At 42.1% G+C, this 60,948-nt stretch overlaps 2 protein-coding genes across 4 annotated transcripts; both read right to left on the bottom strand.

Moving 5' to 3' along the window:
- Positions 1-10,466: 10,466 nt before the first annotated feature.
- On the bottom strand, positions 10,467-36,650 carry LOC109899945 (voltage-dependent anion-selective channel protein 2-like). 3 transcript variants are annotated; one of them, XM_020495616.2, is made up of 10 exons: positions 34,675-34,798; positions 34,437-34,552; positions 31,929-32,000; positions 14,535-14,584; positions 14,270-14,422; positions 14,138-14,190; positions 13,686-13,913; positions 13,271-13,421; positions 11,518-11,575; positions 10,467-11,426 (listed from the first exon to the last, which is right to left on the bottom strand). In XM_020495616.2, exons 3-10 carry the CDS (start codon positions 31,993-31,995, stop codon positions 11,335-11,337), a joined length of 852 nt encoding a protein of 283 aa, XP_020351205.1. In that variant the 5' UTR covers positions 31,996-32,000; positions 34,437-34,552; positions 34,675-34,798; the 3' UTR covers positions 10,467-11,334. The 3 variants fall into 3 exon arrangements, with proteins under 3 accessions (XP_020351205.1, XP_031691239.1, XP_020351204.1); XM_031835379.1 differs by lacking the exons at positions 34,437-34,552; positions 34,675-34,798 and adding an exon at positions 36,454-36,650; XM_020495615.2 differs by lacking the exon at positions 34,437-34,552 and having other exon boundaries at positions 34,675-34,804.
- A 1,344-nt stretch (positions 36,651-37,994) lies between these two features.
- LOC109899943 (sphingomyelin synthase-related protein 1-like) lies at positions 37,995-48,393 on the bottom strand. The gene is made up of 6 exons (XM_020495614.2): positions 48,190-48,393; positions 44,960-45,547; positions 43,480-43,575; positions 42,985-43,102; positions 42,290-42,440; positions 37,995-41,063 (listed from the first exon to the last, which is right to left on the bottom strand). The coding sequence occupies exons 2-6, from the start codon at positions 45,526-45,528 to the stop codon at positions 40,756-40,758; spliced, it is 1,242 nt and encodes a 413-aa protein (XP_020351203.1). The 5' UTR covers positions 45,529-45,547; positions 48,190-48,393; the 3' UTR covers positions 37,995-40,755.
- Positions 48,394-60,948: the final 12,555 nt, after the last annotated feature.

The following is a 60,948-nucleotide window of genomic DNA, read 5'->3' on the forward strand; positions in this document are numbered from 1 at the left end:
AGCATTTCACTGCACCTGTGATATCATCTGCAAACCTGTGTACGCGACTAATAAACTTTGATTTGATTTGACATAGTCAGACATTTTAGACCTTTTCAGAGTGATAGGCATACTGCTCTTTTAGAAAAGACATTTGACAATGATCATCCGGTTGCCTGGCTGGCTATATACCTCCCTATCTGCTCTCTTCCCTCTTATTCCCCCTCTCATCCTTTCATCCCTCTCTCCCTTGAAGTCAATTACACCACTTGTCTCTGACATTACGGCTAATAACGTGAGCTGCTCTTGACCTTATGCTCATGTGTCTCAGAGCAGCGGATGAAAGGGAGACGTCCCCTCGTAAATGGATTAACCTCTGATATGGGATGAGTCCCACATAGTACCCTATTCCCTACATACTGATCTACTTTTGGGCTATGGTCAAAAGTAGTACATTAAATAGGGAATAGGATGTCATTTAGGACCCAGAAATGGTGTGTGTCTGGGAGTATTAGGCTCCTGCACCGAGCACTGTGATGGAGCCCCCATTCCCCACCCATCTCCGCACCTTCTTGCTATCACACGGCTTGGTTGTGGTACTAAACAGGCATTTGGAGAAGACTGCTTTTTCACTTTAGTTACAAATCAGAGATCAGCTCCCATGGGCCTTCTGACCAAGACACTAACACATATAGAACAGGGTCAAAATGCCATGGGGCAGAGCGTTGGTCTAAGTTACATTGTTGTCAGAGCTTGAATTGTTTAGGCTAGTGCAAATCATACTGCTTTTTAATATGATAAAATGAAATCAGTCGACATGTAAGAATATATTGTAGATACCATTATGAGCTGAAAGTTGGGGACCAATAGTAGGTCTATCCATCTCCAATATTACTGTATATTGAGCATTGCTATGACAATACTGCCCCTCTCTGCACAAAAGTATACATCACATGTTGGTCATCCCCACCTATGAATGATAATATTACATGCATTTTGAATGTTCCTAAAGGTATTTCAGACAGTCACAAACTGCCCAGATCCATGACAGTAGAATCAACTGGATGATTAGCGTACTATATCATTACCATCAGTCCATGATTTCTGACACGGTACATACTTAATATCAAAGCATGATATCTCCATCAAATACACTGTAGCCTACTTACAGAAATGGCAATATAAAAGTAATCTAGAATTTCATGAATTTGAGGTATATCATTGCAAATATGCTATAGGCTAATGTTCTGGATCTGGCCTAGTAAAATATTCCCACAAACTATTTTCAGACAAATTTTCACATTAAGTTAAAAATAACACTGTTCAAACAGACTGTCCTGTTGGCCTCTGTGTGTGATGACTGACAACCAATGATCCACATTATGTAACTGTTCACCTGGGATCTTGTGCGAAAACTAACCACCAGTCCTGGGATTCATCATTACACACACCTGGCATCAATCATTCTGCGCACCTGTAAGTCAACATGATACTCACCTGGACTCCATCACCTTCCTGATTACCTCCCCTATATCTGCCACTCCCTTTGGTTCTTTCCTCAGTATTGTTCCTGTGTAGACACTACTGTTATGTTGTCTTGGTTCATGGTTGTTGTTTTAGTACCTGCTTCTCTACTCTCAGAGTCTCTGTTACAGACTACTGACTCCAACAATGGAAGTAGCAAGAAAACAGAATATCTCCCAGAAGGTTGACCTTCTAAGTCAACACCATGACCAGCTGGCACAACTGGGGACGGCTATGGAAGAGGTTTTTCGCCATGTGCAATGTCACGAACACACCCGGGAGGCATGGTCTTCAACTAGCAGAGGATACTCTGTCGACCCAGTGAGTCAGCCCATTCACCAACCTGCTCAGGTCAGCGATGCCCGTTTGTCCCTCCTGGATAAATATGATGGCACTCCATCTAAATGCCCTGGCTTCCTACTTCAGTCCTCCTTCGACTTTACACACCAGATGGGAGCTCCCACGGTCCAAGGTTGCCACAGTTATTTCTCTGCTGACTGGGAGGGTGTTGGAATGGGCCACGGCCATCTGGGAGAGGAGCTAGAATCTTATGAGTGGTTCATGGCTTGGTTTAAATGTGTCTTCGATCCTCCCCCGGAGGGCAGAGAGGGGGGTGAGCACCTACTCCAATTATGGCAGGGGGACTAGACGGCTGCCGAGTACGCGCTCACCTTCCGGACGGTACCAACATCCAGCAGATGGAACTAGCCGGCACTTCGTACGCTATTTAGGTCTGCGCGAAATGGTCCAGATGGAACTGGCCTGTCGAGACAAGCTTTCCTTGGACACACTCATTGCGATGGCCATCCGTCTGGATAACCTACTTCAGGAGTGCAGGTACTCTCATTGCGTCTCTCCCTCCCTCAGTGAACACTCGATTAGAGCCTGAACCCATGGAGGTAGGGGTCACACGCCTCCCTACGGCAGAGTGATGGGGTTCTGTCTGTATTGTGGTCAAGGAATGCTCCAGCGGTGTCCGGCACTTCCTAATCTGGGATACACAAGAGTAGATGAACAATCACGTGATCTTCCACCTCCTGGGGCAGGAGTGAGTATTCCATCTTTCACTCTTTGGTGTCCGCCATAACCCCACCATCTCATGGTCGAGAATAAGCATCAGACTGGTCACCCGAATGCCGGACGCCCTGCTTCCCCATCCCCTGTGGTTCCACGTCAGTTGAGTCCTGTGGTTGCCCTTCAGCCCAACATCCCGGAAGTATACCAGGACCTGCGGGAGGTATTCTCAAAGACCTGCGCCACCGGTCTTTCTCCTCATCACCCCTTGGACTGTGCCATCGACCTGCTTGCCGGTTCCACAGACGCATCTACCCTCTGTTGGTGGCTGAGACCCAGGCTGTGGAGGATTACATCCAAGAGGCGTTCAATCAAGGTTTCATCCGCAGGTCCACTTCTCCTGCATCGGCTGGTTTGTTCTTCATGGCCAAGAAGGATGGCGGGTTACGTCCATGTATTGATTATTGACTGGAGTCCGGCCTATGCCGTCAGATCCCTACTGGACTCCTGCCGTTGTGGGGGTCGGCTCCAGTATCTGGTGGACTCGGAGGTGTATGGCCCAGAGGAGCGGTGTTTGGTTCCGGGGGACATTCTGGTGGGGGGGTGGTACTGTCACGTCTTCTCTCGCTCCTTCCCTCCGGCATTCGACATCTAACAGCCGGTCCTGGGATTAATCATTACGCACCTGCATATCAACATGATACCCACCTGGACTCCATCACCTTCCTGATTACCTCACCTATATCGGTCACTCCCTTTGGTTCTTTCCTCAGTCAGTATTGTTCCTGTGTTTATGTGTAGACGTTACTGTGATGTTGTCTCGCTTCATGTTTGTTTAAAACGTTTCACCTGCTTCTCGACTCTCAGCGTCTCTGTTACGTTAGGATTTGTGTTGCTTCTGTAAGTGCAGGGGGCCATGTACAGTATGCTGTACACACCAGAATAGTAGAGGATGGGGGAAATGTATAAATAGACTCAAAGTTTCAGAGACAAAAAAATGCAGATAGAAACTACTATGGTCTGATTTCACAAAATTGAACCAAGTGTAGGAATTGGATGGGGATGTGAATGAGCACAAGCCACACTCTGCATTGCAGGTCTTCATGTAAAACTCATAATTACATGATAGGAAACGCCATTATCTAGGTTTGGTGAACCAAGTGTTAAATTGATTAGTCACAAATCAGACCTCTATCCCTCCTCCTGTCCTCAGAGATAATTTTATGCAATGCACCACAGACATAGCACCGTGCAGATTCATCTTATGCGGTAAGTAGGTTATTCTACATGACCTTTGGTGCTGTAAGTGCCAAATATATTTTTTTGCAAATCTTCATTCCACTTATTTAATGCAGGGTTCCCCAATTATGATTATTTTTAACAGCTTGTCAGGGGACCCGGAACATAACTATAAATAGTACACGGCAAATTGACCACAAGAATCCCAAACAGTATGACCAAACCTTAATTACAATCACATACAGTAGGCCTATGCCTCTTAACCAATTACAGTCTGGAGTGGATGAATGCAACAACCATGTCTCTAACAAATAGTTATTGGTGGTACCTCTACAATTCACTTGAAAGGCACTCTGGTAAATATGCAAATAAGGCTTTACAATAAGCAGTGTTAATTTAACACTGAAAAGTGTGGACCTCCACACACAGGACCCACGGTCAGTGTTGATTTAACACATTTGCTATGCATTGTAACAAAAAATTTGAGAAGCCTTTGACGCATGCTCTCAAATAATGAGGAAGCATCCGGCCCCAAAGAAGGTCCTGATTTATAGAGGTCTTCAAAACATTTGCTCAGATTTGCATTCCTGCACTACAAATTGTCCAGTCTGTCATAGCTGTCATATACAGTAGTAGTGCCACAAGAGGGCACCATTTACAATGTTTCACAAGTATGACTAGATATTTACACATACTCATAGCCCACATATAATCATATCAACTCTTCTCGTCTGGGAAAAAAAAAAGAAATTAACATTTTGGCTTTGAGGACCATGGTCATGGCTGATTCCTGGAACTCAAGGGTTGCCGCTGAGTAGTCACATCTCCTCGCTAACTTGGCCATGAAAGCTATAGAAATCGGTAAGCATAATTCATCACATAGTCTATCACATTAAAATCTCACTTGTTAACTACCATTTAAATTAGTTTCCACCACCAATAACAGTGTAATGCTATTCCATATACTGTAGGTTTGCACAAGTAAACTGCCAAATCAAATCAAAGTTTGTCACATGCAGAATAAATGTAAATTATCAATATACAAAGTAGATGAATTAGCCCACAAATCAAGAACATTCAAATGCATATTCCCATGAAACTGATTGAGATCAAATGATTGGTATGCAGAAGCAGTTTGGACGTTTCACTGGTAAAATGTGAAAAATTATCATTCACAATTGACAGTGATGATGGCCTATTATGAAATTAGGTATGCCTAAGGCTGTGTTTACACAGGCAAACCATTTAATTTTTTTACAAATCGGTGTTTTTAACCATCAGATCAGCTAAAAAATGTCAGAGACCAATTAGTGTAAGAAAATAATCAGAAACGCAGCCTGTGTGGGCAGATGTAGGATTTGGAGGATGCATTTTATGCATATTCTAAAATTATATTCAATAGGTTACATCTGTCAGCAGAACTTTGTGAAAATTATTATTACATTTTTATTTTAAATGTAAAAAATAATAAACCCCCCCCCCCCCCCAAAAAAAAAGAAACCACCAAACCACTGCTACAATCAGACTGCACCTTGATTCAATGTGCAGTCTTATCATGGGTACAGCATTGTTGATAAAGATACCAAACACACAGCATCATCTATGGAATGAAAACATACAGTGCCGTGCGAAAATATTCGGCCCCCTTGAACTTTGCGACCTTTTGCCACATTTCAGGCTTCAAACATAAAGATATAAATCTGTATTTTTTTGTGAAGAATCAACAAGTGGGACACAATCATGAAGTGGAACGACATTTATTGGATATTTCAAACTTTTTTAACAAATCAAAAACTGAAAAATTGGGTGTGCAAAATTATTCAGCCCCCTTAAGTTAATACTTTGCAGCGCCACCTTTTGCTGCGATTACAGCTGTAAGTCGCTTGGGGTATGTCTCTATCAGTTTTGCACATCGAGAGACTGACATTTTTTACCATTCCTCCTTGCAAAACAGCTCGAGCTCAGTGAGGTTGGATGGAGAGCATTTGTGAACAGCAGTTTTCAGTTCTTTCCACAGATTCTCGATTGGATTCAGGTCTGGACTTTGACTTGGCCATTCTAACACCTTGATATGTTTATTTTTGAACCATTCCATTGTAGATTTTGCTTTATGTTTTGGATAATTGTCTTGTTGGAAGACAAATCTCCATCCCAGTCTCAGGTCTTTTGCAGACTCCATCAGGTTTTCTTCCAGAATGGTCCTGTATTTGGCTCCATCCATCTTCCCATCAATTTCAACCATCTTCCCTGTCCATGCTGAAGAAAAGCAGGTCCAAACTATGATGCTGTCACCACCATGTTTGACAGTGGGGATGGTGTGTTCAGGGTGATGCGCTGTGTTGCTTTTACGCCAAACATAACGTTTTGCATTGTTGCCAAAAAGTTCAATTTTGGTTTCATCTGACCAGAGCACCTTCTTCCACATGTTTGGTGTGTCTCCCAGGTGGCTTGTGGCAAACTTTAAACGACACTTTTTATGGATATCTTTAAGAAATGGCTTTCTTCTTGCCACTCTTCCATAAAGGCCAGATTTGTGCAATATACAACTGATTGTTGTCCTATGGACAGAGTCTCCCACCTCAGCTGTAGATCTCTGCAGTTCATCCAGAGTGATCATGGGCCTCTTGGCTGCATCTCTGATCAGTCTTCTCCTTGTATGAGCTGAAAGTTTAGAGGGACAGCCAGGTCTTGGTAGATTTGCAGTGGTCTGATACTCCTTCCATTTCAATATTATCGCTTGCACAGTGCTCCTTGGGATGTTTAAAGCTTGGGAAATCTTTTTGTATCCAAATCCGGCTTTAAACTTCTCCACAACAGTATCTCGGACCTGCCTGGTGTGTTCCTTGTTCTTCATGATGTTCTCTGCGCTTTTAACGGACCTCTGAGACTATCACAGTGCAGGTGCATTTATACGGAGACTTGATTACACACAGGTGGATTGTATTTATCATCATTAGTCATTTAGGTTAACATTGGATCATTCAAAGATCCTCACTGAACTTCTGGAGAGAGTTTGCTGCACTGAAAGTAAAGGGGCTGAATAATTTTGCACGCCCAATTTTTCAGTTTTTGATTTGTTAAAAAAAGTTTGAAATATCCAATAAATGTCATTCCACTTCATGATTGTGTCCCACTTGTAGTTGATTCTTCACAAAAAAATAGTTTTATATCTTTATGTTTGAAGCCTGAAATGTGGCAAAAGGTCGCAAAGTTCAAGGGGGCTGGATATTTTCGCAAGGCACTGTAGCTCAAATCACATTTCATTGGTCACTTGAGCCGAATATAACAGGTGTAGACTCCACAGTGAAATGCTTTCGTATCAGCCCAAACCTAACAGTGCAGAGTAAAATAATTATAACAATAACACTAATATTTGCTAAAGGAAATTGTTACTATATACAAGGTGTGTCTGTGGCGTCATGTTGCATGTGTTTTGTGAGCATATGTAGTGGACATGTTTAAATATTATTGTGGGGACCAGAAGTCTCAAGGGCAAATGCTATTTCTAGGGGGTTTAGGATTAAGGTTAGAATTAGGATTTTGGGTTAAGGTAAGGGAAAATTGGATTTTGAAAGGGACGGAATTGTCCCCCCCCCCCCACCACAAGGTTAGCTGTATAAGACCCTCTCTCTGTGTGTGTGTATATATAGAGCCAGTGCAAAACCATTAAGATTGATAAATACATAATAAAGGGGGGTCAATGTAAATGATCCAGGTAGCCATTTGATGAACTGTTCAGCAGTCTTATGGGTTGGGGGTAGAAGCTGGTTATCATTTTGTGAACCTTTAGATTTACAAGACGCTGCCTATGTACTGCACTTTATAAAGTGATGAACTCAGACTTCTGATTGCTTTTCACAGTCCCTCAAAATCAATACAAGCTTTGAGAGACTGGCTGTGTGATAGATTGATGATGTGATGTAAAAAAAAAGTCACCTGATCTATCACAGAGAGCCTGGGCGTATTCCACATTGCAGCAGACAAAAAGACGAGTCGAGACCAACTGTTCTGCAAATCACCTTGCATCGTGAACAACTACTCAATATTACTTGTAGATCAGTCAGTCACAATTTACCCATGATACATCACGGTTTTATGCTCTTAAGAACAGCCCTTGTCAAAGCATCCATTACCAACGGTCTCCCCTGATAACATAAGTTCTTCCCAAAACTATTTTAACACCTTCAAGAAAAACCCTTGTCAGCTGTTTACAGAATTGGTATCAGAAAAAGCAATGTGTAACCATGGACATTATTATACAACTTCCTGACCAAGCAATGGTCCTATTTAATTATGTATATATATATATATATATACACTGCTCAAAAAAATTAAGGGAACACTTAAACAACAATGTAACTCCAAGTCAATCACACTTCTGTGAAATCAAACGGTCCACTTAGGAAGCAACACTGATTGACAATAAATTTCACATGCTGTTGTGCAAATGGAATAGACAACAGGTGGAAATTATAGGCAGGTGATGATCACAGACCACTTCTCAGTTCCTATGCTTCCTGGCTGATGTTTTGGTCACTTTTGAATGCTGGCGGTGCTTTCACTCTAGTGGTAGCATGAGACGGAGTCTACAACCCACACAAGTGGCTCAGGTAGTGCAGCTCATCCAGGATGGCACATCAATGCGAGCTGTGGCAAGGTTTGCTGTGTCTGTCAGCGTAGTGTCCAGAGAATGGAGGCGCTACCAGGAGACAGGCCAGTACATCAGGAGACGTGGAGGAGGCCAACAACCCAGCAGCAGGACCGCTACCTCCGCCTTTGTGCAAGGAGGAGCACTGCCAGAGCCCTGCAAAATGACCTCCAGCAGGCCACAAATGTGCATGTGTCTGCTCAAATGGTCAGAAACAGACTCCATGAGGGTGGTATGAGGGCCCGACGTCCATAGGTGGGGGTTGTGCTTACAGCCCAACACCGTGCAGGACGTTTGGCATTTACCAGAGAACACCAAGACTGGCAAATTCGTCACAGATGAAATCAAGTTCACACTGAGCACATGTGACTGACGTGACAGAGTCTGGAGATGCCGTGGAGAACGTTCTGCTGCCTGCAACATCCTCCAGCATGACAGGTTTGGTGGTGGGTCAGTCATGGTGTGGGGTGGCATATCTTTGGGGGGCCGCACAGACCTCCATGTGCTCGCCAGAGGTAGCCTGACTGCCATTAGGTACCAAGATGAGATCCTCAGACCCCTTGTGAGACCATATGCTGGTGCGGTTGGCCCTGGGTTCCTCCTAATGCAAGACAATGCTAGACCTCACGTGACTGGAGTGTGTCTGCAGTTCCTGCAAGAAGAAGGCATTGATGCAATGGACTGGCCCGCCCGTTCCTCAGAACTGAATCCAATTGAGCACATCTGGAACATCATGTCTCGCTCCATCCACCAACGCCACGTTGCACCAGACTGTCCAGGAGTTGGCGGATGCTTTAGTCCAGGTCTGGGAGGAGATCCCTCAGGAGACCATCCGCCACCTCATCAGGAGCATGCCCAGGCGTTGTAGGGAGGTCATACAGGCACGTGGAGGCCACACACACTACTGAGCCTCTTTGACTTGTTTTATGGGCATTACATCAAAGTTGGATCAGCCAGTAGTGTAGTTTCACTTTAATTTTGAGTGACTCCAAATCCAGACCTCCATGGGTTGATAAATTTGATTTCCATCGATAATGTGTGATTTTGTTGTCAGCACATTCAACTATGTAAAGAAAAAAGTATTTAATAAGAATATTTCATTCATTCAGATCTAGGATGTTTTATTTTAGTGTTCCCTTTATTTTTTGGAGCAGTGTATATATATATATATATTTATTTTTTACAGAGTAGACCATAAAATAGATCTATGCATTCAGCAGGCATTGACATTTCAATGTACACTAATAAGTTATAACAGAGATCCATTAATTCAGCATGGATACAGAAAAGACAATGAACAAATGTATTCACTCACACATTTCCCTCTCCTCCTCCGATGACCTCACTACTATGAAAAATCCTTCCAGCCATTGAGGGAAGGAGGCATTTTTGCCATTGATAATGTGAGTATTTCAATATAGCTCAGTCACGTAGGATGTTGGCCATAATTCAACAAAGTATCTATTCAATTTTGGCATTCAGAACCAAATTAACGTTCGTCAAAGACTACCACAACAGTTAATCTCAAATCACATGAAGGGCAGGCATAAGCAACTAAGAAAAAAAATTACAGTGCTCAGTGCTTTAGTTCTGTGGATTGGGAAGGTAGTGAACCCTGCAGCTGATGTGGACACACAGGCCATGTGGCAGATGGGCTAACACTGGCCTTCAAACTGTAACTATGTAGGAGACCGGCGTTTAAACTGTAAAGTGTAAGACACTGGCCTATGCTGTAATAAACTGCAGTACCTTGGCTTGGATTCAATTGGGCAATTGAAATTTAAAGGCCATGTTCCTGTGTTCAAGGAGACTGTTATGCTGACTTGAATAACTCATGAAATGGTTTAAATGAAAGGACCAAAGTAACAAAGGTAATGTTTACAGTTCTACACATTTTGTACACAGGTGAGTCATACTTTCACTATATACTTGTTTGTTTCAAATGTTCATTATGGTTGAGCTGTACATTCAATTGTAAAACTAGTGACTTGTTGGCTTGTATATTTTCATTTTGTCCAACTGTATGAAGAGGTGCCATGATATATGAAGGAAGAAGAAAGGATTGACTTGTTTAAAGACTTTATTGTAAAGTTAGACACACGAGTGGACTTGGTTTCTGATCAATGTCCCAGTCATATAATTTATACACAGCTATGGGAAGGGGAGGTGGAGGATACACTCAATGGTTTCGCTTTTCCTTTTCAAATCCCATTTGGCATTGTCGTGCAAGTTTACCATGTTCAACTAGGAAGCAGGTTAGTTAATCAAGATAGTACACGTCTGCTAATGACCGCAGAGTGGGTAAGCAATAAGCATCGTTAACAAATCCTCAAGAATATTAGGTAAATAGATCAACGTTTAAGGTCTCTGGAAATTGATGATAAGCATAGTAGGAGCCGTACCAACAACAGGCAAAGCGTTGCTAACCGAATGCTACTATATGTGCAACTGAAACAGGGAAAGATGGAACATAAATATAGTTGGGGGAAAAAGGTATAATATAAATTTGACTGTGTGCAAAACAGTTCAGGATTATCGTCATATATAATATTATTATACATATTTAAATCAAAGCATACATCTTCATACAACCCCCCTCAGACTGTACAATCCAATGAGCCAAACCAATAAAGCAAAACACTTTAGGATGTATTTCACTAGTGGTACAGCAGTATAGAAACAAACACATGACTTGATAAATAGCAGACCTAGTAGTACCAGCCTACAAACCATATGAAAGGAAATAAGTGGCTGATAGTGTTGGGGATCCATCTAACTGACAGTACTGAGGGCTGTTGGGCAGGGGGTGTTGTTGCTTTAGAATAGATTAATCCCTTAATGGTGGTTGGGCTGGAAATACATAAAGCCAAATTATTCTGCGATTCCCTAAATTAAATGAAACAACTTCACTACACAGGATGGCTAGATACTTATGCTTCCAGCTCCAGTCCCAGTCCCAGTTTGTGGCCACCGGAGTTGATGCTTTTTCCATCAACCAGTGCAGACAGGACGAGTTTCATACCTGCAGAAAAATAAATAACAACTTGGCTACAACAGCCCACTTTGGAGATGGTTGGCAACGCTTTTGTAAAGTAGTGAGAGCCAGTTCTTACCTGGCCGCAGTGTCTGGGTATAGCCAACTCCCACCAAGCTGGCATTGTTAACTTTAGCCTGCAAAATATAGCAACAAAATACACAATTAAAAAGGTATCCTCCGGAACTTTGGCGACTACTTTGTATAGTTTTTATCTCCCGCTTTGGGCTGGATGGGTCAATGTGTAGTTCATACATGCATAATCTATGAGCAGAATTACTGTCTTACCTCAATTAGCCATGAAATCCCTAGCTTAAAAGCAAAAGGAAAATTCTGGAACCTGTGCTACTATATTTTCCCAGACCTGCCAACCCTGTCCAACTTTTTAGAGTAACAGACGCACGCAGCAAATAGGAGATTCAACCAAGTTTAGTCTCTATAGTAGAGGAATGCTTGTCACCTCTCAAACAGGGCCAATCACTAGGCCAGCTCACAAGCAAAATCATTTTAAAAACACAAAAACAAATGATCGCATCGACACAGACTGCAAACTGGTTAGGTGAAGCTTAAGTAGGCTACCGCAAAGAGAATCTGAACGCTGCTCGCTAGAAGAGTCCGCCGTTTCAGCCTATATAAAAAGGTGCCTATTCTATTTCTTTGCGGCACATACACCATTTCAGATTTTCGAAATTGATAAAATTTCCAATCTAGTGCAAAGGCATTTTAGAAGCATTGTCTCTAGCTAATGCCGGACACTCATTCATTCTTCATCACGCAGTCTTCTAAACTCCCGACTCGATTTAATGCCAAGATGTTTATATTCATTTTTTATTATACTTTTGTAATGCTTTTTTTTTTTACATGGATCATAATTACAGTCTATCAGGTTGAGTGATCCTCGTAATGTTACGTGGAAAGTACAACTAATGGGATGCAGAATTAAATGTATATCACACTCGCACAAATGCGACCAGTTATTTTTCGTATTTGCAGTTAATTTCTTTCACTAGCAAATGTGAGTGAACTGCTGGCACTTTAGAGCCCACTGAATGTCCATCTTATGCTCGCTAAACGTTAGCTTGAAACAATTAGTGTTTACTTTTCCACAACACACGGAGTCGAAAAGTGATTTGTCCATGTGTTTACGTGCAAACTCGGCATCACAACAAACAGGAGGGCAGACAGGGGGTAGCTATGTCGAATAATGATGTATTAAGTCTCCATGTCCGTTGACACAAATGCCGTACATGTCTGTGTGCTGCAGCTCGATTTCCCCCCTCCCCCATCAGGCCCTATTAATTTCTGCATACCTTTAACTCGGATCTCATACATGGACAGAGAATTGCGTAGTTGGTATGCAAAATGCGTGCATGTTGGCAGGTCTGTTTTCCTTACATTTTGCCTTGTGGGCCAGCCCTCTGGCAATTCTAGTTCAACCAGTAAGCTTCAGCCCCTCGCCATATGAGTGACAGCTAGCAAGAAGCACCCACAGCAGAGAGAGAGCAATGATGTGGTGCACATATGTGATGTAGTACACCATTTTCAGGGACCACTTTTGGCTTGTGAGCACTACTTTCAGAACTACTGATTAAAAACTATATAAAAGTACCGGATAATTCCTTTAAATACTGGAATACAAAGGGTTACATGATAATTATTGTCACGGTATAAAACAACATTTAATTTTTTTTAACTCCAGTTACTTCCTAAAATAGCCATTCGCATTTAACAAAATACTAACTCACAGAACCAGAGTTTCTGAATATTGAACAAAGCTGTAAAGTCTGGCATACAAAACGTATAAACAAGACAAGCAAAAGAGCAGCACTCACAGATATGGAGGTACTGGAGTCCAGCTGGTACTTGGCAGCGATGCCAAAGCGGGTGCTGTTGCTGCCTGCTGTCCAGGCCAGGTTCACAGCAGTCTCCAGTTGGTCATTCACCTTCTGGTAGATGGACCCTCCAAACTCTGTGCCATCATTACTGGGATATATGAAATAAGCAGACATACATTATGTTATCCTTGTCTGATTAACTGCTCTTTTTGTTTGATAACTCAATTAAAAGATTAACTGAAATGCTCAAATCAACCTACAATTTATCAAATTCAATTGCTAAAACATTTCAGTTCACCTTTAAGCACAAAGGAGACTCCTCTTTCTAACCATGGTAGAAAAATTCACCCTTGTCACTTTAGTGCCGAGACATACAGTAAGTTCTCCAAAGTACAATCGATATGAAGCTTACACATTGGTGTGCAGCTGGAAATCTCCTGTCTTATAGCCAACAGCGAAGTTGCTCTGGGTCATTTTGGACTTGGCCGTGTCGAAGGTCATCTGATAGCCAGCCAGCCATCCCTCGTATCCGGCCACCGCTGCCCCATGGATGGCCGGGCCGGCAAAGTCAAAGTCTACGTCCACACCCAGGTTGACGTATTCACGCTTATAGGCAGTCTTCACCTTCCCACTCTTCTTGCTGTTAGAAAAAAAAAGTATAGAGAGGGGGGTAAAAAGAGGATTAATAAACATCTGATATCTCGGTTGTTCTTGTTCAGTCTTCCCTGGTTATTTTCAATAAAGAAAGTCTGGTGGATTATGCAGCGCTGAACATGCACAATAAATGTTATCGATTCCAGGGTCTCAAAAGACCGGTGAGAAACATACATTTATGCTTGAAACTAAAAAAAAGGCACACTTTACCCAGAATTTGGTGAGAATTGGGTGTCGAATGTAAGTTTCAGTCCTTTGGTGATCTATGGAAGAAGAAAAAAACTAAGCACAACCAAATAGAAAGCTCACAAATCACTTGAGTTAGACTGGTTTCTCCTCTACCTGGTCTTCAACAGTGATCTCAGTCCCCAGAGTATTGTCTGTGGTCCACTTCTCTGTAAAAGTCAGGCCGTATTCACCCCATTTGTACTTGGTCTCCAAGTTCCCGTTGACTTTGCTGGTGTCAGTGTTGGAGGAGCCGGAGGTTTTGAATTCCTAAAGGACAATTACAACAGAGTTAGTTAGGAGTTGTAGGCTATCCTATCCTTTGTTATACAAGAGCATAATGGACAGTAATTCCCTGGCAGGATGGAATAGCCAAACTCACCACTCCACTTGAAGACTTGGTCTTGACATCAAGTTTCACCAATCCAAAACCTTATGAAGAACAAATCATAACATTCAGAACACCACATGTTCCTTTGTATGGTAAGGTTCCTTTGCATTTCAATATTTGACATACGGACCACTACATGGAGAATACTGATCCATACGGTTCAACTGTGACATGGCTTGAACAAATTGAATGTCTGGTTGTCATCATGTTTCCTTCCTGTGAAATGCCCCGTCAGTGTGAAATATGTTCTGTGGATTGATGTAAACATTCCCTTTTAGGCTACTGGCAAGTCCTTCAAATTATTTTTTAGATATACCTTGTGTAGGGGTAACAAAACACAACCATGTTTTTCCACATCTCTAAAGGACTCCCATATATGAAATGGACGGTTGTGTAAAAATACTTTACTGCAAAAGTGGTTTAATTGATAGATAGTGTTTCACCATCTTAACTCAAACAGTGCCTTGGAGGGGGAAGGGAGGGGGGCACATAAGCTCATGCAACCCAGTATTGCAATCGCTGATATTGCGAAAATGTGGAATACAAGTAGTAGAGTGTCTGCCTTTTATACAATTTGGGATATCTTAAAGCATTTTGGAAATATATACATGTAAACACAAATATAATTGGCGGAAATATCAACTGTGAATATTTATAATGAATGTTAGCTTCACGGTAGCTGTTCAAAATAACTTTCAAAGTCAGATTTGCTCGCATTCAGTGCTGTATGGTCCTGCCTGACCCCCCCCCCCCCCACAACCCAAAAATACTAGTTGTGTTAGAATGCTCCTGCATACTAACTAGTATTTAACATTAACATTATTTAAACTTTAACTAGGCAAGTGAGTTAAGAACAAATTCTTATTTACAATGACAGTGGGTTAACTGCCTTGTTCAGGGGCAGAACAGATTTACCTTGGCAGCTCGGGGACTCGATCTAGCAACCTTTCAGTTACTGCCCCCACGCTCTAACCACTAGGCTACCTGCCGCCCCATACATACTTAATCAGTACACACAACTATTAGTTTATTTTAGTATACTGTAAACGACCGGTATGCTTTCAGTTGAGTGTACTAGCGCTTCGCCTGTCTACTGGAAGTTGATGATGTTGCTGTGTAACCTCTTGCTAGCATAAATTACTAGCTAGACATTTTACGGCTTCGGGTGCGTTCTTAAATTCAGAACGTTGCCATATTGTCCGTTTGTAAATTCAGAGCGTTACGCTCTCGGAGCGCACACTGGACGCTCTGGTCGAGGAGTAGGGTTGATTCTGACCTTACAACGGCAGTCAAGTGCCCAAGCTAACATTGGCTAGCTACTTCCAGACAAGTGAGAGAACACCTCACTGACCATTTTACTCGCCCTAGCAGAGCTGGTTAACCTGTATTCATGTTTTCCAGAGCGTTGGTAACTAACTGTGCTGCTGGCACCTCTTTAATTACGTTTTTTTGCCGACGTTTACGGACACCGGCCATATTCAACGGGTGTTGAGCGTTCATAAATTAAATACATTTTTATTCTGGTACACTCAGACGAGAGTACTCCGAAATCGTAGTAGATAGCCAGAGCAAATTTACGGAAGCACACAAATGTCCATTGAGAACTCCACTATAGCACTTACCTAAGCAAAGAATGACAGGAATAATCAAGTCAATAAACGCTGGGTTGTTAGATAGCATATCGTTAACATACTGGCAAGTTTGATGTATTATTAGCCAACTAACGTTAGGTAGCTACCTAACATTGTGGTAATGTTACTGCTGTAATGATATGCTATGTGGTTCATAAGGACAGCGTAGCTAACAAATTGTTCGCCAACATAACGTAACTTATTTGAAGTCATTATTACATTGCTCAACATTAGTTAAAGCAATGAATTTGTTTCCGCTCTCGTTGGACTTCGGCTGCATATTTTCTGCCACTTTCTTCAAATCTGAAAACGATGTGAAGCCACACTAATTTTCTGAAGAATTCCATTACGGGCCCCAAAAGCACTGAAAGAGTGTTCACTGCTTATATAACTCGTATTTTGGCGAAAGTAGTACAACATCCGGGAAATTCTGGCATACTAACTATATCCATATTATGACCTAAATTACTATATACTAAATTAACGTCACAAATAGTACCATTAGTATGAGTATTCAAACACAGCTACAGTTACACATTTCTTTAGCTTGTGGCTATTGTAATCTGCTCAAAGGAAAACACACGCTACCCTCAGAAAGTGTTTTCCATTAGCGCCAGCTGTCGGTTAATAAACTGGTTACAGACTAGTGATGGGTCGTTCGCGAATGAGCCGGGTCTTGTAGGTGAACGTTGGGAGCCGGCTCGCATATCAGAAGAGCCAAATTGATTTATAAAAAATAAAAATGTATATGAATAATCAAAAGATTTAAATGAATAGAACTGATTTTTTTTTTTTAAATCAAGAAATAAAATATGCCTAAATGCACAACACACACATTTGTTCTGACTGTCTGCTCAGACTAACAGCCTCACCTGTTGTTCCTGTCAGACAAGAAGTGTCAACCAATGAGCCAAAGACGCGTGAGGGAAGGCCGAGCCAACTCACTCACAGTCGCACACTTAGCAGCCGTGGGGAGAGGGGAAGGACAGCTGTGAAAAACGAGTGAGTCGGAAGCACAGTAGCATTTGGATGCATTTTAATAATGCAGACAATGTTCGAGCACAGTGTAGAATTTGCCAAATCAAAAATCTCAAAGCCGGTTTCGATGCACAACCTACACGGCATATGCGAACTGTGCACCCAACTGTAAAGCTAGCTGTAGCAGAGCTAGGAGAAACTAGCGGGAATGCTAGTGAAAGAGTCAGCATCTCCACTGTAGCAAAACAAGGCCAAATTGATATTGCATTGGCTAAAATGATTGGCTGGAAATCGGTGGCATTTTCATTTCCATGGGTTTTCCATTTCCATTTTTCGTGGAGGACAGAGGTTTTAGATATCATAGCAATAGTCTAAATCCAATGTAGACCATTCCAAGCAGGAAAACCCTTTCAAAAATCACTTATTCCACAACTGTATGAGAACACACAGGCTTCAGTGCGGGAAAGAGTCCAAAAAGCTACTGCAGTTTGCCTTACCACTAACTGCTGGACATCAAGGGTAACCACTTCTTACATGTCGGTTAGATGCCAATTCATTGAAGATTTTTCAATGTCTAGCTGTCTTCTGGACTGCTTTGAGTTCAGCAACAGACACCACAAAGAACTTGGTAGAGGAACTGTTGAGTGGCCAGAGAATGGCAAGTAGATGGAAAAGTGGTCTGTTGTGTTCATGATAATGCAGCTAATATAACCAAAGCCATATTGTTCAAATGGAACCATCATCCATGTCTTGCCCACACAATCAACCTGATTGTAAGAGATGCTTTGAAGGTGATGAAGCCCACTGAGGACAAAGTGAAAGCAGCTGTGGAATACTTTCACAGGAGCACAGTAGGTCCTGAAAAACTGAAGTCTACACAAAGCCAGGTGTGGATGCCTGAGCTGAGGCCTAAACAAGACTGTACTACAAGGTGGAATTCAACATTTATATGTTGAAGCGGTTTCTTGAGTCAAAGGATGCCATCCTCTCTACCCTGGCCATTGTCAATGCACCTGTTGAGGCCATGACCCAAGAGGAATGAGAGGTGGTGTGCAGAGTCCTGGAACCCTTTGAGCAGGTCACTGTGGAGATCAGTGGAGAGGGGTACAGTAATCAGTTATTACTACATCATTATTTAATCCAGTATTATATTTGTATATGAGCATGTAGTATCACTAGATAAAACATGAACCTGAACTAATAAGTTACTGTTCTCTCTTTTCAGCTATGTGACAGCCTCAAAAATGATACTCCTGTGTAAGGGTCTGCAGCGAATCACAGCCAACCGCCAGAGAGAAGCAAATGTAACCACAGGATGTGACAGAGTTGATGGACACCCTGTTTATCAATGTACAGAAAGTTCCACAGAATGGAATATAATCACGTGCCATCAGAAACCGCTGCACTTGACCCCAGGTTTAAGGGGTTATCCTTCAGTGATGCCAGAGCGATTGATGAGGCACCTCAGCAGTAGGGAGGGACAGCCCCAGCAGTCAGCTGGCTCAGGCACCAGGGCAACAGGAAGAAGAGGGATGTGATGGGGGTAGAAGCACCAGCAGTAGTGCCACAAACATCTGCTGTTTGGATAATGTTTGACGAGAGAGCAACTGGGGATGCAGCACGAAGGAATCCCTCAGCAGATAACATAATGGAGGTCCGATCCTATTAGAAGGAGCCCCTCCTCCAAAGATCTGCAGATCCTCGGAGCTGGTGGAAGAACAAGGTCTCAGTCTACCCACGGCTTACTAAAGTCATGACAGGGAGACTGCATAGTGGCCACATTCGTTCCCTCAGAGGATCTTCCCGAAAACGGGACAAATAATTACTAAGAGAAGAAACCGCATCAGCCCCTCGAAAGTGAGGCAGCTTGCATTTCTGAATGCAAATCTCTCAAAGGCAAAATATGGTCAACATTGCTGTGTGCAGCTGGTTATAGCATGGCAATAAAGGAAAGAAAAGAGTGACCAGTTTAATGATTTAAGTGGGATGTTGCAGATTTGCACATTGTTATTCATTTTCTTTGATATGGTGCAATATTCTATTATGCTGTTCAGATTGTATTTGTTTTGAATGGTTAGATTTATATGCACTTTGTTAATATACATTAAAAAGTTGTACTTAAATGCAAATGTTTAATAGCATTATTTTTCACAACAAACCAATGCATTTTTAAATACATTGCGGTTATGGTAGAGTATGAATTCATTGAATAATTCATAATAATTATTTTAAAAACCAAATCATAAACTATAGCAAACGGTTTGACTTGAAAAAAATACAAAAAAAAATTTAAAGAGCCGTTTGGGAGACAAAAGAGCCGACTTTGATGAGCGGAGCCAAACGAGCCAGCCCATCACTACTAACTTGTTATGCTAACTAGCTAGCAAGAGGTTGCATAGCAACAGATTCAACATCCGGTGGACCGGCGAAGAGCTAGTACGCTCATCTGAAAGGATACTGTTCGTTTACAGAATACTAAAATGAACTAATAGTATATACACTCATTAAATATGTAGTATACATTATGTCAGTATGGGTTTTCGAACACAGCTCATGTCTCAATTGGCTCAACAACAAAAAATAATTCTTTAACCTTTCTCCTCCACTTCATCTACACTGATTGAAGAGGATTTAACAAGTGACATCGATAAGGGATCACAGCTTTCACCTGGTCAGTCGGTAATGGAAAAAGCAGGTGTTCCTAACGTTACATTTTCTCTTTCAATAAATAAGACCACATCATCCTCAAAAGTCTTGTGAATTAACTATTGCATTTGCCTGAGCCGAGTATGGAAGTTAATTTATAATCAGCTCTACAGGTCACAAAATATTTTCACCTCAATAATTGTTGTATCTGTTAACTACCTCACTTTCCAATTTATTTAATATAGTAAAAAAAATAATTTAAAAAAATGATTTGTGAGCGGTTGGGTTCTTGATGTTCCAGAGCTTGACGACGGTCCAGAATGAGTATATAGCCAAATTGACTGATTATATTGTTGATTGTATTAACACTAACAGTTAATGATAACTACCAATAGAGTTAATTCAAGGGTTTCTCTATAGCAGTAAATGGCGCCGGAACAAATTGCAGCAGTTTTACAGGCGTCTAACCAATTCTGCTATTATGCATTTTTTCCCCGCATTATTTGTAACTTATTTTGTATATAATGTTTCTGCCACCAGATCTTACGGCAAAAAAAATATGGATATCAGAACAGCGATCACTCACCTCTGATTAGACAAATATATTTTATTCAACAAGCAGGAAGCACAGGATGTACTGCGAACACCCGACAAGGCCGAGATCCCTGTTATATTGGCAGGAGAAAGAGACGCAGGTACAGAGGACACAGAGCGGGGTGCCTCGTAAGAACCCGGAGAAGGCAAGTGGGAAAGCTACCATCAATATTACTCGCCAACGTAGAATCATTGGACGAGGCACAATCACGAATATCCTACCAACGGGACATCAAACTGTACATATTATGTTTCACAGGAATCGTGGCTGAATGACGACATGGACATTCAGCTAGCGGGATATACGCTGCCCTGGCAAGATAGAACAGCACACTATGGGAAGATGAGGGGGGGGGGGGGTCCTGTGCATATTTGTAAACAGCTGGTGCACGAAATCTAAGGAAGTCTCTGGATTTTGCTTGCCTGAAGTGTAGTATCTTATGATACGATGTAGACCACACTATTTCCCAAGAGAGTTTATCTATACTTCTCGTGGCTGTTTATTTACCACCACAGATCGGTAACTGGCACTAAGACCACACTCTGTCAGCTGTATAAAGGAAATAAGTAAACAGGAAACCGCTCACCCAGAGGCTGCGCTCCTAGTGTCCGGAGAGTTTAATACAGGGAAACTCAAATCAGTTTAACCTCATTTCTATCAACATGTTAAATGCGCGACCAGAGGGAAATCAATTCTAGATGAACTGTACTCCACACACAGAGACAAGTACAAAGCTCTCCCTCGCCCTACATTTGGTAAATCCGACCACAACTCTATCCTCCGGATTCCTGCTTCCAAGCGAAAATTAAAGCAGGGAGCACCAGTGACTCGGTCTATAAAAAAAGTGGTCAGATGAAGCAGATGCTAAAATACAAGACTGTTTTGCTAGCACATACTGGAATATGTTCCAGGATTCTTCCGATTGTACACCACAACTGGCTTTATCAATAAGAGCATCGAGGACGTCGTCCCCACAGTGACTGTACGTACAAAAAGGGTAGAACTGTCACTTTCAAGGTGCGGGACTCTAACCCGGAAGCTTCTAAAGAAAGTCCTGCTATGTCCTCTGACGAACCATCAAACGGGCAAAGCGCCAATACAGGGCTAAGATTGCACCGTACTACACCGGCTCCGACGCTCGTCTTATGTGGCAGGGCTTGCAAACTATTACAGACTACAAGGGGAAGCACAGCCGTGAGCTGCCAAGTGACGAGAGCCTTCCAGACAAGCAAGCTAAATCACTTACATACTCGCGTCGAGGCAACCAACACTGAGGCATGCATGAGAGCATCAGCTGTTCCAGCCGACTGTGTGATCAAGATCTCCGCAGCCGATGTGAGTAAGACCTTTAAACAGGTCAACATTCACAAGGCCGCAGGGCCAGACGGATTACCAGGATGTGTGCTCCGGGCATGTGCTGACCAACGTCTTCACTGACATTTTCAACATGTCCCTGATTGAGTCTGTAATACCAACGTGTTTCAAGCAGACCACAATAGTCCCTGTACCCAAGAACGCAAAGGCAACCTGCCTAAATGACTACAGACCCGTAGCACTCACATCCGTTGCCATGAAGTGCTTTGAAAGGTTGGTAATGGCTCACCATTATCCCAGAAACCCTAAACCCACTTCAATTTGCATACCACCCAAGCATATAATGTAATCTCTATTGCACTCCACACTGCCCTTTCCCACCTGGACAAAAGGAACACCTACGTGAGAACGCTATTCATCGACTACAGCTCAGCGTTCAACACCATAGAGCCCTCAAAGCTCATCACTAAGATAAGGACCCTGGGACTAAACACCTCCCACTGCAACTGGATCATGGACTTCCCGACGGAAGTCGGGAAGTGGGTTTAGGGTTTCTGGGATAATGGTCACCGCCCCAGGTGGTGAGGATAGTTAGCAACACATCTGCCACGCTGAACACTGGAGCCCCTCAGGGGTGCGTGATCAGTCCCCTCATGTTCCCCCTGTTCACCCATGACTGGGTGGCCAGGTATGACTCCAACACCATCATTAAGTTTGCAGACGTCACAACAGTGGTAGGCCTGATCATAGACAATGACGAGACAGCCTATAGGGAGGAGGTTTGAGACCTGGCCGGGTGGTGCCAGAATAACAACCCATCCCTCAACGTAACCAAGGCTAACGGAACTGAAACCAGCTGCGCGCGTGCGCCATCATGCATAAATGTATTTTGTCCCCCCACACCAAACGTGATTACGACACAGAGGTTAAAATATCAAAACAAACTCTGAACCAATTACATTACATTTGGTGACAGGTCAAAAAGCATTAAACATTTATGGCAATTTAGCAATCTTGCTGTTGCTAGCTAATTTGTCCTGGGATATAAACATTGAGTTGTTATTTTACCCGAAATGCACAAGGTCCTCTACTCCGACAATTAAGCCACACATAAAACGGTCAACCGAAACATTTCTAGTCATCTCTCCTCCTTCTAGGCCCTTTCTTCTCTGGACTTTAAATTGTGATTGTCAACTTTCATAAATACCGCCACTGACCTTGTTTGTCTTTCAGTCACCCACGTAGGTATAACCAATGAGGAGATGGGAGAGGCAGGACTTGCAGCACACGATCTGCGTCACAAATAGAACTGACTTCTTCGATCGTTGGCGCGCGCAAGCAGTGTGGGTGCAATAATTGAATATAGACTTAGACTTTATTTTGTGTAGTCAGCCTATAAGGAGATGATCGTAGACTACAGGAAAAGGAGGACCAAGCACGCCCCCATTCTCATCGACAGGGCTGTAGTTGAGCAAGTTGAGAGCTTCAAGTTCCTTGGTGTCCACATCACCAACAAACTAGAATGGTCCAAACACACCAAGACAGTCATGAAGAGGGCACGACAAAGCCTATTCCCCCTCAGGAAACTAAAAGGTTTTGGCAAGGGTACTCAGATCCTCAAAAGGTTCTACATCTGCAACATTGAGAGCTGGTTGCATAACTGCCCGGGCTCCGACCGCAAGGCACGCCAGAGGGTAGTGCGTACCGCCCAGTAAATCACTGGGGCAAAGCTGCCTGCCATCCAGGACCTCTACACCAGGCGGTGTCAGAGGAAGGCCCTAAAAATGGTCAAAGACCCCACCCACCACAGTCATAGACTGTTCCCTCTACTACCACATGGCAAGCGGTACCGGAGTGCCAAGTCTAGGACCAAAAGGCTTCTCAACAGCTTTTATCCCCCCAAGCAATAAGACTCCTGAACAGGTAATCAATTGGCTACCCGGACTATTTGCATTGTGTGTGTCTCCCCCCCCCCCCCTTTTTCAGGACTCTGTCTTTCAAAGATAAACCATTTACAATGAAGACCTGTGAAATTAAAGATGGTTTCCCATGCTTGTTCAATGAACCATAAAACAATTAATGAACATGCACCTGTGGAACGGTCGTTAAGACACTAACAGCTTACAAAACGGTAGGCAATTAAGGTCGCCGTTATGAAAACTTAGGACACTAAAGAGGCCTTTCTACTGACTCTGAAAAACACCAAAAAGAAAGATGCCCAGGGTCCCTGCTCATCTGTGTGAACATGCCTTAGACATGCTGCAAGGAGGAATGAGGACTGCAGATGTGGCCAGGATAATAAATTGCAATGTCCATACTGTGAGACACCTAAGACAGTGCTACAGGGAGACAGGATGGACAGTTGATCGTCCTCGCAGTGGCAGACCACGTGTAACACCACCTGCCCTGGATCCGAACATCACACCTACGGGACAGGTAGAGGATGGCAACAACAGCTGCCCGAGTCCCACCAGGAACGCACAATCCCTCCATCAGTGCTCAGACTATCAGCAATAGGCTGAGAGAGGCTGGACTGAGGGCTTGTAGACCTGTGGTAGAGGGCTTGTAGACCTCCTGTCTCAGCCTCCAGTATTTATGCTGCAGTAGTTTATGTGTCGGGGGGCTAGGGTCAGTGTGTTATATCTGGAGTACTTCTCCTGTCCTATTCGGTGTCCTATGTGAATCTAAGTGTGCGTTCTCTAATTCTCTCCTTCCCTCTCTCGGAGGACCTGAGCCCTAGGACCATGCCCCAGGATTACCTGACATGATGACTCCTTGCTGTCCCCAGTCCACCTGGCCGTGCTGCTGCTCCAGTTTCAACTGTTCTGCCTTATTATTCGAACATGCTGATCATTTATGAACATTTGAACATCTTCTGTTTTAATCTCCACCCGGCACAGCCAGAAGAGGACTGGCCACCCCACATATGCTCTCTCTAATTCTCTCTTTTTTTTCTCTCTCTCGGAGGACCTGAGCCCTAGGACCATGCCCCAGGACTACCTGACATGATGACTCCTTGCTGTCCCCAGTCCATCTGACTGTGCTGCTGCTCCAGTTTCAACTGTTCTGCCTTATTATTATTATACGACCATGCTGGTCATTTATGAACATTTGATCTTGGCCATGTTCTGTTATAATCTCCACCCGGCACAGCCAGAAGAGGACTGGCCACCCCACATAGCCTGGTTCTGGTTCTGGTCTTTCTAGGGAGTTTTTCCTAGCCACCGTGCTTCTACACCTGCATTGCTTGCTGTTTGGGGTTTTAGGCTGGGTTTCTGTACAGCACTTTGAGATATCAGCTGATGTACGAAGGGCTATATAAATAAATTTGATTTGATAAGGCAGGTCTTCACCAGACATCACTGGCAACAACGCCGCCTATGGGCACAAACCCACTGTCGCTGGACAAGATAGGACTGGCAAAAAGTGCTCTTCACTGACGAGTCGTGGTTTTGTCTCACCAGGAGTGATGATAGGATTCGTGTTCATTGTCGAAGGAATGAGCGTTACACAGAGGCCTGTAATCTGGAGCGGGATCGATTTGGAGGTGGGAGGGTCCGTCATGGTCTGGGACAGTGTGTCACAGCATCATCGGACTGAGCTTGTTGTCATTGCAGGCAATGTCAATGCTGTGCGTACAGGGAAGACATCCACCTCCCTCATATGGTACCCTTCCTGCAGGCTCATCCTGACATGACCCTCCAGCATGACAATGACACCATCCATACTGCTCATTCTGTGTGATTTCCTGCAAGACAGGAATGTCAGTGTTCTGCCATGGCCAGCAAAGAGCCCGGATCTCAATCCCATTGAGCACGTCTGTGACGTGTTGGATCGGAGGGTGAGGGCTAGGGCCATTCCCCCCAGAAATGTCCAGGAACTTGCAGGTGCCTTGGTGGAAGAGCGGGGTAACATCTTACAGCAAGAACAGGCAAATCTGGTGCAGTCTATGAGGAGATGCACTGCAGTAGTAAATGCAGCTGGTGGTCACACCAGATAATGACTTACTTTTGACCAACCCCCCCTTCATTCAGGGACACATAGTTCCATGTCTGTGGAACTTGTTCAGTTTGTGTCTCAGTTGTTGAATCTTGTTATGTTCATGCAACTATTTACACATGTTAAGTTTGCTGAAAATAAATGCAGTTGACAGCGAGAGGATGTTGTTTTTTTGCTGAGTTTACATTCTACCTCAATTATACAGGCACCGCTTGGTCGGGCTATATAGCCTCGCTACTCTTTGTACTGTTGTTTTTTTATTTCCTTGTTTATCTATTGTTCACCTAATACCTAATTTTTACTTAAAAATTGCACTGTTGGTTAGGGCCTGTAAGTAAGCATTTCACTGTAAGGTCTACACCAGTTGTATTTGGCACACATGACAAATAAACTTTTACTTGATATCCAACCCTTGAAGATGCCCCTCAGGATAAATAAATGTATCAAATAAAATCTGATTAATTGCTGTAATAATTAATCAGTAAATTATCTAGAATATTAATTAGCCAAAAGTCACAACAGCTTGGAGGGCACTAGGCTGAGCTGTAGTCGATGAACAGCATTCTGACAGATATTCCTCTTGTCAATATGGGCTAGGACAGTGTGCAGTGCCATGTCGATTGCGCCATCAATAAATCTGTTGGGGCGGTATTCAAAATGTAGCGGGACTAGGGTGTCGGCTGTTCAGATACGTTAACTTTCTTAGGTACAAGAACACTGATCTTTTGAAGCAAGTGAGAGACTTGGATAGGGAGAGATTGAATATGTCCGTAAACACTCCAGCCAGCTGGTTTGCACATGCTCGGAGGACACGGCTTTGGATGCCATCTAGGCCCAAAGTCTTCAGGGTTAACATGCTTAAATATCTTACTCACGTCGGCCACGGAGAATGAGAGCTTAAGGTCCTCGTGAGCAGTGGTGTCCCTGCGTCGGTAGCTCAGTGTTTCCCTCGAAGCTGGCAAAGGTGTTTAGCTAGTCCGGGAGAAAGCTGTCGGTGTCCGCAACGTGGCTGGCTTTCCCTTTTTAATCCGTGATTGTCTTAAATCCCTGCCACATACTTGGTTTGGATAAATTCTAAATCGTCATAGAAACAACATCCTCAATGCACTTCCTGATGAACCCAGTCCGAGTGAGTGTATACTTCAACACTCTCCCAGTCCGCATGATCAAAACAATCTTCAAGCGTAAATTCTGATTGGTCAGACCAACGTTAAAACAGTCCTTAACACAGGTACTTCCTGTTTAAGGTTTTGCATATAGGATGGGAGGACAATTCTTGGAGAGGTGCAATTCCTATGACATGTGATGGTTCACTAAGTTGATGGCGTTTCGTGACGAGTCACAACCTGACAATGAGTGTCAGGTTGCGTTGGTTCATTGTAGTGAACACCTGCCATAGTCACTTAGGATAGGAGAAAATTGTCTTAAGACAGTAGACACATTACTGCTGTATACAAAATAAACACTGTACATTACAATATAAATTGCACATTTCCCTTATCATACACTTCTCATATAGCCACATACATAATACTTTGCACATTCCCTTATTCTGTCAGTATTGTACTAAGCAAGCTCATAATTTTACCTATTACTGTTTAGGTATTTGATGGACATGAGGGAGTGCTTATACCTGTTCAGCTTACATGTAGGGACCCTATTGTGTCTGCTTGATACTCAGAGTGAAGTACATGGGAGGGATCTGAAATCATTTTCTGCGCTGGTCTGGTAACGGTCAGTTCAGAAATAGTCTGCAGGGAAGGATGTTGCCTCATGCCCATTACATTCATGGCAGTTTGTATCAGGTGGGATTTCAGTTGGACTGATAAATTGCCAAACCAGACTGACGCCATATATCAGGATACTCTATGACTGCATGGTAGAACAGGAGCATTCTTTTCTGGTCAACTCCAAAAACCCTGTGTCACCGTAGGAAATAGAGGCGTTGTTGTACTCTACAGCAGACACTACTTGAACCTTCCAGCTCAGCACATTGTCCATGTGTACACCCAGGTACTTGTACGAACTAACCTGTGCTATGTTGGCTTTGTAGACAACCACAGGCACGTGGTCACAGACAAGATTTGGGGTCAAACACCAGCTCCTCTGTTTTCTTTACATTGAGGATGAGGTGGTGCTCATCACACCACTTGACAAAACTTTGAAACTCAGACCTGTAAACATGGTTGTAGCTTGTCATGCCTGGTTGCATCCAGGGTGGGAAATGAACTTTGTCCAATAGTTACGGTGGCAAGTAGATAAAATAAAAATCTACCAGCCACTCAGAAATTAAGACAAAATATTTTTCTGCCATTGTTACAGCTAAAAACACAAATAACAAATGAGCATGCTTTGCAAAATGTTTCTAAAACAAGAAATGTATTACTAGTAAGATGTAATGTGGTATATTGCTCAATTCAATTTCATGTTTGTGACCAGAGTCTTTTAACTGTGTACAAAACATTAGGAACACCTTCCTAATAGAGTTGCACCCCTTTTTCCCTTAGAACAGTCTCAATTCGTCGAAAGCATTCCACGGGAATGCTGGCCAACGTTCCTTCGGAAAAAATTCAGTACTGAGCAAATTTCAGGTCTGCTAATCGCAAACTTGAAAGTTGTGAAAATTCAGGGCTACTTCCAGCTCATGTTTACTGTGAACACTGAGGCTGTACCCTGTTAAGATATTTTATCAAGGTTTAAGATAAATTATTCAATAATTCTACCCAGAAACGTAACCTCTAATCCCTAATGGTTATGTAGCATGAACAAGGAGTAATTAAAAATAATAAACACAGCTCCAACTAGGTTGGAGGGGGGGAAGAGAGGAATGCATGCATGTGCCTTACGAAAACAAAGAGGATCCTTAACCTATGTTTGAACCGACCCGGCTATAACTCTGTGGATATAAGACAGCGAGAGCCCCTCCAGGTTTTCCGTATCTGGGGGGGACTGGAACTGTCTGCTAAGTGGTAATAAACTGTGGTGAGACTTCAGGAGATAATCCAGATATAGAGTGTCATGTATGTGTGCTAGTGGGTTGGAATGGTCTTTAGTAGCAGCTTTGTCCTTGTCGGAGGGAAGGAGGAGCATTCAAGACGCTATGATGAAATGTGATGTATATAAACCAATGTACATGGTACTATGAGCAGCACTCTCAAGAATAAATGCTATTGGCTAATTTGGGTAGACTGGTCTCTGTCTATTTTATGCAACAAACAAAAAAATATTATAAAACCGACAGTGTTTTAAATTGGTTAATGAACACATAAGAACTAAATTCATATAACATACCCGTTTTAAGTTACTGTTTCAGATAGTGGTCAAGTAGGCTTCTGTGGCTATTTGATCATAACATAGGCCTACCAGAGTGGCAATGGAGAACAGAGAAAATGCTTCACATAAAATGTTAACATGAAACTAGCTGTTCTATCATTCAGCCTACAGTAGCAGACAATGTGTGGTGTCAAAGTAGGCCTACTTTCCATGACATGCATGGCTTGACATTAACCTGTTTATCCACTTGTCCTTCAGACAAAGATGTGACTGAAAATGTTGTGCTTGATGCAAGAAACCACTTTACAAAATAAAATGTATTATTCCCATACCATTATTACAGAGAATCAGACAAATTATGCTCCCCTCTGACTATTGGCTACTTAGCTTATTCAAGCAAGTCTCAAAATACAAAACTCTGCTTTCGCTTGTGGTTGCCATGCCAAACAGTCTTCCTTTTGTTTTATATCTAGACAGTGTGAGTGTGTATTGGATACCTAACATAGTTTAAGTATACAAAAAGAGTCTTCAGTATTGGTTATAAATTTGAAAAATCTAATTTAAAAACATGTAGATACTGTATAGGGGTGATTTTTATTTTATCTTTATTTAACTAGGCATGTCAGTTAAGGACAAATTCTTATTTTCAATGACAGCCTAGGAACAGTGGGTTAACTGCCTTGTTCAGGGGCAGAATGACAGTGTTTTACCTTATCAGCTTGGGGATTCGATCTTGCAACCTTTTGGTTACTGGTCCAATGCTCTAACCACTAGGCTACCTGCCACCCCGATTAAACCATCATTTAATGGTATTGTGGCAGTCATATTGGATTTAGAGTAAAACATTTAAAGGGCCCCCTAACATAATTGCAAGAGTAAGGGCTGAACAAATTAAATATATATATATATCTTTTTTAAATATATACACTGCTCAAAAAATAACAGGAACACTAAAATAACACATCCTAGATCTGAATGAATGAAATATTCTTATTAAATACTTTTTTCTTTACATAGTTGAATGTGCTGACCACAAAATCACACAAAAATTATCAATGGAAATCAAATTTATCAACCCATGGAGGTCTGGATTTGGAGTCACACTCCAACTTCGATGTAATGTCCTTAAAACAAGTCTAAATTAGGCTCAGTAGTCTGTGGCCTCCACGTGCCTGTATGACCTCCCTACAACGCCTGGGCATGCTCCTGATGAGGTGGTGGATGGTCTCCTGAGGGATCTCCTCCCAGACCAAAGCATCCGCCAACTCCTGGACAGTCTGTGGTGCAACGTGGCGTTGATGGATGGAGCGAGACATGATGTCCCAGATGTGCTCAATTGGATTCAGGTCTGGGGAACGGGTGGGCCAGTCCATAGCATCAATGCCTTCCTCTTGCAGGAACTGCTGACACACTCCAGCCACGTGAGGTCTAGCATTGTCTTGCATTAGGAGGAACCCAGGGCCAACCGCACCAGCATATGGTCTCACAAGGGGTCTGAGGATCTCATCTCGGTACCTAATGGCAGTCAGGCTACCTCTGGCGAGCACATGGAGGGCTGTGCAGCCCCCCAAAGAAATGCCACCCCACACCATGACTGACCCACCGCCAAACCGGTCATGCTGGAGGATGTTGCAGGCAGCAGAACGTTCTCCACGGCATCTCCAGACTCTGTCACGTCAGTCACATGTGCTCAGTGTGAACCTGCTTTCATCTGTGAAGAGCACAGGGCGCCAGTGGCGTTGGGCCCTCATACCACCCTCATAGAGTCTGTTTCTGACTGTTTGAGCAAACACATGCACATTTGTGGCCTGCTGGAGGTCATTTTGCAGGGCTCTGGCAGCGCTCCTCCTTGCAAAGGCGGAGGTAGCGGTCCTGCTGCTGGGTTGTTGCCCTCCTACGGCCTCCTCCACATCTCCTGGTAGCGCCTCAATGCTCTGGACACTACGCTGACAGCAAACCTTCTTGCCACAGCTCGCATTGATGTGCCATCCTGGATGAGCTGCACTACCTGAGCCACTTGTGTGGGTTGTAGACTCCGTCTCATGCTACCACTAGAGTGAAAGCACCGCCAGCATTCAAAAGTGACCAAAATATCAGCCACAAAGCATAGGAACTGAGAAGTGGTCTGTGGTTATCACCTGCAGAACCACTCCTTTATTGGGGGTGGGTGTCTTGCTAATTGCCTATAATTTCTACCTGTTTGTCTATTCCATTTGCACAACAGCATGTGAAATTTATTGTCAATCAGTGTTGCTTCCTAAGTGGACAGTTTGATTTCACAGAAGTGTGATTGACTTAGAGTTACATTGTGTTGTTTAAGAGTTTCCTTTATTTTTTTGAGCAGTGTATATATTGTATCTGACCCCACTTGCCTTAGAGCCGATTACAATAACTACAACATAAAAATACATGTGTACTGTATGCATTTGTCACGCAGTACCTTACAGCACTGAATGAGAACAACTTTGGAAAGTCCTCTATTGAACAGCTACCAAAAAGCAAAGTTTACATTCATCATAAATATTCATAGTTGATATTTCTGCTTATTGCATCTGTGGGTTTATATTTCCAAAATGCTTTAACATATCCTAATGCTGTTTGTAGGTGTACTGTATAAAGGGCAGATAATTTACTATTTGTATCACCCCTGCACGGTTTGTGTTAAGGGGGTGTCACAATATCTATACATTTAACAACTTTTGCAGTAAAATATTTTTACACAACCACCCATTTCATATATGGGAGACCTTAGAGATATGCTTTGTTATACCTCGGTTAGGTATGTCAAAAACTAAAGCCCTTTTTAAGGAACGGCCACTAGCCTATTAGGGCGTAAGAGAGGCCAAAGTGATGCTTCATGTTCAAGCCGTCACAAGAGGTCCCTGTTACATATATGTTTGTCACTCTCGTCATTTCTACAGGGGTAAACGAACCAGTTAAGACATTTACCATATCCTTTGTTGAAGATGTCCTTTGCAGATTTGCCAAGGTCACCATATGATGGAGGCACTGCCATTACACCTGTGGCAAGAAAAATGGAAGATGAGAAATCTAGCTATTGTAGTACTACTGACTGAGTTCAGCATGTAGCCTATAGAGTGAAATAGTAATGGCGCCTTTTTGTAGGCACCAACTCCGCCATGGTTCTTTGGACAAAGCCTATGGGGAAATTAATGACATTTTTTATTTTTTTTTGTATAAACACCAAAAATAATGTCTGTGGTAAACAGACTTAGATCTTATATGTTTTGTTCTATGAGATAGCTGATGAAGATTAATGTCACTTTGTACATTTTAAAGCATTTATGTAACAAAGAAAGTACAAAGGCTTCATAATTCATAAAAGTCATGTTAACTGACTGACAGTAGCATATCTACTAGAAAAAGAAGAAAAAAAGCTCCGGTCTGTAAAGTACAGACCTTGCCTGGAAACCTTGACATTGAATTGCATTGAATTCTATGTCTGGCAGAAATTAGCATTTGAGTCAGGAAAGTTTCCTCTCGTGACCTCTACATACTACAATGCTGAATAAAATTATATTTTAAAGTACTTTTACCGGTTGTCTGTGCAGTTGGTCCTTTTGGGGGTAATAATGTGGGTCGATATATCCACAGGAAAGTATAATTACATCAACTTTTCAAAGCGATGGTAGTACTTGATCATTTGTATCACCTGAAGCATGTGCAGAACCATGTAAAACACATGCAAGAGCTTGGCAAGTATGCATGTATTTGTATGTTGTGTGCATGCTTCAGGTAATAGAAATCTGAACACACTACCAGCGCTTTGAAAAGTTGATGTAATCCTACTTTCCTGTGGATATATTGGCTCACATTCCTACCACCAAAATACACAGACAACCGGTAAAGTACATTAAAATGTAATTTCATTCAACATTCTGGCTTGTAGAGGTAAATTCTGCCCAACATAGAATTCAATGTAATTCAATGTTGGGTTTCCAGGCAACAGCAGGCATTATTTCAGCATTTATCCCAAAACCCTATTCTTTCCCCATAGGGATTGCTGAACCAACCAGATAACTAATTTCTGGGTTTTAGGACAACAAGCTGGCAAGCTCTATTGCAGCAAGTATATGACAAAGATGGTATTGCCACAACATGCATGTTGCTGTTTGCTTGTCATCACTGATTGACTAGTGGCAGTATAATCCACCACCCAGTAAATGATTAGATAGGGAATTTATGATCATCTCAGCATAGACCCTTGCAAACAATTGAAGGGATATTGCCGGGCCTACAACCACATAACCTCCAGACGAGCTTCAATGCCATACAACTCTCCTTCCGTGGCCTCCAACTGCTCTTAAATGCAAGTAAAACTAAGTGCATGCTCTTCAACTGATCACTGCCCGCCCGTCCAGCATCACCACTCTGGACAGCTCTGACTTAGAATATTTTGACAACTACCTAGGTGTCTGGTTAGACTGTAAACTCTCCTTCCAGACTCACATTAAGCATCTCCAATCCAAAATTAAATCTAGAATCAGCTTCCTATTTCACAACAAAGCCTCCTTCACTCATGCAGCCAAACATACCCTCGTAAAACTGCCCATCCTACCAATCCTCGACTTCGGCGATGTCATCTATAAAATAGCCTCCAACACTCTACTCAACAAATTGGAGCGGTTTTTCACAGTGCCATCCGTTTTGTCATCAAAGCCACATATTACCCACCACTGCGACCTGTACGCTCTCGTTGGTTGGCCCTCGCTTCATACTCGTCGCCAAACCCACTGGCTCCAGGTCATCTACAAGTCTCTGCTAAGTAAAGCCCAGCCTTATCTCAGCTCACTGGTCACCATAGCAGCACGCGCTCCAGCAGGTATATCTCACTGGTCACCCCCAAAGCCCCAATACTGTATTTATCTTGCTCCTTCGCACCCCAGTATCTCTACTTGCACATTCATCTTCTGTACATCCTACCATTCCAGTGTTTAATTGCTATATTGTAATTACTTCACCACTATGGCCTATTTATTGCAGTACCTCTCTTATCCTACCTCATTTGCACATGCTGTAAATAGATTTATCTACTGTAATTTTGATTGTTTGTTTATTCCATGTGTAACTCTGCGTTATTGTATGTGTCGAACTGCTTTGCTTTATCTTGGCCAGGTCGCAGTTGCAAATGAGAACTTGTTCTCAACTAGCCTACCTGGTTAAATAAAGGTGGGAAAAAAAATCTACACAGGTGAAGCTTTGAAGAACATGGTTATCCGCAAGCAGCAGCCATCTTGACATCGATATTAACACTCCTACGCCTCTGCACTGTCTTGCCTAGATCATTCCAATGACTGACAGTGGCGGCTTGTTCAATGAAAGTCAAGCTAACGTTAGCTAACTAAACAAACTATCACATCACAGACAGGGATAAAAATGTTGAATAATAAAAAATAAAAAAGCACATTTACAATGTCGTCAACGACCATGACTTGCCTTTATCCTTGACAAGGGACCAAACTTTAGCTAGCTGGCTACACGTTTCTCTTCGCTGGATCCTGGCTGGCCATGTCCCAGTCTTGACTTTAGCTAATGGCTCTTTGGCTAGCTCGCTAACGTTAGCCCAAAAAGACAACGAACGTTAGCTACTGTAACTAGAAAAAAAGGCTGACATTTAGGCCTAACGCTACTTAGCTACTGTAGCAAAATTTTAGCAGGAATATTATAACTTCACCTCAGTTGCTTGGAGCTTTGCGTTGGTTTGACTTGTTTTCAAGCGGTTTCTGACACCGCGTCGCGATACAGTCCTGTCCAGCTGGAGGGCGATGAAGGAGAAACCCATAGAGATAGATAGAGGTCTCTAGAAGAGGTAGGGAGACATCCCACTCCTTCAATTTCTGTTTCAATGGAAGTCAATTAACTAAATAGACCAGACCCAGCTGTTATCGTATTGGTGGTGTCTTTGGGAGAGCCAACCCCTCCTTAAGTAGACAGGAACTGACCATTTTTTCCCGTGCTAAACAGCCTGAGTGAACTGTCTTAATTCATCCACCATCTTTGACTCTAGTGCCCAAAAACCCATTTTAGCATGGGCAGCACTATTGAGGACTTTCACCATGTTGAAGTAGTCAACTTCAACAATAGGTTATGGAAGGTTCACATAATTACTTCCATGTCAACAGGAGGGATCAGCAAATGAATTATACTTGTGGCAGTAAATCGCCAACCTTGACTTTTATACCTGTTCAAACACACTCCAGGTGGCAGTATGCACCCTTTCAGTTTGTTTGCCAACTCATAGAAGTAGTAGAAGAAAATGGGACTACTTCAAAATGGAGATGGGCTCAATGGCACTGCCAAAGACAGTACAGTATGAAGATAGGCTAAAACTGCTTCTCCAATAGAAATCCCACTCACACTTGCTAGCTAAGCTCATACGTAGAAACACGGCATCGAGTCTAACGACGCAGAACTGTGCATAAGCAGGCCGTCAGATCAAAGGCACTCTTTCGATATAAAGTTGTCTTTGACTTAAATGAAAATGTGTTAGTTTGTCACTTTCACAAGGTTTGAGTAATAACATGTTGAACTACTTAAGAAATTGGCTCAAATCTAGGTTGCCTTTAGATTTCGAGAAAATTTACAACGAATGAAGAATTTCTCACTTCTCTCATTGACTTTTCAAACCCCAGCCTGGTCTGTTTCACAAGTCTCACGACGTTGCGCCTCTGGATTTAGAAACTCTGTGGCACTGCTCATACTCTCACAGACGCAACAATGAGACAGATACAATGTTGCGTCCTCTAACTATCTTTATGGAGAAACCGCAACAACGAAACAACCCTCAGGTCCCTGTAAATGTAGCTGCTCGTTTCTTTGCCTGTCTAGAACAAAGTAGGATGACCTGAGTTATGCATTAATTTGATTATTTTTAAGTCCATATTTGCGCATTAAGTTAATACAAGACCAAAACACTTGCAAATTAATGTATTTATTAACTTAATGCAATTGTCTTCACGAATAATTTATCTGGCAACTGGAAGCAGTCTTTATCCTCACCATAGCAACCATGGCGCTTGGCTTAATATGTAGCCCAAGAACCGTATTGTAATGAAACAGCAGGCGCTATCGACTGTGCTGCAAAAGCATGGTCGTGCGGCAGATTCGATTTCCGCGCTTATAAACCCAGGGTCGTTACAATATATTTAAGCCATGTTTCCATTGCCAGTGTAACGGATGTGAAATGGCTAGCTAGTTAGCGGTGGTGCCAAACATACCTTTGCAAGACTGACCATCCTACCAATCTTCGACTTCGGCGATGTCATTTACAAAATAGCCTCCAATACCCTACTCAACAAATTGGATGCAGTCTATCACAGTGCCATCCGTTTTGTCACCAAAGCCCCATATACTACCCACCATTGCGACCTGTACGCTCTCGTTGGCTGGTCCTCGCTTCGTACTCATAGTCAAACCCACTGTCTCTATGTCATCTACAAGACCCTGCACCCACCTGTAACACGCGCTCCAGCAGGTATATCTCTCTGGTCATCCCCAAAACCAATTATTTCTTTGGCCGCCTCTCCTTCCAGTTCTCTGCTGCCAATGACTGGAACGAACTACAAAAATCTCTGAAACTGGAAACACTTATCTCCTCACTAGCTTTAAGCACCAGCTGTCAGATCAGCTCACAGATTACTGCACCTGTACATAGCCGACCTATAATTTAGCCCAAACAACTACCTCTTTCCCTACTGTATTTATTTTATTTATTTAGCTCCTTTGCACCCCATTATTTTTATTTCTACTTTACACATTCTTCCACTGCAAATCTACCATTCCAGTGTTTCACTTGCTATATTGTATTTACTTTGCCACCATGGCCTTTTTTTGTTGTTGCCTTTATCTCCCTTATCTCACCTCATTTGCTCACATCGTATATAGACCTGTTTCTACTGTATTATTGACTGTATGTTTGTTTTACTCCATGTGTAACTCTGTGTCGTTGTATGTGTCGAACTGCTTTGCTTTATCTTGGCCAGGTCGCAATTGTAAATGAGAACTCAACTTGCCTACCTGGTTAAATAAAGGTGAAATAAATCAAAAAGAAACACTTCAAGAAACCTGAACTAACGTTAGGTATCTAGCTAAACTACCAGCATTCTGCAAGGCAAGGAATTAGAGTAGATGTGAGATCACAAATTAAACTTTTTTTTTTGAGAATGACAACTGTGCTAGTGTGGCCGATGTGAAATGGCTAGCTAGTTAGCGGTGGTGCGCGCTAATAGTGTTTGTCGGTGACGTCACTCGCTCCGAGACCTAGAAGTAGTTGCTCTGCAAGGGCCGGCGGCTTTTGTGGCGATGGGTAAGATGCTTCGTGAGTGACTGTGGTTGATGTGTGCAGAGGGTTGGGGCGAGAAGAGGGACGGAAGCTATACTGTTACAGTAGCAAACTATCTTGATGAGTGTTGTTGGAAAACTCTTCTAGTGGTCTAAACAGAAACAGGTGTTGTAGCTAACTAAACACTGCACAGTGTTACACTGAATCAGCACTTTGACCGTCAGAGATGTAAGATAACTTGACCTGAAGTGACATTAACTAAGCTCAGGATCAGGATGAACACATACTTGACAGGTAAACTCAGTCATGTTAGTATGTTAAATCCATGCTTAGACTCTGGACCCCAGTCACAATAGGAACCGTGACCATCAACTGGGAGGGATTTCCAAAATGTAAACTGCTCAGAATAGCTCTGAGCGAATTCCCAGAACCCGCTTTAATCCACTGCACTCTGACTATCTCGTGCAGATAATGTGTCACCATGTCTTCTAATCGTGTAGCTAACTGAGTTACTGCCTTGCACACACACATAGAGGGCCCCGGGGTGACTTTTCACTAAGTACAGTTCTTGGATCAGCTTCCCCTTCCCAATACTAACCTTAATCATTAGTGGGGGAAATGAGAAACTGATCCAAGATCAGTATCTAGGGGCAATTTCACCCTACTCTCACTCACAAACCCATCTCGATTGAAGAATCACATCCAAGACGACAGACCCTTGATTTCTACTGTTTAATGATGGTAAAGACACTTGTCATTTGCAGGACATTATTGATTAACCCAATACAACCACACTGGCTGTTATTGCTACATTTTCATTACATTGGTAGTCAATTGCTGTATCTTGAAGATAAGTAACATACCGCTATAACCACACCGGTGATAAGGATTAGTAACATTTTATTAGAGGGGTTAAAAGTGACAAATAAGAACAAATTCAAGAGAGAAAAGCCATCATTCATAAGTATGTATCTAACATCTTAGCAGAAAACTATGAATTTGCAGCTAGCTACCTAGCTAGCATGCACACGAGCTGGCATTACTCAAACCAAAAGATTTATGCATTAGGAACTAGTTGGAATTATAAGAAAGGTGGGGGGAGGAAAGGTAAAGACTCAGCTAGTAACAGGTTACGATCTAGGCCTAGTAGTACAAGTAACTATTCCACAGCTGAAATTCAAAATAAAACATGATGGGATGGATATAGGACAAAACCCACTGGACTCAAACTGATTGATACAACATTTTTCTATGCCATTTCAATAAAAACATTCAAATGTGATGACGTTGAATCACCGTGGAAAACTGATTGGATTTGCAAAATGTTATCAAACGTGAAGGAATTTCAGGAATTGTATAATTTCATGTTTAGTCGACGACACAATCAAATGTAAATCATAACTAGATGTTGAACTCGCGTTTGTGCCCAGTGGGAAGTAATACTTCATTGTTTTACAAATATGTACTAAGCGGGTTGTAACCAATACCATCAATGGCAGTTTCAGACCCGATTTGAGTTACTGCGGGGGACTTTGTGATGCTTTGCATTTGTTTTCAATGATTTGGGTGAAATGGTGATTCTGAAATAAATCCTATACATAAAAGCACATTGTGTTTCAAACAAATATAGTTCCGCACAACTGTAAACATATTCCTGCTTAAGTGCATGTTGCAATAACCTTTTAGTACATCAAATACCTATTAAAAAAATGGTATTTACATATACCAAATGAAATAAATTAAGATGCAGTCAAAAGTAAGTCCAAGGGATCTATGGAAGAAGTAAAAATACATTTTTTCCCCCAATTACTTTGTAGATATCCTTGTATGTTATTCTTATCGTGAATCTTGGTCAATTACAAGCTAGTACAAAACTCAAAAAAATGCAATATTTGAGATATGCATTACCTACACATACAATGTTACTATAACAACTAAAGCTATTGGCAAATGGAATGGTATTTAAAACAATTGTTCACCATTTTCCATTCCATAGTTTTGGCTGCTTTTTGCGATCTCCTAAGTAACGACCCTGGTTACGGTAAGGTCTTTTAGGACAAGGCAGGATAATAACTGAACAATACAAATATTATAAAGGAAACCAAAACAGTTCATTTCAAAATGAGCCATGAATGACTCAATCAGCATTCTAGTAATACTGTCAAACCACAGTAGTGTCTTAAGGAAAGCAGAAGCTTTACACACTACCTAAAGAAACAATGGCAAACAAGTAACAAGACCAGTCACAACATCTTGAACAATGATATTGCTATACATAAATTCAGCAACAGTATCATCTGTGACGTTTTGATATTGCCTTTAAGGTGGTCCATACTTGTATTAGAACTAGAATCCAGATAAAACATTGAAAGTAACATGTCAATAATATTATGAAAAGTGCCCTAACTTCTCAGGATATCTAGTGAACACACAATAGCCTATTTCACTAACGCTGTTGAATTTTAGATTTCAACAAACTTTACTGACTTAAAATAATGTGTTTGGTTACAATAGGCTGCCTGAGAATTCTGCTTTTATGTTTCCCCAAACCTATAGCTTGCTGTTCCCCCCATTATCTAACAGACTGCAAGAGCTTTTAAGGCTCACACACATTGCAACACATGTGCATCTAGCGTTAGTCTGCAGATCATTCACATTTTTCAAGCAATTCTACATGTAAAATGAGTGTGCACTTGGTTTGCAAATTATGTTCAGAGGTGCTAACTACTCCCGACCAGCAAACCCTATTGGTGTGTCTGAGCCCTTAAGCATTGAAATGGTAGCCTGGTAGTAGCAGATCAGTTTGTGCTTTAGTCAACTCCTCTGTCGAGTTTGTCGTCATGCCATAATCAGACTGTATACCATAACAACAGAAGAGGAATTGACTAACTCCTCTGTCGAGTTTGTCGTCATGCCATAAACAGAATGTATACCATAACAGAAGAGCCACTGACTAAAGCACATACATATCTGTAACCAGATTATTGATCTTGTGGCAAAAGTTGTGGGACATTATTTTTTTTTTAAACGTATCCCTATACAAATGAAGAGAGAAAATTGATGAAAGGATGAGTCCCAAATGGCACCCTATTCCCTATGTAGTGCACCACTTTTGATCAGAGCCTTATGTGCCCTGGTCAAAAGTAGTGCATTACATGAGGAATAGGTTGTCAATTTAGACACAGGCCTTACTTTAATCCCTTTTAACAGGCTGACATGGGACAGAATATGAGGAGTCACATCTCTGTCTGTACCCGGTCACACCATGGCACCAATAGGATCCCACAAGCCATCTCAGTTAGCAATCTCTTGTAGATATTGGAATATAAAGTTGATATCACATAACCACAGTTAGCAACTTCTTTCAGAGGGCAGTAGCAAAAATAGCACGACAGGGCTCAAAGTCACCAGTAGTGTCTATTAGATGAGATCAATGTCCTTCTGGCTGCGTCGCAGACAGGTGTCCTCTAACACCTAGTACCCAATCATCCTCCTGATCATGGCAGGTTTAGAGAAGGGCCAGCCGTACTCGTTGGGCACAGGGCCGTTGACGTTGCATTCGAAGAAGGAGAACATGGGGAACCAGATGCGGGCCCTGCGACTCTGCTGGTAGGCCCTGGTGTTAGCCAGCGTGTGGTAGTACAGGAAAAGCCTGGTTGTGATGTAGAAAGCTATGAAGACGTCGATGGAGTAGTGTTCATGGGCCGCCAGGATAAAGAAGATCCCAAACAAGTTTAGGACCCACGATAAGGTGTGGATGAAGTTCCAACCCCTTGGTGTGTCTGTTGATGTACACATAAAAGCAGCAAATTGATGAGTTAGAAAGTTGAATTTCAGTCATGTTAAAACTCAGGTTGTGCCCCAAATGACACCCTATTCCCTTACATAGTGCACTACTTTGGACCAGAGTCCTATTGCCTCAAGAGTGCATTGAATGACATCTTTATTGATTCTGGTCTCAGTGTAGACCCATTATCTGTATGCGATTTTCAAATCAGTCAAACTTAATTTATATCAAATTTATTTATATAGCCCTTCATACACCAGCTGATATCTCAAAGTGCTGTACAGAAACCCAACCTAAAACCCCAAACAGCAAGCAATGCAGGTGTTGAACACCTATAGAGAATATTTCTCACAGAGGATGCATTTCAAAGTGCTTAACAAATAAAACAAAAAAGGTGAGAACATTAAAAGCCTAATACATTTTCTAAAATGAGAAATTCAAAAGAATAGTAAAACAATAATAAATTAACAGTGGACATGAGACGAATGAATTAAAATAAATTGAAATAAATAAGATGTATAAAATGTGATCAAATAGTATGGCTAAAAGCACACAAAGTAAAAGCATGGCTAAAAATATTATAAAGTAAAAAAAGTTACAGTTTCTGAGGCCCCTCCCCTCCGGTAGGCTGTTCTAAAGGCCAAGACCATAATGGCTAATGGCAGCCTGAACTTTGGAACAACTAAAAGGCCAGACTGACTGGACACATATGTTAAAAGGATATCATACACGTATTCATTCGGGTGCAAGGCCAAGTAGTGCTTTGAAAAGCTTTAAAAACATTTAAAAATTAACTATAAAACTAGCAGGCAACAAATTCAGGGACTTTAAAATAGTTGGTATGTGTGCTCTCCTTCTGGTCTTCGTTAGCACACATGCTGCTATAAAACAGTTTAAAATCTGTCAGTGGCTCAGTTGGTAGAGCATGGTGCTTGCAACGACAGGATCGTGGATCTGATTCCCACTGGGGTCACCCATATGGAAAATGTATGCATGCATGACTAAGTCGCTTTGGACAAAAGCATCAGGTAAATTGGCATATATTACTATATAAGTGGTCTGGTCTTGATGCCCTTCATGCAGTTACAGATAATGGACACATGATGGCAGCAAAGGGACAACACATGATGTACATAAGTTCTTCCCACTTACAGTCAATTACAATTATTGTCTGCAACAGGTGACAGTGAAAGTAACAGTAAAATGATATGGAACACTTACATTCTGTCACAAAGAAGTTGAGCATGGTGATGACCACTGTGTGACCGCTGAACATGTAGTCACCACATGTGTGGACACCTGTGAGAGACATTCCAAATCCACTCCAGATGGCCAGAGCTCGATGCAGTTTTGCCCACATGTCACCATAAATCTCAGGGAAAGAGAAGTTAAGTGTCACTATTGAGATTTTACCCTCTCGTGAGAAGAAAGAAAATTGCTACCCATAGTGTTTGTACAGTGCGACCAGATTGTATCTATAAAAAGCTACACGTGTGTGTTATGATGAGATCATCCTCAACCTGGAGGAAATGCTGATGTGTGTGTTATGATGAGATCATCCTCAACCTGGAGGAAATGCTGATGTGTGTGTAATGATGAGATCATCCTCAACCTGGAGGAAATGCTGATGTGTGTGTGTGTAATGATGAGATCATCCTCAACCTGGAGGAAATGCGGATGTGTGTGTGTGTGTAATGATGAGATCATCCTCAACCTGGAGGAAATGCTGGTGTGTGTGTGTGTGTGTGTTATGATGAGATCATCCTCAACCTGGAGGAAATGCTGGTGTGTGTGTGTTATGATGAGATCATCCTCAACCTGGAGGAAATGCTGGTGTGTGTGTGTTATGATGAGATCATCCTCAACCTGGAGGAAATGCTGATGTGTGTGTGTGCGCGCGCATGGAGCTGTAGTACCTTTCCTGAGCACTGCAGGTGCTGTCCTGGCACTGACAGAGAGGTGACGAACATGGTGATGCAACGCAGCATGAACACTGTCCCCATGAGGCTGCACAGGCGCCGCAGCAGAACTGACCTTCAGCAGAGCAGACGTTACACATGAACTAGACCAGTGGTTTTCAAACCTCTCCTCTGGGACCCCCGTAAGTTTCACAACTTTGTTGTAACCCTGAACTAACTCACTGATTCAAGTAGTCAAAAGGCATAATAATTAGTTGATCATTTTAATGTGGTGTGCTAGCTCTGGAATAGTTCAAATAAATGGAACGGGTGGGTGTCCCTAAGGAGAAGTAAAAACTTTTAATTTTTTAATTTTTTTACCCTGGACGAGTTAAACATTTTACAATTCTATTCATTTCATGGTGAAATTCGAGATACTAGTTTAAATAATGTCTAGGCTATAGGTGTGACGAACATATTTTCCTATGGACCAGTCAGTAGCCAGTACTCTACCTGTGCTTGTGCAGCAGCAGAACTAGCAGCCAGATATTACACAGGATCACTCCACATGCCTCTGCCATGGCAAAGGCCCATGGTATTCTAGGTACACTGTTAAGAGAAAGAAATGTTTATTGGCTAATCTACTTAAATGCAAGCTGCCTGGTATTGAGCATTTTGATTATTTTCCCAGGCTTGGCTAATGTTTATGAAGTATCACAACCATTAACAGATAATAGCCAATAATAATAATAATAATATGATGATGAAGAATATTATGCTATCAACATTCAATATGACTTCATTGGAAAAACACACCTGACAAACCTGCATGAGGTTAAGGCAAACAGCAAGCCACCTCTCAATTGCATTAAGATAAGCCTCTATGTCAGGTATGACAACCTGCCAGTCAGATGATAAACGCAGGGAACCTAGGGCTACATTTAGCCTAGTTGCTGCTTTCTCATTTAATTGTTTATTTTATTTAACCTTTATTAACTAGGCAAGCCAGTTAAGAATAAATTCTTATTTACAATGACAGCCTACCCCGGCCAAACCCTAACCCGGACAACGCTGGGCCAATTGTGTGCCGCCCTATGGGACTCCCAATCACGGACGGTTGTGATACAGCCTGGAATCAAACCAGGGTATGTGGTGACGCCTCTAGCACTGAGAACATTTTACATTTGGCTCAAAATTTAAAAAATAAATGATCTTAACAGAGAAAAATGTCCTCCTGTGTGCTACATATATTCCCAGCCCACTGACACTCCTATCAGATCACAGCAAAATCAGTCTACTTGAACAGAGCAATACTCAATCATGAGGCATCAAAGCCAAAGGAACTGAATAATATTAAGAAATGCTATAGCTGGAAGGAATGTAGTGTGGAAACCTACCAAAAAACAAGCCCACATCTTGCCAACAGTAATCTGAAACATTATCACACCATGAGCAAGTCCAACTACACTCTCAGTTAGAACAAGCTGGACATTCAAGTCCTGTGTGGCTCAGTTGGTTGAGCATGATGCTTGCAAAGCTAGGGTTGTGGGTTGGATTCCTACGAGGGACCTGTATGAAAATGTATGCACTCGGTACTATCAGTTGCTCTGGATAAGAGCGTCTGCTAAATTACTAAAATTGTCAAGTGCAATGTGAGTCATCATGAACAAAAGGTCAAGCAAGCAATCTACTCAAAGTAGGAGAAGTCAAGAAAACTGTTAATGGCAGGGCATGCTATTTAGTTTCAGAATAGGCTATGGTTGTGTCCCAAATGGCACCCTATGCCTGTATAGGTGAAACACTGGACACCGTTGCAAAAACAAGCAAGAGTTCAAATTGAAAAAGTTAAAGTAGCGTAAGTTCAGTTTGGTTCCTAGTAAAATGTTATCACCACAGCATCAGTTATGTTGACATTCGAAACAGAGGTGTTTGCTGAACAGTCACAAGCAGGTCTACATGTACATTACTTAGGATGTGGGGATCAGCAACCCACCTGTCTAAGAAAATGTCTGGCAAGGGCGGGTAGGTGCGCATGTCCGGCACCCTCTCGTGCACGATCACCATGACGAAGGAGGTAAATCCAAAAACGAACACAACATAGATGGCACTAAGCGCAGTCTTCCAGTACTCAGGGTCCAGCCTCCTGCTCCCTCCATGCTTGTACTTCCCATTTGTATACTGAAGATACTGCTCCCCAACCGGTGCAGTGTCTGTGTTAGAGTTATCACACTCTCTACTGGAGTCTCCATTGCAGTGCCAGTCCCCACCGCCACCCTGAGGGGAGTGTCCGTCGAACGGGACCCCCAGCTCCTCCAGGATGTCCAGGTTTTGTTTCTGCAGCTTGCGGAGGGACACCATCAGCCTCTTGATGTCCCCCAGCACCTTGAGCTCAAGCGGGGGAGAGCGTAGGTCGTACTCGCTGAGGGTGAGTAAGGACATGCCATCCAGACGGTGCTTGTTGCACAGCAGGTCTACATAGTGGCAGAAGCCCTCGTCCTTCAGCCACTTGGCTACATGCTTGGTGGTCCACTGTCGGATGTTCAACTGGGTGCTGCTAGACATCTCCAGTTCACTCTGAAAACTGTAAAAAACAAACAAAAGATTAACCTCGACTCCAAGAACTAAATCTCGCATGTGCCCTTATGTATTTATCCCATGACAGATTTAATATCACGTGAAAAGATATGAGGAATAAAAAAGGAAGTCCCCAAATATATTGTAGCAGTCAGTACCCGGTACTTTTATGTAAGAGAAAACACTGCAACACTGTGTCATTATATAGAGAACTAGTCATCCACCATTTCCACTGAATCAGCATTTCAGAAATACTGTTGGTTCCCTATTAAGCCAAGCAAGACTTCAACATGAGTCAAATCAAATGTTGTCACATGCAGTGAATACAACAGGTGTGGACCTTACTGTGAAATGCTTACTTACAAGCCCTTAACCAACAATACAGTTTAAAAAATAATTAAGAAAATATTTACTAAATAAAAAGTTAAACGAACACAATAAAATAACAATAATGAGGCTATATACAGGGGGTACCGGTACCGAGTCAATGTGCGGGGGTACAGGTTAGTCGAGGTAATAAAGTGACTATCCCAAGATAAGTGACTATCCCAAGATAATAAACAGTGAGTAGCAGCAATATCACTGACAAAAGAGGCACATACTATCCACTGCTTCAAGACAAACTTCACCTTCTCCTCCCATCTGGTTGTTAAATTGTGGTCACTAAAAACAGTTTTCCACTGAAACATATGTGCTCCTAAGAAAGGACTTAGCCTAGCCTACAGTACATATTGTCAGACTTCAACTTATGTACTTATCTACCTATATCCCTCAAGTACAGAAACTGTGTGCCAAGCTGATATTAACGACAGACAAAGGAACAGAAACAGTTGCTTAATCTTGAGAGCCACACCCTCCATTATTCCATTGTGGAATTCCAGAGTAGTTACATATAGGGTAAAGAGCAACTTGAACTAGACTGCTTGCTTCTGTTTAGAGAACAGAGCAACCATCCATTACATTCTTTCAGGTGGGGCTGTGTGTCACAAGGACACATTTTGCTGAACAAAAAAATCTAAGCAACATGCAACAATTTCAAAGATTTTGCTGAGTTACAGTTCATATAAGGTAATCAGTCAATTGAAATGAATTCATTTGGCCCTAATCTATGGATTTCACATGACTGGGCAAAGGCTCAGCCATGGGTGGGCATAGGCCCACCCAAAGGGAGCCAGGCCCAGCCAATCAGAATGAGTTCTTCCCCTACAAAAGGCCTTGGCGCACTTACTACGTGTAAATGCTAAAAGACAGGAATGAGGTTGGTAGATAACTAAGTGCATCATTGTAGCAAAGTATTTATAAACAAAAAAACTTCTCTCTTAAACGTTTCGTTCATTTTTGTTCTATTATCGATACAATACAGGCATAAATGATTTTGGCCCAATAGGCCTTGCATATTCCCATGTTCAAGGAGCTTTCTGTTTTGATTGGGTTATTTTGCCTAAAAACCTTTAGGCCTACCTGTAGTTGTTGCTTTAGTACAGTTGTGAGCATTTAGAGGTTTTTAGCGGAGCAGTTGGTAAGAGACTGGAGCGCCTGAGTGGGGCTCAATCACCACTCCATGAGCGGGATTTCCAACTGCTCAACTCCATCATAAATCATGGAGATGAACTTAATCGGCTAACTTGGCAGAGGACAGTGTTCTAGTGACAGGAAGTACAATTATTTTTACTAACTCAGATTTTTTCGACTCCTTAATTTAAAATAACTAATCTTTCGACTCAGTTTGGATCAGAAGAACTGAAAAGTATAAATAGTAATGATTCTACAATTCTCTCGTTCACAATATGGGGTTTCTTGGAGCTGTTATTTGTGACAGACTTGTAAAACCGTGTTTTAAACAATGTACCGGTACATTTGTTGATTGCTAGGCATACAAATAAGATAATTTCTTGGAACATTTGAAACGAGGTCTAGTTGTGGCCGCAACCGGACTAAATCGTGAACGATTTGACAGAACGCATTACCTCTCTACGGTGAGGGTGATATGAACACAATATCGTTCGCGGGGTGCAGCAGCACCCCAAACGATTCGAGTTCGTTGAACAGAGGATGTGTATGTTTTAGTTCTACAAAGCTGTGTCCATCATAACAATCAATAATCAATTCATTGCATTAATTATTGCACCATGTGATCAATGATCAGTTCTAAACATGTCTTTTTATTATCTGCCTGCACATCACTACTGTGTACAGTGTCCCTGGCAATACAAACTGTCCCCATGTGATGGTATTTCCACACTTAAGTATTGCACCCATTAAACGCAATACAGATCACTTGTGGGCTTTTAACTAATATCAAATACACAATACACAGAGAATGATGGTGACATCTCTGGCAACAGCCTAGTCTTTAGCAGGCCAGGCAGGGATGACGGTGGCTACAGTAGTTAGCTGATACAGCTGAGGACTTTAGTTAACTGACATTAGCGAACTAGATAGTTAACTAACTACACGACTGACTGATATACCGCCAAGCCCAGTAAGCTTGCTGTGTAGCTTCCTAAAAATATGCAGAACACATTTCATTTCCATGCTCAGAATACATTAGCTAGCAACAAAGCGTACATTCAGGCATAGTGTACCAGTTGGCTAGCATGCTAACGTTAGGCTGATAGGTTAGCTAGTAATCTAGCAGTAAATACTCACCAGAATTCAGATTAAACTTTTAGCTGCCGCGGCGAGTAATATGACTAGCTATATGGCATCTCACTTGAATCTGACGAAGCTATAGTTACGTTTAGTGCAATAAGAGGATTGAGGCAAATCATTTCGCCCGGCTGCTGATTATAGTATCTGCCTTGCTGTTGACATTACCAAAAAGGAGCGACGACCGTAAATACTAGAAGAGCCACGCACAGGCGGGCTAGTCAGTTTTCTTGTACTATGACCTCTACTGGTGAAATTACAGTATCGGTATGCAAAGCACAGTAAGTAGTTCAATGCATTGTTCATGACCCATAAAATAACCTATAACATAATGTAGAATATATACAAATTTGGTGAGTCACTCACTGTAGCCGACCTTAGATCTATGTAAAGTTGCAAGACATATGTAAGATTTAAGACATAGGTCTAAGTTTAACTACACAAACAGACATAAATCAGGCCATTTTAATTTTAGACTGAGGGGAAGGAAGGACACCTGTTCCTGTCACTATAAACAGGCCTATCTAAAGCCTCAACTAGGCTAATTTACCACCCTACAACATCAGAAAATGAAGAGGAAAGATAGCTAATATCTCATAGGAGCCCATTCTACCACAGTGTTGTAGTTGTGCCTTTTAAAATATTTTCTATTGAATCTTATTTAAAGCTCTCACAATGTCTGAAAGGGGCATTTCATTGCACTGTTTACACTACACTGTGTCCTGTGCATATGACAAATAAACATTGATTTGTATGTTGATTGTGTGGTACCAGTATCGCACATTGACTCGGTACTGGTACCCCCGGTATATAGCCTCGTTATTGTTATTTTATTGTTGCTCTTTTATTTTTTACTTTAGTTAATTTAGTAACTACTTTTCTTAAAACTGCATTGTTGGTTAATTAAGGGCTTGACAGTAAGGTCTACACCTGTTGTATTCGGTGCATGTGACAAATACAATTTGATTGGAAGTAGTCCAATTGACGAGAAAATACAAATTTCCCCATGTACACTAACATAATCTATCGGGCACACCTGCAGCAGGTCATTTACATCTGCAACATCACCCTGCAAGAACAGAGATCACAGAATGACAGCCAGATGATGGATGACTACGATCATTTTAGATAATGGCATTGGCAGGGACACACATTGCCGCCAACATCTTTGTGTGTTGTTTTCTCCACATTGTTTTATGTCAGGAGAAACAGTAATCACCATTTGTTTACTTATAAAATGCCATTACAAACTTCAGCCAACTTGAACTAAAACTCAACAGCAGTGATGGGGCAACAGTGCAATTAATAAAACAAAATGGTCAAATCAACTCAAATATTTTGTTTGATGTTACTTGAAGATGACTGGGCCCTATACACTTCCATTGGTTGTGAGCTAGCTGTGGCAAAAACTAGCTGTGGTGGATGTTAATTTTTTAAAATAATCTTTTAAAAACCGAAACATGGAATACAGGTTCTCCTTGCATGTAAGCCACTTTCAGGCTGAGGAACCATCTAACATTAGGTTGTAAAATATTCACAGTTGTGAAGGGTCATGCCACTCCTACAGTCTTCTAATTGTCTCCAATTATCCTAGGCTACACCCCTTTCCTTCACACCTGTTTCCATTCCCAAATCACCTCTTCTCTGCCTTTTTCACCCCTTTCTGTTTCCTCCTTACACACTAGAATAGTTTGCATGGTGATGTCACGGGGTGGCCCCATCCATCCTCCCATTGCGCATAATATGATTAAGTAAGTGCCTTATTATAGAAGAAATGTAAGTTAACCATGTATATTATGCTGCCTGAACTTTTGATGTATATTTTATATCCATGTTATACTAATGTCCCTTTAGGTTTAGTCCTGGCATTCTCCTTAGTTTGTAGTTACAGTATATGTTAAGCCCATTCCCTGTAAGTCACATTTTTCCAAACTCTACCTTGGTTCCAAACCCTCCCCATGTGCCTCTGTTCTTTCCTGTGTTCATTCCTGTGTAATAAATACCCCTAAACCTGGATTCCTGCTCCATCTCTTGATTAACACTCTGGCCATGGTAGCAGAATCAGTCCTGAACCTAGCTTACACTCTATCATAGTCCTTTTCTTCACTGACATTCACCTATAACTATGACTCCCAGCCAACAATTACAACCCCAGCTTGATTGAAATGCTGTGTTCATAACCAAGTGGGAAGGTGATATTTACCACATATGACCGTGGGAAGATGTTTAGATTAGGGGGTGCTGACTGCAGGGTTGGAAGAAAAAAATCTCCTTTATAATAAAGCATTTTCAGGCTGACCAAATACAATTCCTAATGTGATGGGTAGCCTAAGCAAAGGTCAAAATTGGGTAACAGTCACTGCAGCTTAATTTCATTTAACTCCATGACTGTTTGCAAAACAAAATAGACTGTTGTGACCAGAACACACATTTCTTTGTAGGCCCACTGCAATTATGTGTGTGAGAGAAAGAACGCAGGGGTGTTGTAACTAAATCTAGTAAACACAAGATTGTGCCTATTAAAACTGATCACAAATGGACAGCTATGCGATCCATTGCGGCATGGGCAAATTTGGCATCTGGCAACTGACAGAATTGCCAGACCATCTTTTATTGGGGTGGGCTGGTTGATAGACTTTTTTATATATATATAGTGCTTTCAGAAATTATTCACACCCCTTGACTTATTCCACATTTTGTGTTACAGCCTGAATTTAAAATTGATTAAATTTATATTTTTTTTGTCACTGACTTCCACACAATACCCCACGCCAAAGTGGAATTATGATTTTTGAAATGTATACAAATTCATTAAAATAAATCTGAAATGTCTTGAGTCAATAAGTATTCAAACCCTTTGTTATCGCAAGCCTAAATAAGTTCAAGAGTAAAATGTGCTTAAGTCACGTGTTCAACACACACATACAATTATCTGTAAGGTCCCTCAGTCAAGTAGTGAATTTCAAACACTGATTCAACCACAAATACCAAGGAGGTTTTCCAATGCATCGCAAAGAAGGGCACCAATTGGTAGATGGGTGAAAAAGAAGGCATTGAATATCCCTTTGAGCATGGTGAAGATATTAATTACACTTTGGATGGTGTATCAATACATCCAGTCACTACAAATATACAGGTGTCCTTCCTAACTCAGTTGCCAGAGAGGAAGGAAACCGCTCAGGGATTTCACCATGAGGCCAATGGTGACTTTAATACAGTTAGTTTAATGGCTGTGATAGAACTGAGGATGGATCAACATTCTAGTTACTCCGCAATACTAACCTAAATGACAGGGTGAAAAGAAGGAAGCCTGTACAGAATAAAACATATTCCAAAACATGCTTCCTGTTTGCAACAAGGCACTAAAGTAATACTGCAAAAAGTTGGCAAAGCAATTCACTTTTTGTCCTGAATACAAAGTGTTACGTTTGTGGCAAATCCAATACAACACATTACTGAGTACCAATGTCCATATTTTCAAGCGGTGGCTGCATCATGTTATGGGTATCGTTGTGATCGTTTATGTCTGGGGAGTTTTTCAGGATAGAAAATAAACGGAATGTAAAAAATCCTAGAGGAAAGCCTGCTCTCCACCAAACACAGAGAGATTTTTTTTATATAACTAGGCAAGTCAGTTAAGAACAAATTCCTATTTTCAATGATGGCCTAGGAGTTAACTGCCTGTTCAGGGGCAGAACAACAGATTTGTACCTTGGCAGCTCGGGGATTTGAACTTGCAACCTTCCGGTTACTAGTCCAATGCTCTAACCACTAGGTTACCCTGCCACCCCAATGAATTAATCTTTAGCAAGACAACCTAAAACCCAAGGCGAAATCTACATTGGAGTTGCTTACCAAGAAGACATTGCATGTTCATGAGTGTCTGAGTTACAGTTTAGACTTAAAACTACTTGAAAATCTATGGCAAGTCCTAAAAATGGTTGCCTAGCAACAATCAACAAACAATTTGACAAAGCTTGAAGAATTTTGAAAATAATACATGGGCGAATGTTGCACAGGTGTTCTTAGATTTACCCAGAAAGACTTACAGCCTGTAATCGTTGCCAAACGTCCTTCTACAAAGTATTGACTCAGGGGTGTGAATACTTAAGGAAATGAGCTAATTCCGTATATAATGTTCAATAAATTTGCACGTAAAAAAAGCACTGTCATTAAGGGTTATTGTGTGTAGATGTGTGAGTTAAAAAAAAAAATCCATTGTGAATTCAGGCTGTAACACAGCAAACTGTGGAATAAGTCAAGGGGTTTAAATACTTTTTGTGTAATTTCCCTGTTGTCGTAATAATTGACAGTATTTTGATCATTTGGCTGATCAGTGGCCAGCCCAGCTGATCAATGTCCAGCCCACCTTCCAAGATGGGCCAGCCCAGCTCAAAGAGAGTGAGATCCACTGACTCTCTGTCAGTCACTCAGTCAGAACAGAAACGGAAAGCTGGTGCCGAAAAAGTTATAGACCAAAAAAAGGTCTCGAGACCGAGACTGCTAAATGTCTGAAGTTAACCAACTTATTTGCTAAAAGTTCTGCTTGTCCAAGTGCTGTGTCTGTGAGAAATGACAGACCAGCTGCGGCTGCCGCTACAGCAGAGTGGTGCAGTCCAGATAGGAAGAAAACAGAGAAAGATGCACACTGACACTGATGAAGCCTACTGCTGCCAGTTAGGCCTAATATTTTGGCTGTACATTGTTTATGAAATAGTAGGGAAGGAGGGATTCAGAGAAACAATTATACACTAGGCTACTTGCAATATAGCCTAACAAGTTGTTATATTTAAGCAATAAAGCATGAGGGGTTTTGGTACAATTTATGGCCAATATACCATGGCAAAGAGCTGTTCTTACGCATGATGCAATGTGGAGTGCCTCGATATAGCCCTTAGTGTTGGTATATTGGCAATATACCACAAAACACCTGAAGTGCCTTATTGCTATTATAAACTGGTTACAAATTCAACTAGAGTAGTAAAAGCAATGTTTTGTCATACACGTGATATACGGTCTGATATACTACGTCTGTCAGCCAATCAGCATTCAGGGCTTGAACCATCCAGTTTATAATGACTTTTAGAAACTGGGTGGTTTATATATATTTTTTTAAATCAAGGAATTTGGGGAAAGTTACCAGCATTTTGCAACCCTACGTGCAGGCTTGATGTGGACTGTAAAGCTAGGCCTCAAAAGAAGGACTTATGAGATATGTAACGTATTGTCATAATATATTTTAATTTTTTATTTAACCTTTATTTAACCAGGTAAGCTAGTTGAGAACAAGTTCTCATTTACAACTGCGACCTGGCCAAGATAAATCAAAGCAGTGCGACACAAATAACACAGAGTTACACATGGAATAAACAAGCTTACAGTCAATAACACAATAGAAAAAAGAAAGTCTATATACAGTGTGTGCAAATGGCGTGAGGAGGTAGACAATAAATAGGCCATAGTGGTGAAGTAATTACAATTTAGCAGATTAACACTGGAGTGATAATGAGCAGATGTGCAAGTAGAGATACTGGAGTGTAAAAGAGCAGAAAAGTAAATAAAAACAATATGGGGATGAGGTAGTAGATTCGGTGGGCTATTTACAGATGGACTATGTACAGCTGCAGCGATCGTTTAGCTGCTCAGATATGATGTTTAAAGTTAGCAAGGGAAATATAAATCTCCAGCTTCAGCAATTTATGCAATTCGTTCCAGTCACTGGCAGCAGAGAACTGGAAGGAAAGGTGACCAAAAGAGGTGTTGGCTTTGGGGATGACCAGTGAGATATACCTGCTGGAGCGCGTGCTACGGGTGGGTGTTGTTATCCTGACCAGTGAGCTGAGATAAGGTGGAGCTTAACCTAGCATAGACTTATAGATGACCTGGAGCCAGTGGGTCTGGCGACGAATATGTAGCGAGGGCCAGCCAACTAGAGCATACAGGTTACAGTGGTGGGTGGTATAAGGGGCTTTGGTAACAAAACAGATGGCACTGTGATAGACTGCATCCAGTTTGCTGAGTAGAGTATTGGAAGCTATTTTGTAGATGACATCGCCGAAGTCGAGGATCGGTAGAAGTCAGTTTTACGAGGGTAAGTTTGGCGGCATAAGTGAAGGAGGCTTTGTTGCAAAATAGAAAGCCGATTCTAGATTTGATTTTGGATTGGAGATGTTTAATATGAGTCTGGAAGGAGAGTTTACAGTCTAGCCAGACACCTAGGTATTTGTAGTTGTCCACATATTCTAGGTCAGAACCGTCCAGGGTAGTGATGCTAGTTGGACCGGCGGGTGCGGGCAGCAAACGGTTGAAAAGAATGCATTTGGTTTTACTAGCGTTTAAGAGCAGTTGGAGGCCACAGAAGGAGTGTTGTATGTCATTGAAGCTCGTTTGGAGGACAGTTAACACAGTGTCCAAATAAGGGCCAGATGTGTACAGAATTGTGTCATCTGTGTAGGTGGATTAGAGAATCACCCGCAGCAAGAGCAACATCATTGATATATACAGAGAAAAGAGTCGGCCCGAGAATTGAACCCTGTGGTACCCCCATAGAGACTGCCAGAGGTCCGGACAGCAGGCCCTCCGATTTGACACACTGAACTCTATCTGCGAAGTAGTTGGTGAACCAGGCGAGGCAGTCATTTGAGAAACCAAGGCTATTGAGTCTGCCGATAAGAATACGGTGATTGACAGAGTCGAAAGCCTTGGCCAGGTTGATGAAGACGGCTGCACAGTACTGTCTTTTATCGATGGCGGTTATGATATCATTTAGGACCTTGAGCGTGGCTGAGATACACCCGTTACCAGCTCGGGAACCAGATTGCACAGCGGAGAAGGTACGGTGGGATTCGAAATGGTCAGTGACCTGTTTATTAACTTGGCTTTCAAAGACTTTAGAGAGGCAGGGCAGGATGGATATAGGTCTATAACAGGTTTAGATCTAGATTTAAATTACAATGATAATTCACTTAGAAACTCACTTGGTGAAGGACACAGGACTGAAAAGAAACAAATTCAACAAGCATGTTTCTGTCACTAACAAGTACAGTCATGTGTGGTTATTCTACAACTCACTCAAAGATTAGGCACACTGGGACATTATATTGGAGGTGTGGCTTAGTAGGGGAAAGACCTTTTTTTTCTGATACAACTCAAATCTGGACCCCCATAGAGTGACATTGACTCTATCGGTTTGAGTAATGACTACAAAATCACTTTAATTAACTGTACTCCAAAAATGGTTCTACCTTCACAAGAGGGTTCTACATAGCACAAAAAAGGGTTGCATGCTTAATTTATCCCTGTAGGAACCATAAGTGGGTTCTTTGATTTGTTCCTGTAGGGAACCCTTTCTGGTGCTACGTAGAACTCTCTCATGAAGCACTCGCTACACTGGGTTCCAGGTAGAACCAATAATGGGTTATATCTGTATTGCATTTTAATGCATCTGATTACACTTTACATTCAGCAATGAGGCTCATGCACACTTTACCAAAGTGAGACAAGCCACCAAGAAAAGTGATTCAGTGTTAGAATGTTGATGGGGTCTGGAGGCCCGGAGTCAAATACATGGAGACATTTTAGATACAAGGTTCCAGACCAACTGCCATAGAATAACCCAGAAACATAAACACAAAACAGTTAGAATAAAATCACAACCCTATAGGAAGAAGGTTCTTTTCATCCAGACAGCAAAGAGCCTAGCGAATAACCTCTTACAAGAACGGGTTTCTTGACTACAAATAATGCTACGTAGAACCATTGCTCACCTCAAAGAACCTTTCAAGAACCCATTTTCCAAGATTGTAGTTCAATTTGAAATGTTATACACTCTTTGGAGAACATATAGAAAGATGGGTCTAGGCAAAAACAAGTATTAACATTAACAAAATAAAACAAACAAACATTATGGGATTGAATCCAAAACCCATGACTCAAGCACTCTTGCGAAATCAGAGGAAGAGCCAGTCCACTTTCCTTTGTTTACCCAGGTAGAAAATAGGCATGACTGCACTCCCTGACTTAGAACTGATTAGAACTGGTAAAGCCCTGGTGCATAAGTACACTAGATCATTCATGGTTATAAACCATCAAAAAGAGTGGACTAACATTGGGGGCATGTAAGCAAAGAAAGTCATGACCTGGCTGTTAACAATGATCTGGAAAGCCTCCTTCTGGGGATTGAGGTCTCCCCATTCAGGATCAGATCTCTTCAGAGCCCTGAGGATGAGGACATCACAGAACCCGATGGGTCAGGATGGATATTATGTATGGAACGATGATGATGGGACTGGAGAATAAACTGGGATCAAGTAACAATGCAGTCCCATTGGCTACTGTGATAGCCCAAACACCAACAGACATCAGAACTCTGTAAGTCAGGCCCTCCTCAAATGATAGGTGATTGGATGTACCACAGCCTGGAAGCAGTCCAGACACATACAGGTCATGAAGAGAGGTCGTCCAGTTGAGCTCAAAGCATTGATGAAATTGAAAGTGCATTCGAACTCCCAGTTGTGCCCAATGAAATAGTTTCACACACCTGGGGGGATGAAAACCAAGTCCATGACTGTGAGGTTTAGCATGAAGACGTTGTGGTGGGGGTGCCTTTCCTGTTTCTCTGCAACAGCTCCGAAAGGATGACAACACATGCAGCGGACCCAAACAGGAAAGCGACCACACCGAAACAAGGCCAGACTATTATACCGACCATCATGTCATTGCTCCAATTAAAGTAAGCTATGCACATCAATGCTAGTTCTGTATAAAACAGCTGTATTTAAATAGGTAAGTGGAACCATATTATTGCTAAACATGGTTAGGTTTATGCTCTTATCCAGAGCGACGTACACTAGTAAAGCGACGTACAGGAGTGAGTGCATACATTTTCATACTGGTCCCAAGCAACATGCTTTACCTATTGACCCACTGGGACCACTGTCCTGATTTACAGTGAGATATGTTCATTTACAGTACAGTAAAGTGATAGATGAGTAAATGCAGAAAATGTACCTTTCAGCCAGAGGGTTTGTGATGAGGTGATTTTTCATTGCATCTTTATAGGGAAAGGGGGATAACTAGTCAGTTGTATAACTGAATGCATTCAACTGAAATGTGTCTTCCGCATTTAGCCCAACCCCTCCGAAACAGAGAGGTGCGGGGGGCTGCCATAATCGACATCCACGTCTTCGGCGCCCGGGGAACAGTGGGTTAACTGCCTTGCTCAGGGGCAGAACGACAGATTTTTACCTTGTCTGCTCTGAGATTTGATACAGCAACGCTTTAAAAACTTGCTAGCTTTGCATATACCAGTTTTATTGTTATGTTTTATTTATTTTTCTTTGCAAATGCAAGTGTCACTTGTATAGAGTGAATCTACAGAGTAAAACTCCACTAGGGTGGCTTGTCAACATGGATTGATTTTGCAAACCAAATAGGCACAACCACGTGCAGAGTCATAAGGTAGAGCAATGGAAAACATTTGTTTTAGCAGTACTGGAAATATTTACATTTGGTCCTCCAGCTTTCTGTGCCATGATCTAACTATTACACAATGCACCAAAAGCTGTGTTAAAAACAAACCATTTAATGTCTGGCATTTGTCTAAGGGTAACAGACAGGGATGCCCAATTCTTCTCTTATATTCACCATAACCTTCAAGCATCTTGTTGGATTAATCAGAGTGTAATCTCTCATGGACTGACTATGTAACATAAATGGTATCGTAACATATGTCAAAAGACTGTGGGATGCGATGACTACTGAGCAACAGTTGTTCCAGTTCACATGTTTTTGGTCACTGGTAACTTGAACAAATTGTAATTTAGATGGTGTTCACTTCTTTCGAAATTCGGAAGGGGACATTTGGCCCATAGACTTGCCCGAAACTTGCAGAGAGAGGAGGTTGGAGCTACTGCCCAGATTCCGCTGCTCGTTCTAGTACCGTTTCTCATGCATCTCCCCTCAGAACAAAATCGAGCATCTGATGCAATTAGGCAACATTAACATTTTGGATTTCAGAGATAATATGTTGAGAGCACGACTGAGTTCCTAAAAAAAAGCTTATGTCGCTGATTGGCTGGGCCGGAACTGCATGCGTGTCACACGTGCTGCTAGTGAAACCAGATTAGTCAAACAGGGTTTTAAGGCAATTACATGGTTTTAATGAGAACTTCAATGTGAAGTAACTTAACTGGGCAAAGATACACTACATCACCAAAAGTATGTGGACACCTGCTTGTTGAACATCTCATTCTGGTTCACCAATTACTTTGCAGACAGAGTTCTGTGCGTCAAATCGGAGGGCATGCTGTCTGGTCCTCTGGCAGTCTCTATGGGGGTGCCACAGGGTTCAATTCTCGGGCCGACTCTTTTCTCTGTGTATATCAATGATGTTGCTCTTGCTGCGGGCGATTCCCTGATCCACCTCTACGCAGACGACACCATTCTATATACCTTCGGCCCGTCTTTGGACACTGTGCTATCTAACCTCCAAACAAGCTTCAATGCCATACAACACTCCTTCCGTGGCCTCCAACTGCTCTTAAACGCTAGTAAAACCAAATGCATGCTTTTCAACCGGTCGCTGCCTGCACCCGCATGCCCGACTAGCATCACCACCCTGGATGGTTCCGACCTAGAATATGTGGACGTCTATAAGTACCTAGGTGTCTGGCTAGACTGCAAACTCTCCTTCCAGACTCATATCAAACATCTCCAATCGAAAATCAAATCAAGAGTCGGCTTTCTATTCCGCAACAAAGCCTCCTTCACTCACGCCGCCAAGCTTACCCTAGTAAAACTGACTATCCTACCGATCCTCGACTTCGGCGATGTCATCTACAAAATGGCTTCCAACACTCTACTCAGCAAACTGGATGCAGTCTATCACAGTGCCATCCGTTTCGTCACTAAAGCACCTTATACCACCCACCACTGCGACTTGTATGCTCTAGTCGGCTGGCCCTCGCTACATATTCGTCGCCAGACCCACTGGCTCCAGGTCATCTACAAGTCCATGCTAGGTAAAGCTCCGCCTTATCTCAGCTCACTGGTCACGATGGCAACACCCATCCGTAGCACGCGCTCCAGCAGGTGTATCTCACTGATCATCCCTAAAGCCAACACCTCATTTGTCCGCCTTTCGTTCCAGTACTCTGCTGCCTGTGACTGGAACGAATTGCAAAAATCGCTGAAGTTGGAGACTTTTATCTCCCTCACCAACTTCAAACATCAGCTATCTGAGCGGCTAACCGATCGCTGCAGCTGTACATAGTCTATTGGTAAATAGCCCACCCTTTCTCACCTACCTCATCCCCATACTGTTTTTATTTATTTACTTTTCTGCTCTTTTGCACACCAATATCTCTACCTGTACATGACCATCTGATCATTCATCACTCCAGTGTTAATCTGCAAAATTGTAATTATTTGCCTACCTCCTCATGCCTTTTGCACACATTGTATATAGACTCCCCCTTTGGTTTCTACTGTGTTATTGACTTGTTAATTGTTTACTCCATGTGTAACTCTTTGTTGTCTGCTCACACTGCTATGCTTTATCTTGGCCAGGTCGCAGTTGCAAATGAGAACTTGTTCTCAACTAGCCTACCTGGTTAAATAAAGGTGAAATAAAAAATAAAAAAAATAAATAAAAAATCCAAACTTATGGGCATTAATATAGATTTGGTCCCCACCTTTGATGCTATAACAGCTTCCACTCTTCTGGGAAGGCTTTCCACATAATGTTGGAACATTGCTGCGGGGACTTGCTTCGATTTAGCCACAAGAGCATTGGTGAGGTCGGGCACTGATGTTGGGTTTTAGGCGATTAGGTAAGTCGGTGTTCCAATTCATCTCAAAGGTGTTCGAGGGGGTTGAGGTCAGGGCTCTGTGCAGTCCAGTCAAGTTCTTCCACACCAATCTCGACTAAACATTTCCGTATGGACCTCGCTTTGTCCACAGGGGCATTGTCATGATGAAACAGGAAAGGGCCTTCCCCAAACTGTTGCTTCAAAGTTGGAAGCACAGAATCATCTAGAATGTCACTGTATGCTGTAGCGTTAAGATTTCCCTTCACTGGAAATAAGGGACCTAGCCCAAAGTATGAAAAACAGCCCCAGACCATTATTCCTCCACCAATCTTTTTTTAATATATATTTTTAATGTATTATTTTACCCCTTTTTTCTCCCCAATTTCGTGGTATCTTTTATTTATAAAAAAAAAGGTATTATTTTACCCCTTGGTGGAGGAGGTGACCCTCCTCCACCAATCTTTACAGTTGGCACTATGCATTGGGGCAGGTAGCGTTCTCCTGGCATCCGTCAACCTCAGAATCGTCCAGATGGTGAAGAGAACGCGTTTACACTGCTCCAGAGTCCTATGGCGGCGAGCTTTACGCCCCTCCAGCCGATGCTTGGCATTGTGTATGGTGATCTTAGGCTCCCGATGAACAGTTCTTATGATGACATTGCTTCCAGAGTCAGTTTGAAACTTGGTAGTGAGGGTTGCCACCGAGGACAGATGATTTTTAAGTGCTAAGCGCTTCATCACTCAGCAGTCCCGTTCTGTGAGCTTGTGTGGCCTACCACTTCGAGGCTGAGACATTGTTGCTCCTAGATGTTTCCACTTCACATTAAGAGCACTTACAGTTGACCGCGGTGGCTCTAGCAGGGCAGACATTTTATGAACTCACTTGTTGGAAAGGTGGCATCCTATAACGGTGCTACTGTACATTAAAAGTCACTGAGCTCTTCAGTAAG

The sequence above is a fragment of the Oncorhynchus kisutch genome, linkage group LG11 (genome assembly GCF_002021735.2).
Source record: "Oncorhynchus kisutch isolate 150728-3 linkage group LG11, Okis_V2, whole genome shotgun sequence".
NCBI lineage: Eukaryota > Metazoa > Chordata > Actinopteri > Salmoniformes > Salmonidae > Oncorhynchus > Oncorhynchus kisutch.

What these genes read in the sequence shown, in the direction of transcription:
- LOC109899943 (XM_020495614.2), bottom strand. Translation starts at nt 45,528, where the DNA reads ATGTCTAGCAGCACCCAGTTGAACATCCGACAGTGGACCACCAAGCAT. An exon ending in CCAGACATTTTCTTAGACAG is followed by an intron (nt 43,576 to 44,959) that starts GTGGGTTGCTGA and finishes TTCTCTTAACAG; the next exon opens with TGTACCTAGAATACCATGGG. An exon ending in ACCTGCAGTGCTCAGGAAAG is followed by an intron (nt 42,441 to 42,984) that starts GTACTACAGCTC and finishes TCTTTCCCTGAG; the next exon opens with ATTTATGGTGACATGTGGGC.
- LOC109899945 (XM_031835379.1), bottom strand. Translation starts at nt 31,995, where the DNA reads ATGGCAGTGCCTCCATCATATGGTGACCTTGGCAAATCTGCAAAGGAC. An exon ending in CCAAGTCTTCAAGTGGAGTG is followed by an intron (nt 14,423 to 14,534) that starts GTGAGTTTGGCT and finishes ATTGTCCTTTAG; the next exon opens with GAATTCAAAACCTCCGGCTC. An exon ending in CAATTCTCACCAAATTCTGG is followed by an intron (nt 13,914 to 14,137) that starts GTAAAGTGTGCC and finishes TTTTTCTAACAG; the next exon opens with CAAGAAGAGTGGGAAGGTGA.